The 70,674-nt window shown below is 48.8% G+C and overlaps 3 protein-coding genes across 7 annotated transcripts in view; 1 reads left to right on the forward strand and 2 right to left on the reverse strand.

Annotated features, from left to right (window-relative positions):
• Positions 1 to 684: 684 nt before the first annotated feature.
• Positions 685 to 51,642, reverse strand: LOC125431790 (zinc finger protein 420-like). 5 transcript variants are annotated; one of them, XM_048494912.1, is made up of 6 exons: positions 51,484 to 51,642; positions 51,273 to 51,321; positions 36,547 to 36,626; positions 34,310 to 34,436; positions 25,227 to 26,667; positions 685 to 2,755 (listed from the first exon to the last, which is right to left on the reverse strand). In XM_048494912.1, exons 1-6 carry the CDS (start codon positions 51,640 to 51,642, stop codon positions 994 to 996), a joined length of 3,618 nt encoding a protein of 1,205 aa, XP_048350869.1. In that variant the 3' UTR covers positions 685 to 993. The 5 variants fall into 5 exon arrangements, with proteins under 5 accessions (XP_048350869.1, XP_048350865.1, XP_048350866.1 ...); XM_048494908.1 differs by lacking the exons at positions 25,227 to 26,667; positions 34,310 to 34,436; positions 36,547 to 36,626; positions 51,273 to 51,321; positions 51,484 to 51,642 and adding exons at positions 4,662 to 4,788; positions 6,030 to 6,103; positions 7,097 to 7,145; positions 7,277 to 7,788; positions 11,137 to 11,351 and having other exon boundaries at positions 685 to 3,002; XM_048494909.1 differs by lacking the exons at positions 25,227 to 26,667; positions 34,310 to 34,436; positions 36,547 to 36,626; positions 51,273 to 51,321; positions 51,484 to 51,642 and adding exons at positions 4,662 to 4,788; positions 6,030 to 6,103; positions 7,097 to 7,145; positions 7,277 to 7,788; positions 10,516 to 10,532 and having other exon boundaries at positions 685 to 3,002.
• A 6,216-nt stretch (positions 51,643 to 57,858) lies between these two features.
• Positions 57,859 to 58,854, reverse strand: LOC125431226 (olfactory receptor 52R1). The gene has a single exon (XM_048493986.1). It carries the CDS (start codon positions 58,852 to 58,854, stop codon positions 57,859 to 57,861), a length of 996 nt encoding a protein of 331 aa, XP_048349943.1.
• Positions 58,855 to 66,781: 7,927 nt separating this feature from the next.
• The window catches only part of LOC125431227 (olfactory receptor 51G2-like), a 4,110-nt gene continuing 217 nt past the window's right edge, over positions 66,782 to 70,674 (forward strand). The window contains exons 1-2 of the mRNA XM_048493987.1: positions 66,782 to 66,878; positions 69,897 to 70,674. The exon at positions 69,897 to 70,674 is cut by the window's right edge and continues 217 nt beyond it. Of these exons, the coding sequence (XP_048349944.1) occupies positions 69,935 to 70,674 (740 nt within the window). The 5' untranslated portion in view covers positions 66,782 to 66,878; positions 69,897 to 69,934. The remainder of the gene's footprint in view (positions 66,879 to 69,896) is intronic.

Below are 70,674 nucleotides of genomic sequence, written 5' to 3' on the forward strand. Positions count from 1 at the left end.
CGTAGCAAAGTGTAGGACTTTGGTCACAAGCACATACTCTTGACCAGGACTTCATGCCTGGGACTCCGTTGTAAGTCTGGCAATGCCAATGGTTGGGCACAGGGAGAGCTGGGGCAGCCAAGGAGGGCCTTAACTCCTCTTGAGTGACCTCCAACTATCATGGTGAAGCTGGTGGCCAATTTTGAATGTTGTATAGATTTTTTGTGTGTCCTCATCTGCAACATGTTGTTCAGTTCTGATCACCACATCTCAAAAGGGAGACAGCAGAGCTGGAAAAAGTACAGAAGAGGGCAACCGACACACCCAGGGGCTTGGAGCACTTTCCCTGTGAAGAAACGATGCAGAGTTTCAAGGTCAGACAGGTCGATGAGACTTTGGAAAAGGGAAGATCAGAAACTGATTGGCAACTGGCAGAAATCTGCAAAATGGAAATCAAGAGATCATAGCATAAAGCAGCAGTTGTGCTCCCAGGGATTATTGGCACATTGAATGCCACACCCAAAAAACCCCTTGGAAGGCACTTGATTGAACCTGCCACACATGGACAAAATCTCCACCTATCAAGTACAAAAGGCCACATTGCTTGGATCCATATATGTACTCTGCTGATTCATTCTGGCATACTAGGTTCTTGGGAAGAATCCAATGCGTATGAAGGCCAACACCAGCTGAAGATCTAACAGCTGCAATTTCATATAATATTTTATTTATATTCCACCCACTCCCATGAACATGGGTCAGGGTGGATAACAGCAGGAATAACACACAACCATACAACGATAGTATCCCACTGAGAACATAATCATAACCTTAAGAAATTCTGCCGAACCAAAACACCACCATTTGACACAAAAACTCTAGACGACGATATTTGAAGTGGCTGATCTTAAGGCGGAAGATCTTGCAACATTGAAAACGTTTGTATGCTTTATCTCCTGTGTGAATTATCAGATGCAAAACACAGTTTACCATTTATATGCTTAACATCCTGTGTTAATTCTCTGTGCACTTTAATATATTTCTTTTGGGCAAACCTTTTCCAAATGGCCAAGCATTTATGTGACTACTCTCCCCTGTGTGCAATCGTTGATGGGTTTTTAGCTTGTCATTACGAGAAAAACTTTCTTCACAATTCAAGCATTTATATGGTTTTTCCCCTGTGTGGATTCGTTGATGAACAATAAGATGTGAACCATGAGTAAAACTCTTTCCACAGTGCAAGCAATGATATGGTTTTTCCCCAGTGTGGATTCGTCGATGACCAGCCAGGCTGTTAAGCCAAGCAAAGCTCTTTCCACATTCGAGGCACTTATATGGTTTTTCTCCAGTATGACAGCGCTGGTGGATAGTAAGCTTTGAGCTCTGAGCAAAGCTCTTTCCGCATTGCATGCATTTGTGTGGTTTGTCCACAGTATGGATACACTGATGGACAGTAAGGTGTGTTTTTTGAGCAAAACTTTTTCCACACTCCAAGCACTTATATCGTTTCTCCCCTGTGTGGATTCGTCCATGTACAGCTAGGTTGTTATTCCGAGCAAAGCTCTTTCCACATTCTAAACATTTATATGGTTTCTCCCCAGTGTGGATACGTTGATGGCTAGTAAGCTGTGAACTCTGAGCAAAGCTCCTTCCACACTGCAAGCATTTATATGGTTTCTCCCCTGTGTGGACTCGTTGATGGACAGTAAGCTCTGTATTTTGAGCAAAACTCCTTCCACACTCCAAGCATTTATATGGTTTCTCCCCTGTGTGGTAGCGTTGATGGCTAGTAAGCTGTGAACTCTGAGCAAAGCACTTTCCACACTGCAAGCATTTATATGGTTTCTCCCCTGTATGGATTCGTTGATGGACAGTAAGCTCTCTATTCTGAGAAAAGCTCCTTCCACACTCCAAGCATTTATATGGCTTCTCCCCAGTATGGTAGCGTTGATGGGCAGTAAGATGTGGATTCTGAGCAAAGCTCTTTCCACACTGTAAGCATTTATATGGTTTCTCTCCTGTGTGGATTCGTAGATGAACAGTAAGCTCTGTATTCTGAGCAAAGTTCTTTCCGCACTCCAAGCATTTATATGGTTTCTCTCCAGTGTGGCAACGCTGATGGATAGTAAGCTTTGAGCTCTGGGCAAAACACTTTCCACACTCCAAGCATTTATATGGTTTCTCCCCAGTGTGGATTCGTTGATGGATAACAAGTTGTGAATGCTGAGTATAGCTATTTCCACACTCCAAGCATTTATATGGTTTCTCTCCAGTGTGGATTCGTCCATGAGCAGCTAAGCTATCATTCCGAGCAAAGCTCTTTCCACACTCCAGGCATTTATATGGTCTTTCCCCAGTGTGGATTCGTCCATGAGCAACTAGGCTATCACTCCGAGCAAAACTCTTTCCACATTGTAGGCATATATATGGTTTCTCTCCAGTGTGGATTCGTAGATGGATTATGAACTGTGAACGCTGAGCATAGTTATTTCCACACTCCAAGCATTTATATGGTTTCTCCCCAGTGTGGATTCGTTGATGAGCAGCTAGCTTGTCACTCCGAGCAAAGCTCTTTCCACATTCCAGGCATTTATATGGTTTCTCGCCAGTGTGGACACGTTGATGGATAATAAGTTGTGAACTCTGAGAAAAGCTCTTTTCGCACTGCAAGCATTTATATGGTTTCTCTCCAGTGTGGATTTTTTGAAGGACAGTGAGTGGTGAACTCTGAGCAAAGATCTTTCCACATTCCAGGCATTTTTGTGTTTCTCCTGTTCTGAGTTGTGGATGGTCAGTAAGGTTTCCATTCCAAACTAAGTTCCCTCTATGTTCCAAGCATTTGTGAGGTTTCTCCCCTGTATTAAATCTTTGGTGTGGATCAACCACCTGGGATTCAGCAACCCAAGAAACAGAATATTCATTCTCAAGCTTCCACTGGGTTTCAGTGTTTCTTTTCTGCTGCTTTTCATCGTGCAGGCGGTGCTGTAGTTCTCCCATGGCCTTGCTCTGGAGACCATCCTGCTCTGGAATAAAGAGAAAAGACTGGTAAGACCTTCAAATGAAAGGAGAATCAAGTAAAGAAAACCATTAACAGGAATTACTTGAAGGAGAGACAAATCCTGCCCCTGTGTTAATCTGCTGCTGGTTACTCAGTAGAACCTCCATGTTTAGAGGCAGTCTCTCTCTGAAGAGAGATGTTTTGGATCTTATCTTATTCTTGTGAACCTTCCTGGGACTCTAGTTGACTCCTATATGAGACAGGATGGTGGACTAGAGGGACCTCTGTCCAGTCTGCTCCTTTATTTGAACACAGAATTTACTGCATTCACTGGAGACGACTTTGAAACAGAGCTAAACCCCCAGACTTTGGAGACTGAATCTGAACTCTGCACTCCCAGGTAGGTTTGGCCTCCCAGCCCCTGTGTTCAGTGGCCGTGAATACAGAGCTCAGGCAGGTGGTGAGTAGAGGCTGGGCAAGTTCAATAGCAGCCCCTCATCTGGGGAATATTCTCCCCATCCTTCCCTAGCCGCCCACAGCTCACCTGGAGCTTACCTGCCTACCATTTCAGACCCAGGGAAAAATATTTCTTTCCAAGTAGGCTTGAACTTGGGGGTTTCTCTGTTTGGGAGTTTCAGGAAAAGGCACTGGAGATCATATTGCAAATTTACTTTGGTTAATTTGGTCCTAGGGAGGAAAACCAGCTTGTGATTCATAGATTCCAGCAAAGCTGTTATCAAAAATCACAGCAACTTTAAAGTCTGCAGCAGCTACTGAATTACAGCAAAGCTGTTGCAAAAGATTACAGCAAATATAAAGTGACAAGCTTGGTAGACGAAGGGAATGCTGTGGGTGTAGCATGCCTCGATATTAGTCAAGCTTTTGACAAGGAGCCCCTTGATATTCTTGCAAACAAGCTAGACAAGGCTACTGTTAGATGGATTTGTAACTGGTTGAGTGGCTGAACACAAAGAGTGCCCACCAATGGCTCATCTTCATCCTGGAGAGAAGTGACTCGTGGGGTACGACAGGGTTCTCTCCTGGGCCCAGCGCTATTCAATATTTCTATCAGTAACTTGGATGAGGAGGTAGGGGGCATGCTAATCAAATGTGCAGATGACACCAAATTAGAAGAGGCAGCTAATAGAGTCAGAATTCAAAATGACCTGGACAGAGTAGAGAGCAGGGTCAAACCCAACAAAATGAATTTCTACTGAAATAAATGTAAGGTACTACACTTAGCCACAAGAAATGAAATGCACAGGTACAAGATGGGCGACACCTGGCTTGACAACAGTACATGAGAAAGGGATCTGGGAGTCTTAGTGGACCACAAACTGAACATCTATCAGCAGTGTGATGTGGCAGCCAAGAACGCCAATGTACTTCAGATTTGCATCAACAGGAGCAGAGTGTCCAAATCAAGGGATGTAATAGCACCTCCCTATTCTTCATTGGTCAGACCTCCCATGGAATATTGTGTCCAGTTCTGGGCACCACAATTCAAGAAGGATATTGACAAACTGGAACAGGTCCAGAGGAGGGCAACCAAGGACCAACTGAGACCGATCCAGCTCAGCTTCCGAGAGCTAACCAGATCGGGCTAGCCTGGGCCATCCCGGCTTCCTGGAAGGAGTGACTTCTGCTCTCAGCGTGTGTCAGTCAAGGGAAAGGAGAGCCTTACCCAGAGAGGCCACATTCTGACAATTGTCCTCCATGACGTCCCTGTGAAGCCTTCTTTGGTCCGGATCCAGCAGAGCCCACTCCTCCTCGGAGAACTGAACATGCACCTCCTCAAAGGTCACCAGGCCCTGAGAGCAGAGAGACAGAGAGACAACGGGAAAACCATATTCACGTAAGAATTCTTGCCCTTCCGAGGGTAATCCAAAAAGCACGATAACATGATGTTGATGTTCAGGATTCGAACCTCCATCAGACATTTTTCTTTTCTCTCTGGGGAGCAGGACGGATAGCAGCCAGGGGAAAGAGGCACAGAGAGACCCTCCCTGGCCTAGAGAGGGTGGGGGGAGCGCCCTGTAAGCAGTCAAAACCCTCCCCCGGCTCAGGCACGGGGGCCAAAGACTGGCACGAGGGCAAGGCCCTGCTCCCCACAAAATGGGTGTCCCTCGGGGACTTTTGGGATCTGACTTCTGTGCCAACCTTGGGCAGGAGGGCTGCTGGCCGCTGAGCTTTTCCACTGGCCCTGTGGGGTGCCTGGCTGGTGGACGGGGCTGGCTAACCCCCACTGCGTCACCCCAAGTTGATTTTGTCAGCAATCTGAGCACGCTATTACTTACCCTATCTGCACACATCATCAATCAACCAATCAATCAGTATTCAAGTATTCAGGCATTCTGTGGGGCCTTGATGACTCATCAACCCAAGAAAATCAATTCTTTGGCTTTCCTGTCACCTCCAAAATACTGGTCCTTTGGCCATCTGCAGTGAGTGAGTGAGTGAGTGAGTGAGTGAGTGAGTGAGTGAGTGAGTGAGTGAGTGAGTGAGTGAGTGAGTGAGTGTGAGTGAGTGAGTGAGTGAGTGAGTGAGTGAGTGAGTGAGTGAGTGAGTGAGTGAGTGAGTGAGTGAGTGAGTGAGTGAGTGAGTGAGTGAGTGAGTGAGTGAGTGAGTGAGTGAGTGTGTGTGTGTTCTGGATTGACGCATGCACTCCCACCTGGACGTGGGCTCTTCTCTTTGCTCCTGGGAATGCTGGCCGTTGCCGGCTTCCACACTGCCTTCCTGGGACGTCCCTTGGAGGCTGGTAACTGTCACCCTTTTCTCTGGGCCAGCTCCTCTTCGCTTCACGGGTGGGTGTGCTCATTGCCTGAGACACATTTCCTGTTCTTATTACGTAATTATTTAATGAAACTCATTTCAACTGCACAACAGTCTGCTCATTTAAGAGGTCTCACCAGGGAGAGCTCCTGATATACATCGGTTATGGATCCTAGATACCCTCCCTTGCCTTTTGCCTCCAGCTAATTCCTCCAACTAAAATGGAGACCACCTACTTAGGGTAACGAACCAGGGGCATGATCCACAGTTCTGCACTTACCCAATCAGGCTGCACGGGAGCCGCTTTGCCAGAAAGGGATGGCAAAGGATCAATTGCAGGTTTTAGGGCACCTCCTAGAAAGATAAAAAGGTAATTAGGTGGGATTTTATGTTTTCCTGGGACTTTCCATTTTAGTTCCACAGGGGGGACAAGATTCTCCCCGTCTTGGCTAATGGTCTCAACTATCCTTCCATCTTTATTGTGGATCGTTTTTTGCTTCGGATATCCCACCTTGTAATCCTCTGCCTGCCTGATGTTATATTTTCCAACCTGCTTCCTAACTGACTAAAGAGCCATTTAATAATTTGTATATTCTACCTTTATTCCCTGTTGGAAAGGCCCAGCACAAACAAAAATGTTATTGGTATTATAAATAATAAATAGATAATAATTTTTATTGATACCGTTTCCCCGAATATAAGACATCCCCAGAAAATAAGACATAGTCGAGGTTTTGCTGAAGTGCGAAATATAAGGCATCCCCCGAAAGTAAGACCTAGCAAAGTTTTTGTTTGGAAGCATGCCTGACGAACAGAACACAGAAAAATAAGACATCCCCTGAAAATAAGACATAGCGCATCTTTGGGAGCAAAAATTAATATACTGTCTTATTTTCGGGGAAACACGGTAGTAATAATTACAGAATATCATATTGATAGATTGGGGAGTACAGCGATGACATACTGCCAAATATTAGTTTTAATCTTGACATAGAAGTATGGACAGTTGCTACGGCAAAAGATCTCTGGAAAACTTGTGATTTTGTTATTCTTATGTTGGCCCAGTGCAATATGCTTTGCAATTTTTGCACTACAGCCACAGTTTTTTGACATTACTTGTCATCGCTTGAGTTTGGAGGCTGCTTTTGCTCGACTCCCTTCCTGTGTCTGTCCAATGGCCTGGCAGTGATTCAAATCTGGTTCTACGTTTTGACTTCCCAAATGAAACTTCTGATCTGAGAAGGGGGGAGCGGAGAATCGTTCCCACATGGGACCAGTGGGCATCAGAGCACCCCCACTACTCCCGAGGAGGCCGCCCAGAAAGAGCGTCACCCCTGTCAATCTTACCAAGAAAAGCTGCTCCGTGGAAAGGCCCCTGCGCGGTCTCCTCCTGCACCTGAAACAGAAGCAGAGATCCAAGAAAGGGGAGGCGGGTGAGAAAAGGGAGAAGGGGGGGTAGTCAGCCATGTGGCTTCCAAGGGTAACCTGAATCACATCCCCACGACTACACAGAGGAAACCCCCTCACCTGCCGGTCCTGATCCCTGTCCTGCGCCTGGCTCAAGAGGAAGCCTTCCGCCAGGGCCACCGCCTGGGAGCTGCTCTCCGGCCCGCATTCCCTGACCCAGCTCTGCATCTCCGGGGGCAGGACGGCCAGGAAGCGCTCCAGCACCACCAGGTCCAGCATCTCCTTCCTGCTGCGCCTCTCTGGCTCCAGCCACTGGCAGCAAAGGCGGTGGAGTCGGCTGCACACCTCTCGGGGCCCCTCCGCCTCCCGGTAGGAGAAGTGCCGGAAGTGCTGGCGATCCGCGTCTGGAGGGAGGACGCCCTGGTCTCCCGGGCTCTCCTGCATCCTCCCTTCCCAGAGTTCCCTTCTGTTTCCAGCCTTGGGGACATCCGAGTCTCCCCTGGATTCGGGGGCAGTCTGGACTGGTTCCCCCCTCATCCTCGTGTCCTCTGCAAAGAGCCTTCCACCTGCACCTGTCGCCTCACACCTGTGCCAGATTCACCTGTGAAGGCCCGTGTCAGGTCTGTGACCTCCTGCAAAGCCAAGAGTAACGGGTGTGGAGTTAGAGGCTGCACGCGTGAGTCTGGAATGATGCGTCTTCATGGGAGCTCTAGTTAGCGAAAGCTGCTCCGCAGGGCCTTCCCACGGAGCAGCAGAGGTGTTACCTCTGCTGTTAAAAGAGTCAAAAAGTAGCAGGCAGTGGCGAAGCTCCCACGGGGACATCCGGGGACAAATGCCCCGGGCACTCCCCGTGTGAGTCACAAAAACATCCGATTGTGCCCCGCCCCCTGCTCTGCCCAATTGTGCCCCTTTGTCATCGTCCTCCTCCTCCTCACCTGTTCTCACTCTGTTTCTCATATATAGAAAACTCACTCCGCTTGGTATTTATGTCTCCACTATCAGCGAACCTTTCATGTTACGGTGAGTCCCAATTTCATTTTACAGTTTCCCAGCATCCTCGGGGCATCTGAAAATCACTATTTTGTAATTTGCCCTCCTCCCTTTCTGCCCCTTCAAAAGGATATTTCCTCCAAACTGCCCCCCAGCACCCTCAGAGCCTGCATGCAAATGAGCCTTCTTCTCATTGGCTCCTACACGAAGCGGGCGGGAAACTGGCCAAGGGGCTGGGATGGAGCCAGAAGGAACGGTAAAGAGATCATGAAAATTGCACTGGTAAATTTTGAAAGAAAAGACGGCTTTCTACTTTCAGTTTAGCAGAGGCTTCACGAGGGGGCTAATCAAAACAAAAGCTAATCTGTGGCCTTTACCTGTTATTTTCTAGCAGAAGCACAGTATGATATCTGTGAACTGCATTTGAGGTCCATCTAGTCCAGCACTCTGCTACTCGCAGTGGCCCACCAGGTGCCTTTGGGAGCTCACGTGCAGGAGGTGAAAGCAATGGCCTTCTGCTGCTGCTGCTCCCGAGCACCTGGTCTGCTAAGGCATTTGCAACCTCAGATCAAGATCGGTAGCCATAGATCGACTTCTCCATAAATCTGTCCAAAGCTATCCAGGTTAGTGGCCATCCCCACCTCCTGTGGCAACATATTGCAGCTTTCCAGCACATTACAGTATATTTGGATATTAACCCAAATTGGATATTAATCCAAATATTTGGATATTAATCCAAATATTTGGATATTAATCCAGATATTTGGATATTAATCCAAATTGGCTATTATTTCTGGCAATGCTTGGGAGAAATGCAAAGGAATGAGTGGAGGGTAATAAAACATCATTCACAGCAGCAATAAAACATTTTGAAGGCATTTTGAAAATGCCAGTTTTTTTAAATCTCTGCTGTGTGCCCCTGACTGTGTTCTGATCTGTGAGTTGACATGTTCTATTACAGTGATGGCGAACCTTTTCGAGACCGAGTGCCCAAACTGCAACCCAAAATCCACTTATTTATCATAAAGTGCCAACATGGCAATTTAACCTGAATACTGAGGTTTCAGTTTAGGAAAAATGGTTGGCTCCGAGGCGTGCGTTACTCGGGAGTAAGCTTGGTGGTAGTTGTCAGCTTTGCTTTGAAGCAACCATGCAACTCTTCGAACGGGTGAATCATGACCCTAGGAGGGTTTACTCAGAAGCAAGCCCCATTGCCAGCAACCGAGCTTACTCCCAGGTAAAGGATCGTGCTTTAGTTCTTTGCATGAAAATTAGTGGGGTTTAACAACGCTTAACAGGGTTATCTGCACTGCTTCCCCAAAACTCGGTGTTAGGTTTAATGCTAATAATCGAGCCCAACGGCCCAGGCCAACCTAGTTGTATGTGTGTGTGTGTGTGTGTGTGCAATTTCCCCCCCACATGATGAACTCTGTTTGCGCGTGCCCACAGAGAGGGCTCTGTGTGCCACCTCTGGCACCCGTGCCATAGGTTTGCCGTCACTGTTCTATAATGTGACGGCCTGATGTAAAAAAGCGTTCTTTGGTTGTAGTGGGGGAGGGTGGCCTTTGGTCAAGGCCGGGGATGGTGGCTGCCCATATGGGGTAGCAGGATGGGTGGGCAGATAATGTCATTATTAGAATACCCATTTAGATCTCAGAGACGCTGGTTCAAACCCCCATCCTGCCACCGAAGCCTGCTGGGTGAATTGGTTTCAGTGACCACCACCCCCCCTCTGGCTGACACACCTGACAGAGCTCTTGTGGGGAGAGAGCAGAGAAAGGCAGGAGTCACTCTGGGTCCCCATTAGGAAGAAAAGTGGGGTACAAATGAGGTTCATAAAGATGGTGAGCAGGGAAGAGCAGCAGCAGCGCACAGAGCAAGCGTTGGCAGGTTCCCATCTCTTCCTCCTGGCCTTCCAAAAACCAAGCGGAGAGACTTCCTCGCGCGCTCACCCACCCTGCTTCATAAAAGCGCCCATGAACCAAGAACACGCTGTCAAAAGGCTGCATTGAGCAGCCGGGGAGCCTTGCGTGGGAGCAGGAAGCGAATTTCCCCAGGGGTGGGAAAGCTGGAAAGGGAAAGCTGGGGGATCGGAAGCAGGGCGGGGCCACTTAGGAGCCCCAGAAGGCCCCAATCCTGCCACGGACAACTGCAGAAGATCCAAGCAGCAGCTGGGCCTGTTCATGGGAACCAGTGGAGCCTCCATGGGGAAGAGGGAGAAGGAAGAGGGAGAAGGAAGAGGGAAGGCAGGCAGGCCAGATTGGGGAGTCTGAAGGGCCTCACGTCCTTTCAGGAGCTGAGAAGGTGAGAAATCTAAGTGGGGCACAAGTCTGAGTGGGGCAACTGAAGACCAGACCTTTGAAGGGCACCTTTTGCGCTGCAAACTCTGACTGCAAACTCTCCGGCCTCTCCACCTTTCCATGCTCTGCCTGCCCGGGATGCTCATTCAGAGCTTTTCAATCTGGGGGGTGTTTTTGATCCAGCTGGGCTTCTCCAGCCCCCCCCCCCCCCCCGGCTCCCCGGCGGCAGAAGCAATCTTTTCCAGATGGGGTTCGGCCCGCCTTTCTGCAGAGGCGTCCCAGGGGTCTGCGGCTGATCTGGGCGCCCCCCGACCCCGCCCCCGGGCTCAGCTCCCCGCCGGGGCCGGGGGGGGGGGGGTCCAGGCTGTGGCCAGAGGAGGGGCGGGGGGCGGAAAGTGGAGGTCCGGCTAGAGGAGGGGCCGGGGAAAGAGAGTCAAGCAGGGGCAGCCCCAGGAGAGGCGGGGCCAAGAGCGGGGGGGGGAGTCCCGGGCAGAGCTCAGCGGCGCCTGCGGGGAGAAGGGCGGGGCTCGGGGGGGGGCTCTGACCGCAACGAGGCGCCCCCGGAGGGGGGGTCAGGGTGCTCAAGGGGGCGAAGAGGGCGGGTACCTCAGGAGACCCCCACCCCTCCCCTCTTCCAAGCAGTGGGGGCCCCTTGGACCAGACAGGTGAGTTCCTCCCTGGGCTGCTCACCTGCGCCTCGGCCGGCCGCTCTAGCCGCACTCCTGGTTCGAGGCCCCTCTAGGAATCCAGACTCCTCCTCCCTTCAGCCTTCCTCGGACAACGGGGTCCCTCCTCCTCCTCCTCCTCCTCCGCAGAGGGGGCGCCCGTTTCCTCGCAAGGGCAGCAGCGGGGGAGGCAGCCAGCCCAGGGACCCCCCCCCCCCGGCTCGGGGCGTGTCGGGAAAAGACCTCCTCCTCCTCCCTTCTTCTTCCTCTTCCTCCTCCTCCCCCCCCCCCGCCCGGAGAGCCACCTGGCCGGGCTCACTGGCTGGAGCCACGCATCCCCCCCCCCGGCATGGGCTGCGCCCCCTCTGCTCTGGGGCGGGGCTTCGGGGAGGGGAGGGGGTGAGTGCCCCCCAGGGGTGCGCGGGGAGGGTCGCGCTGCACCGCCCAGGCTGCCTCCCCCCACCGGCTCTCTTGCGCACCTGGGGGGCCGGGGGCTGCACAGAAGACTCGGAAGCAGAAAATGCAGCAGAAACGCCAAGAGGATCAGGAAGACACGCGACGTGGAAGGGAACAATATATTTGCAGTCTTTAGGGGCGGCTATAGGGTATTTTAATGGGGAGAGCAGCAGCAGCCGCCGCCGCCACATCAAAGCAGTCCCGTTGCTGCTTAGAAGCAGAAATAGGAAAAGCAGGAAGTAATGGGGGAAAGAAGGGTGTAGAATAAGGTGAATTACCTAGTTTGTGCCAGCGTGGTATAGTGGTTAAGAGCAGAGGAGTCTGGGGAGATGGAATTGTTTCCCCCCTCCTCCACATGAAGCCTGCTGGGTGACCTTGGGCTAGTCACAGTTCTCTTTGAACTCTGTCGGCCCTACCTACCTCACAAGGTGCCTGTTGCGGGGAGGAAGGGAAAGGAGCTTGTCAGCTGAGTCATTACAGGACAGAAAGGCGGGCTGTGAATCCAAACTCTTCTTCTGCTCTTCTTCAGATCATTAAACATGCCTCATGGGGAACAGGTCAGGCTTCGGGCAGATTCCAAAGATTTGGCCCACCTATCAGGCCTAAGCAGTGGTGGGATCCAAACATTTTAGTCACAGGTCCCCATGGTGGTGGGATTCAAACAGTGGCGTAGCGCCAATGGGGCTGGGCGGGGCACAAAGGGGGCGTAGCCGGGCATTCCGGGGGCGGGGCATTAATAATTTCTCTGTTACTGCAAAAAACTCTTACTGTAAAAAAAAAGTTCCTAATTTCCAGCTGGTATCTTTCTGCCCATAATTTAAACTCATTCTAGCAAGTCCTATCTTCTGCTGCAAACAGAAACAACGACTTCTCCTCTAATTGACTGCCTGTCAAATACTTAATACTTTCAAATACTTAATTTTGTTTCTAGAAATCAAAAGAAGGAGACTTCCCTTAAACAAGGAACTTGACCATATTTCTAAAACATGTTTTTAAAACAGCCCAACAGGGAGAATTATCCCGTTTTCTACCTTCGCTAACCAGCCACAGAGGAAACGACAGGACTTGATGCCAACTGTGAAATCATGAGTGGTCACTACAGTTTAGTGAATACTCACCATCACCACTGTTTGTTAACTATATTCTGAAGGGCTAATACATTCAATACTCAAAATAGATTAAGACACAAATTCATTAAAACATGGATCCGATGGACCATTTCTACTGCATAGGCATATTCAACAGCTAGATATCAAGGCTACTGCCAGGATACACAGGTCATGACTTTTTAAAAAATTGAGTAAGCATTAGTAGTTAGTACCTTTAACCTTTCACTTATACAAAATGCTTTGTAATCCTTTAACCCCGTAAATACCTAAAATCAGTCATTAACACTCCCTTTTTATTCCTGGGTGACCTTGGGCTAGTCACAGCTTTCAGCCCCACCCACCTCACAGGGTGTTTGTTGTGAGGGGGGAAGGGCAAGGAGATTGTCAGCCCCTTTGAGTCTCCTGCAGGAGAGAAAGGGGGGATATAAATCCAAACTCTTCTTCTTCTTCTGTTTAAAGTAAAAAATAAACCAGAACATCATTCATTGTTTATATTGGACGTCATGTGACTTGCATAGAACGCTGTAATTTTTATGTAACTTATGTATTTATTGATTGATTGATTTTAAATGTAACTGATATTGCTGTATTGTTTATGACGCTTGTTGTCCACCGCCCAGAGCCCTTAGGGGATGGGGCGGTCTACAAATATAATAATAAAATAAAATAATAAAAATAAAATAAATTGTGAACTAGAATTCGCAATCCATACTGTATATTCTGCAAATATTTCACATGAATTAATCCAGGATTAGAGACACAGATTAGCATAACATTCTCACATTCAGGAATACAGAGCTTTTAAGTGGCCAAGCATCGTGGTAAATCACAATTTATCATAAAATGAACAGACAGTGCACCAAAATAAATAGCCTACCAAGCAAGTAAAGAGTCCCCTGGACCCAACAGTATTTAAAGGGTCCCTCCTCTTACTAGCCGGCAAGCTCCGGCTACGAGAAAGAAGAAGAGAGGGAGAGGCGAGGGGGTTGATAGCAGAATTTGAGCGGTGCTACTCAGAGTAGAACTAGTGGTCTTGTACAGCACACTCCCACCTTCATGAAGTAAACTCCACACAGCTATGTCATTCATAAGAAGGCTTTTATCATCAAGTTGCTCTATGTACAAGTAACTATATACAACATAGAATATTCAGCAGTCAAACAAAGTGCTTCGCCAAACACCTGTTTCCCTAAGGAACATCGATACAGTATAATACAATTGCTTTTATACATGGCTCAACCAATCACGGTAAAGGTCACTTGGAACAGGTTAGAACTGGTTTGTTAGCTGTCAGATCAGTCTCATGCTGGATAGGATATGATCACTCTAACTGTCATGACACCCCTTCTCATATCCTAGGAAGCAGTCATTACATACAATTACAAATATTTACAAAGACAAGTTACATAAGTACATTGACAATACCTAACAATGGCAACATTCGTTCAAACTTCAGTTCTGGTACTGCTTTGGTAAACAAATCAGCTTGATTGTTTTCACTTTCAATATAAGACAAAGAAATTGTTTTATTTTGCACCATTTGCTTTACATTTTGGTACCTAACACCAATGTATTTTGTTCTTGTTCTCATGCTTTCTGTTTCAGCTAAACTTATACAAGTTTGTGAATCATCTTGGATGACTACAGGTTCTACACATTGCACCTTCAATTGCTTCATCCATTGCAACTCTGTGCATGTCTCAGATAACGCACAATACTCTGCCTCAGATGTTGACAAGGCAGTTGTTGTCTGTTTTCTCGATCTCCACACTACAAGAACATCAGCATATTTAATAAGATAACCTGTGCAGGACTTACTTTCAGAATCATCTGCAAAAGAACTATCTGCTGCAGCTGTTAACACTTGGGTTTTGTTTGGAGCTATCACCAAGCAAAAATGCTGTGTACCTTTTAGATAACGAATGACACGTTTCACACCTTGCCAAGCACGTAGTGTGGGTTTAGACACAAGTCTGCTTAAGTAGCTAACAGCAAACATTATATCTGGTCTTGTCCAGTTTGCCAAATGGGCCAAACTTCCAATGACAGAACGATATAATCCAGGATTATCAAAAGAAACATCAGAATCTTTCTTTCCTTTAGTGAACTCAGTAGACATGGGTGTCTTTGCTACCTTGGCTTTCTCTAAGCCAGTACTCACTATGAGTTCTTCAATTTTGTCTTTCTGACTTAGCAGCAAGGTTCCTTCTGCTGTTTTAGTTATGCTAATACCTAGATAGGTTTTCAGGTAGCCTAGGTCTTTCACCTGAAATGTCTTCCTCAAACTGTCATAGACATCAGTGATTTGAGCATCAGTTAAGGCTGTAACACACATGTCATCTACGTAAACAATTATGATGACTTGCTCTTGGCCTTCACCTTTAGTATAAACACAAGGATCCGCAACACTTCGTTGAAAACCTAGCTTACACAAACCATCATGCAAACACTGATTCCAATTTGTAGTCGTGCCGCGAGGTCAGCGTAAGAACGAGACGAGACGCGGTGATTTCATCTGGTGGAGAGCGCCAGCAACGGGAGCACGGGTTTCCGTGTTCCAGGCGACTCTGCCGCGTGCTGGTTCCTGGCACCTTTTATTATGATTCTAGCGGGGGCGTGTAGAAGGGCGGAACGGGGGGAATTCCGGGAGAGCGGGAGAGCGGGAGACTGAGAGATCATCATGTGATGCATGATCTCACCTGGCTGCTACGTGCGGAGAGGAGCATCAGCGTCTGGGCCTAATCCTCACCTGGGGGCAAGACCATTGTCCCTTTGTCCGGGACACCCGGTGGTTGTGAGCCAGGTAGTTCGTGACCTGTGACTCATCGGGGGATGAGGGGTGGGGGAGCGGTGCTACCAGAAGGCCGTAGGAGCGCCGGTGTGCCAGCGCTCTACTTACGGTGCTGCTGGGTCAGCAGTGCATCCCTACATCTCCTCCTTTTTTACATTTAGAAGGGAGGCCGAAATGTTAGGGGGCGATTTAAAGGGACGCTCACCTCCTCCGCCGTTTGGCCAAGCTGGCCGAGCTGTTTGTGCAACATTAGAACTTGGTTGCGATGTAAGGGAAAGTCAAAGGGTTTCTTGCACACGTTACAGGCAAAAGTAGATATGCATCGAGCAAGGCAAACTCCAATAATAAAGCATACAATCAAACCAATGCAGAATTGAACAGTAGTACAGTATCTGGCAACTCATGCACTTTCATATGAATCAACAATGACAAACAATCAATGGCGGCACGATTAGAATTGGTGGACTTCGCAAGGGCACAGGCCAGAACGGCCGATAGTCTTGGTGTTACAGGAAATAAGTCCGGGGATTCCCACAAAGGGAAGTCGCGAGGGAAACATACTCGCCTTGGCTAGAGCCGCCCTGCCGCCCGGCAAAGGGGGAGAAGGGAAGGGGGAGCGACGGGGCGGCGTGGGCTTCCAGGGTGGAGCCTGAGGCAGGACGATGGTGAGGCGGCAGCAGAGAGTTCCGGCAGACAGATGCAACAACAACAAATAACATAACTTCTAAGATTAAAGCATGCAATAACTTCCATGATCAGCTGGGTTACAGTACTCAATAATTCCTTTGGAGGTCGGCTCCAAAGGGCATCATGTAGATGGAAACAATAAACATAGCTAAACAATACAAAGGCTAGGTGATGAAAGGAAAAAGGGGGGCAGCCCATGGCTGCATAAATGTCCAATGCACGGCTCTTGTTGTTTGGCCACCAAAGCCTTTAGAGCGATGGTGGTAGAGTCCATGGATTTCTCAAGAACGTAGAGAGAGAGTTACTGATAGTCTTTAGCATTGCAAGTTCAGTGACTCTCACGAGCAAGGCTGCGAGAGAAGGCATGTTCCGATAACAATCAGGTGGCTGGAAACAGCGGAGAGTTCCAAAGGTTAGCCTATCAGGAATGTTCCTGGCTGCAACTTCAAACTCCAGCCAGGGGGCAGCAGAGAGGGAGAGAGAATGGTGGCTGTAGATGAGGAGCAGCGACACACAGCGTCAACCTCTGAGCCATAGCTGGCCCAGGCTGCCATTCCCCCGGGGGGGGGGGGCAGCGAGGGTTGCGATCTCCGTGGAAAAATGGGTGTACTGGTTCCAGAGAGGTCCCTCCCATCTTGGCCCAGGCTGGGGGGTGATCGGGCTCTCTCAACAGGGCGGCGGGGTCGGATCCTCCAGGGAGGCCCCGCTCCATCTCCGGGATGGGGCTGGCCTGGCATGGCGAGCTGGACTCCTGTATGGAAGAGAAAAGACAAGCAATGCTTTTCCCCCAGGGGTTTTGCGTGCTGGCTGAGTTAGTTCTTATAGATGACAATGGAAAGCCGGAGCCCTGAGTGGGGGGGGTGGGCAATTTTTTTATAGATAGAGAATAGAGAAGAGTACTTTGGATATGGTAGTACTTTGGATATGGTCTGCTGGATGAGACCTTGATTGGGTCGAGATGGGGGGGGGAACTACTCCCCTTTCTTTCGTTTGTTTTGGCCAAGCTTTCCTTAGGTGCAGTTGGCCCATTCCGACAACGATCACTTGCAACATTCAAGGCGTTAAGAGACACAAGGCAGAGAATTGCCCGAAGGCTTAGGAGAAGGGAGAGGTCACACGCAGGTCGGGTGTTTGTTTGTAAAACAATCCCATTCACCGTCCAAGGTGTGGGTTTTTTGCAAAGCAACTTAAACAATTCACAATTATAGTCATATCGTAATATAGCAATCCATAGGAAAGATTTAGAGAAAGATGCAAAGAAAACAGTTCCTGGGCTTGAGGTTTGATCACACGAGCAACTTGAAACCCTTTTCAAATCCTAGGTGTTGAGGTGGTGAGTCAGCCCATTTGAGAGAATGCAAAGGGTACGTAGAAGGAAAGGAGGGGGGGGTTGGAAGTTAACTCTACCTTCCCCTCCTGTAAGGAGACTCTGGCCGGTTTGAACTCGCTTCCTACCTTCACAGCGGAGGCTGTGTAAGGTAGGTGTGGCTGAGAGAGCCCCCAGGCACTGTGACTAGCCGGGGGGGGGGGCACTCAGCAGAAAATGTGGGAGCACGGAAATAATTCTGGCTCCACATACAAACCTGTGCTACGCCAATGTGGCAGTGTAGGCTCAGGTAGACAAAGGAAAAGGTTCTCAAGGAAAGGCTTGAAGAAGGTTCCACTGGCATTCTGGGGAGCACACACGAGCTGTGTCCCGTTCAATGGGTGACACCTTTCAAGGCATTGGCACATATAATTGAAAGAAGAGAAACTTTAAATTGAAGCATAAGAGCATAGCTTAGAGGCAATGGGGAAAATTCCTCTCATGAGGGAAGAACCTTAGGGGTCCCTTTTAAAAGGGCAGGGCACACAGAACATACATAAGCATACATGAGCATATATAATGAAATGAGGAGGATTGCAACTTTGACTCAAGATTCTGCTCTCTCTCTCTTGCTGAGGATGGTTTTCTTATGAGAGCATTTTAAACAAGGCAATTCAACCATGTTTGGGATTTCTGTGAGAGCATTGTTATCAATATAAGTAGGGGTGAAAAGGAAGTGGGGTTAGTCCTTGTCTTAATTCCGTAGGAAGTGTTCCCAAACTGGATCATTTTTATTGAACAGACAATTGAAGACACACCTAAGAGGGAATAACATGAGTTTAAGCATCCAGACCCCTCGTAGGGGGGAGGGGTCGGCAGCTCTTGTGTTGCTGTGGAAGAAAAGGTTAGGTGGGGGTCGATGGGGGAATTGCGCAAGCCTTTGTCCTCTATGGCGTGGTTCCAAACTGGCTCAAACAGGATCCTAGAGGCAGGCACGTGTTGATTTTTTTTGAGAATGGCTGCACCTAAACTTGAGAAGCTCATCATCTGGGTCTCGCAGGGCGGTTCCCTTGCAGGCTGGGATCCTGCTCCTTCTGAGGTACTGACGATTTTGCTGTTACTGGGTGCTTTGAGCTTAGGGCCCTGCACGTGCTCAGAGGCTATGAAATCTGGCTTGAACCTTACAGCTGGAGGGGGCCAAGGGGGCTTCCTTTTTATGAAGGACTCTAGGCTTAAGGCCATCGTGCGAGCGTCTTCCCCTCTCCATGCCTCATTGTCCTGTATGTGACATTCTGAGGAGGGTTCAAAACGGCAGTCCTCTTGGTTAGTGAGACGGACTGGGCATAGTGCCAAAATGTTGGTGTTTTCTTCCGTCAGCATTTCTTCCGACTGCAAGTCAGTGGTTTTTGCAGGGATTTTGAAATGCGCGCCATTCTGTGGCACTGATGGAGGCATGGTGACTTCAGAAATAGAAGGAACGAGCAGAGCTGGGAATGGAAACGCAGAGGAGGGGCAGGCAACGAGATTTAGATCAGCTGAGCTTAGATTAGATTCAAGTGAAGGCATAGAGGCAGGAGGATCGGAGGAAAGGCAGGCATTGGACACCGCGAGGAGGTAGGCATCATCTTCCGTCAGGGTTTCCTTCCTCCGCAGATCGTGGTTAATGCGCTCTGCCAGAGTTTTGAAACCCGCGCCATTACGTGGCGCTGACGGGGGTGCGGTGGCTCCAGAAAATGAGGGAGGAAGCGGGGCGGAAGGCGGAGCGAGAGGAGGAGGCGGCCGGGCCGCGAGAGTGCGAGCGGGAGAGTTTGAAGGAGGCAAGGAAGCAAGTGAGGCCGAAGGAGGACAGGCGTCCAGCTTAGAGGATAGAGAAAATTCCGGGGGTGAAATTGAAGTTGAAAGATCGAAAGGAGGGCGGCCTACAGCAAGGGAGCCATAGGTCTGCAGGCTGATGGCGACATAACATTGTCTCCACGTCAGTAGCAGCGACATCGGCGCGCGAGGCTCTGTGCGAAGAGTGCGCCCGATGTTTTCCCAATCCTTAAGATTCAATGTCCCCCCCTCCGGGTACCATGGACATTGAGCTTCAATCTCCTCGACCAATTTGCGCAGCTCCCCTCTCTTTACGGGGACCCTGCCGCGTTTAAGCTTAACGCTTTAGCTTCGTTAACGTGCTTGTCATAAGCCCTGCTTTTGCAAGCCCCCATACTCACCGGTGTTCCGTCCGGACGAGAGAGTGTCCTAGGACTCGAGTCCCTGGATGCGCCAATCCAGCGGACGGGCGATACCGAAATGGTGGTCCCTGGATGCGCCGATCCAGCGGACTTCGGTACCGCGGCCCTTTCCCAGGCGACGGTGAGCAGGGTGGAGGTTCGAGGATTCCCGGGTTTCGGCACCAGCTTGTAGTCGTGCCGCGAGGTCAGCGTAAGAACGAGACGAGACGCGGTGATTTCATCTGGTGGAGAGCGCCAGCAACGGGAGCGCGGGTTTCCGTGTTCCAGGCGACTCTGCCGCGTGCTGGTTCCTGGCACCTTTTATTATGATTCTAGCGGGGGCGTGTAGAAGGGCGGAACGGGGGGAATTCCGGGAGAGCGGGAGAGCGGGAGACTGAGAGATCATCATGTGATGCATGATCTCACCTGGCTGCTACGTGCGGAGAGGAGCATCAGCGTCTGGGCCTAATCCTCACCTGGGGGCAAGACCATTGTCCCTTTGTCCGGGACACCCGGTGGTTGTGAGCCAGGTAGTTCATGACCTGTGACTCATCGGGGGATGAGGGGTGGGGGAGTGGTGCGACCAGAAGGCCGTAGGAGCGCCGGTGTGCCAGCACTCTACTTACGGTGCTGCTGGGTCAGCAGTGCATCCCTACACCAATTTCTAGCTGCCTGGCGTAGGCTGTACAGCGATTTACACAGTTTGTACACTTTGCCCTTTTCAACTGCATATCCAGGTGCTGGTTTCATGTACACATCCTCTGTCAGAGGAGCATGCAAATATGCACACCGGAAGTCAAAGTGACGCATTTTCCATTCCCTTTGCATTGCTACAGCTAGCACCAGTCTCATAGACTCAGCCTTGGCAGTAGGCGAATATGTTTGCTCATAATTTTCTTGATAGGTTTGCCCGTAGCCCTGGGCAACCAAACGAGCTTTGTACAAGCTATCCCCATTGGGCAATGATTTCTTCTTGTACACCCAACGTGATCCAATCACTTTCTGGTTTTGTGGCAAGTCTACAATTTCAAAAACATTTTGCTTCACTAAGGATTCAAATTCATCATCCATAGCAGCATTCCACAACTCTTGTTCCTCAGGAGGTCTAGTTATCATCTCCTGGAAACTTTGTGGTTCTACCCATGTTTGACAGTTCCTAACAACCTGAGTAACACCAAATCTTTGTGGCGGCACTCCCTTATTTTCTCTGTTGGACCTGCGGGGAAAATCAACACACTTGCGTTTTTCCTCTTCTTTCTCTGAGTCTGAACTACTGCTGTCCTCCCTCTCTCTCTTCACTCTAGGAATGTGACCTTGAGTAGAGGAGGTTGGTGCGCTCTGGCTACTGATTGCTGCACCTGCTGGCTGTTCAATTAAGGCAGGCAGAAAAACCTCTGAATTAGAATGAACATGCTCCCAACCTGTGTGCCTCTCAAAGCTGGCACTTCTGGAGACCACAATTCTGCCAAAATTCAGACTAAATCTATAACCTTTCGTGTTTTCTGCATAGCCTGTAAATCTTAACCTCTGATACCTGGTTTTTCCTTTAGTTCTTTGTGCACCTGGTATCAAGACACTGGCAAAGCTCCCAAACCTTCTCAGGTGTTTCAATGAGGGTTTCTTGCCAAACAACATGTAATGGGGTGTTTCCTGAATGCTGGAATTCCAAAGCCGATTAATTACGTGAGATGCAGCACAGACAGCCTCCCCCCAATAGTGAAAGGGTAGTTTTGCATCCTCTAGCATGCAGTCACACATCACCTGCAAAACCCCCAAACGTCTCTCTGATACCCCGTTCTCCTGAGGCGTAAAAGGATTCGTTGTCCTGTGCACAATCCCCTTCTTTGCCAACCAGGATTGAAAGGCTTTACTCATGTACTCGCCCCCACGGTCTGTTTGTAACCGCGCTACCTTGTAGGGGTGGTTTCTCTCAACCATGGCAACCCAGTCCTGGAACCTCTCACAAGCTTCTGCTTTGGATTTTAACAGTAGACAATAAGAGTACCTACTATAATCATCCACAATCAACATGATGTAACGTGCACCCCCTTGGCTGGCTGGAAAAGGTCCAGCAAGGTCATAATGGACCAAAGCAAAAGGTCTGTCTGTCTATTGCTGGCTTTAGCAACAGGAAAGGCTTTGACTTTGCAGCCACTACAAACAGAACACTCCAGGTAATGTTTACAGGGTTTTACTTGTATGTCACACACTTTAGCTAACTGCTTTATAGTTGACCACCCTGCATGACCCAGTACACGGTGTAACTCGTGCACACAGTTGTCGTGTAAAGGCTTATTAGACAGACTGGATAGTTGTTTTACACTCCCACTATTACCTTTGGGAATCATGTGGTACAACATATCCCTTAGTTGTCCCTTTGCACACAACACATTATTCTTGTTCACATAGCACATGTCATTATTAAATGTGACTTTATACCCCTCCTGAACAAGGCATGGGACGCTTAACAAATTAAAGTCTAGGTGGGGGACTAGCAACACATTTTGAATATTAAGTCCAAAAGCAGGTACATACACAGTTCCTTGTAAAGTAACCTCTGATGATGAACCATCAGCAAGGCTTACGTGGGAAATGGTAGCAGCAGTTTCATCACGAAGCAAACTTCTGTCGTTTACACAATGTGCTGTGCAGGCACTATCCATCAACCAACTGCTTTGCTGTTTCTCCACAGCACTGGACACCAACATAGCTGCGTCATACCACTCAGGCTTGTTCTGGGCTGTAAATCTCCCGTTTCGCCCCTTCTGTCCTTTCATCTGCCTTTTATTGCCGGCGTCGGGACAGTTTCTGGCGATGTGATTTACGGACCCACAGCAGTAACATCTCCGGACAGCATAGGCTTTTGCAGGCACCGTCTCTGATGAAACCTTCACCTCAGAGCGTTGTCGTCTCACAGGGGCAGCTCCAACAGCACGGCTCTCCTGCTGGAATTCCCTCTGTTGCTGACCTTCAAGCAGCCTGGCAGTCACGAAGGAAAGAGTGAGGTCCGCTTCTTTCACACTTTGTAAACTGTAAACCAGCTGATCCCAACTTTGATCAAGGGATGATAAGATGATATACGATTTATGAGACTCCGGGAAAACCATCCCACGGTCTTCCAGCTGGACAAATAAGGACCTCATTGGCTGCAAATGAGTAGAAACGCACTCACCAGCTTTCAGCTTGCAGTTATATAGCCGTCTCGCTATCAGCATTTTAGACCCTGCTGTGTCTTGCTGATATATGGCCTTGAGCGCCTCCCAACATTCTTTTGCGTTCACAGTGTCCCGAACATATAGAAGCTGGGAGTTCTCCACGGCCAGAATTATGGAGGCACGGGCCTTTTGATCAGCGCATCGACCCACTGCGTCGGCAGCAGCTGGCGTCGTCTCCACCACAGACCACAAATCTTCCCGAATAAGATAGGACTGCATCTTACACGCCCACGACAAGTAGTTGTCCTCATTGAGGCGTTCAAACGGCATACTGGCTGTTGTGACCGCCATCGTAGACTCTGTACTGGACAGCCACACCATAGCTCACAGGAATACAAAGCTACCACCGCCTTACTCACAAGTAGTCCACACTGGCTGGGCCCATAACCTGATAGCAGAATTTGAGCGGTGCTACTCAGAGTAGAACTAGTGGTATTGTACAGCACACTCCCACCTTCATGAAGTAAACTCCACACAGCTATGTCATTCATAAGAAGGCTTTTATCATCAAGTTGCTCTATGTACAAGTAACTATATACAATGTAGAATATTCAGCAGTCAAAGTGCTTCGCCAAACACCTGTTTCCCTGAGGAACACTGATACAGTATAATACAATTGCTTTATACATGGCTCAAACAATCATGGTAAAGGTCACTTGGAACAGGTTAGAACCGGTTTGTTAGCTGTCAGATCAGTCTCATGCTGACTCATGCTGGATAGGATATGATCACTTTAACTGTCATGAGACGGAGACGGAAAAGCGGCCCCAACTAGTAACCCCCTCTCGGCACACACAAATAATTAGTAACCCCCTCTTGGGAACTGGTGAGAACCTGCTGGATCCCACCTCTGGGCCTTGCCCTCCGTGCTCACCTCAAGTGGGGTCACACAAGCTTATGTTAACTGCCAGAAAGCTCCTACTATGTAAACACAGGGTGGGGGTGGGGGTGTCATTGTTCACAGGTGTCTTTTGATTTCACTCCTGTGATATGTCCACCCAAGGACGTAGGTAATGGGGGGTTTCTCGGATTCAACCTCCCCATTGCATGTCTGAAGCTCCGCCCCCCATTTGTGGGTTTTTTGTATTTTAAAATGTTTTTTGGTTTTTGGCCTGCAGGGGGCACAGCTTTTAAGCTAGCAGCTCCAGAATTTCCGGCTATCATCAATTGACACTCCTGATAATACCAGCCAAGTTTGGTGAAGTTTGGTTCAGGGGGTCCAAAGTTATAGACCCCCAAAGCGGGTGCCCCATCCCCCATTGTTTCCAATGGGAGCTAATAGTAGATGGGGCTACCCTTTTGAGGGTCCATATCTTTGGACCCCCTGAATGAAACTTCACTAAACCTAGGTGGTATCATCAGGATAGTCTCCTGCAGACACCACCCAGGTTTGGTGAAGGTTGGTTCAGGGGGTCCAAAGTTATGGGGGTCCAAAGTTCAGGGGGTCCAAAGAGGGTGCTCCATCCCCCAGTGTTTCCAATGGGAGCTAATAGAAGATGGGGGCTACAACTTTGAAGGTCCACAACTTTGGACCCCTGAACCAAACTTCACCAAACTTGGGTGGTATCATCAGGAATATCACCTAAAGATACCCTGAAAGTTTGGTGCAGCTAGCTTAACAATTGCACCCCTGACAGCAGGTACCCTTCAAATTTCCCCAGATTCTCCTTTTAAATCCACCCCCTTTGGCATGGATTTAAAGGGAGCATCTGAGGTCCCTAGATTAAACATTGGAAGTGATGCTGTTTCAGGATGGAAGATAATCCACCCAGTGGTAGGATTCAAATAATTTAACAACTAGTTCTGATGGTGGGAATTCAAATAATTTAACAACTGATTGTTTACAAGCACCATTTTAACAACCGGTTCTGCCGAAGTGGTGCGAACCTGCTGAATTCCACCACTGAATCCACCCTAAAAAAAAATCACTTTCAATGTTGTTTCAACTGCAGACCCCAGATTCTCCCTTTAAGATGGATTTAAAAGGAGAATCTGGGATCCCTAATTTAAACACAATTGAAAGTGATGTGTTTGGGGGCGGATTCCAGCATCACAACGGCCACCCATGGTGTGTGTGTGTGTGTGCAAACCTCAGATTTTGCACCAGGCTTCATTTTCCCTAGCTACCCCTTCTGCCTGGAGGGGAGGGAGAAGGGACTGTCGGCTACCAACTGGAAGCCCAGCCAGTTGGGGGGGGGCTGGGGGGTAGCAGGGCAGGGGAGTCTGCCATCTCTGGCCTCAGAGAGCTGCTTTTATAAGCACTGAGGCCAGGAGTGGGGCTTGGGGAGGTGTGGCCTTGCCCTGAACACCCCCCCCCCAATGAAAAATGTATACCTACGTCACTGGTTTCTTCCCTGTGTGGATATGCTGATGGCTAGTAAGCTGTGAACTCTGAGCAAAGCTCTTTCCACATTCCAGGCATTTATATGGTTTCTCCCCAGTGTGGATACGTTGATGGCTAGTAAGCTGTGAACTCTGAGCAAAGCTCTTTCCACATTCCAGGCATTTATATGGTTTCTCCCCAGTGTGGATACGTCGATGGCTAGTAAGCTGTGAACTCCGAACAAAGCTCTTTCCACATTCCAGGCATTTATATGGTTTCTCTCCAGTGTGCATACGTTCATGGGCAGTAAGGCTTGTATTGTGAGCAAAGGTTTTTCCACATTCCAGGCATTTATATGGTTTCTCCCCAGTGTGGATACGCTGATGACAAGTAAGCTGTGAACTATAAGCAAAGCTCCTACCACATTCCAGGCATTTATATGGTTTCTCCCCAGTGTGGATACGCTGATGGCTAGTAAGCTTTGAACTATAAACAAAGCTCTTTCCACATTCCAGGCATTTATATGGTTTCTCCCCAGTGTGCATACGCTGATGAAGAGTAAGCTGTGAACTCCGAACAAAGCTCTTTCCACATTCCAGGCATTTATATGGTTTCTCTCCAGTGTGCATACGTTCATGGGCAGTAAGGCTTGTATTGTGAGCAAAGGTTTTTCCACACTGCAAGCATGTATAGGGTTTCTTTCCAGTGTGGATACGCTGATGACGAGTAAGCTCTGATCTCCGAGCAAAGCTCTTTCCACATTCCAGGCACTTATATGGTTTCTCCCCAGTGTGGATACGCTGATGACGAGTAAGCTTTGAACTATAAGCAAAGCTCTTTCCACATTCCAGGCACTTATATGGTTTCTCCCCAGTGTGGATACGCTGATGGCTAGTAAGCTTTGAACTATAAGCAAAGCTCTTTCCACATTCCAGGCACTTATATGGTTTCTCCCCAGTGTGGATACGCTGATGGCTAGTAAGCTGTGAACTATAAGCAAAGCTCTTTCCACATTCCAGGCACTTATATGGTTTCTCCCCAGTGTGGATACGCTGATGGCTAGTAAGCTGTGAACTATGAGCAAAGCTCTTTCCGCATTCCAGACACTTACATGGTTTCTCCCCAGTGTGCATAAGCTGATGGATAATAAGCTGTGAACTCTGAGCAAAGTTCTTCCCACATTCCAGGCGTGTTTGTGTTTCCCCTGTTCTGAGTTGTGGATGGCCAGTAAGGTTTTCCTCCCAACCTAAGTTCCCTCTACATTCCAAACATTTGTGAGGTTTCTCCCCTGTGTTAACTTTTTGGTGTGGATCAACCACCTGGGATTCAGGAACCCAAAAAACAGAACGTTCATTCCCACTCTTCCACTGGGTTTCAGGGTTTCTTTTCTGCTGCTTTTCATCGTGCAGGCGGTGCTGTAGTTCTCCCATGGTCTTGCTCTGGAGACCATCCTGCTCTGGAATAAAGAGAAAAGACCTGTAAGACCTTCAAGTAAAAGCAGAATCAAGTAAAAGAAATACATTAACAGGAATCACCTGAAGGGAAAACAAATCCTGCCCCCGTGTTAATCAGCTGTTAGTGCTCCCCTAATGGGCAGTTCCATCAGAGGCAAGATTACTCAGTAGAACCTCCATGTTTAGAGGCAGTCTCTCCCTGAAGAGAGATGTTTTGGATCTGCTCTTCTTCTTGTGAACCTTCCTGGGACTCTAGTTGACTACTATAAGAGACAGGATGTTGGACTAGAGCAGAGCTGGGCATTATACAGCCCAGGGCCACATCTGGCCCGCCGGATGACCCTGACTGGCCCGTATGATAGACCTGGCCCTGGCCTAAGAGGACCTGTTTAGAACCACGCTGCTCATTCTTCTGCTAACCCTCCCCCTTCCCCCCTCACCTTGCCACTGCGCCGGAAAGGGCCTCTGAGAAAGGCCACTCCCCTCACGCAGTGGCTTCTGGGGCGTTCCCCTCCTTTGAAAGCCCTGCAGAAGCCGGTTGCCTTGGTTGCCGGCTTCTGTGGGGCTTTCAAAAGCGCCAGTCGATTTAAAAAGTAGGTCAAGGGACTTAAGTCTCCCCACTTGCTTGATTGTCAACTATGTAGGTAGGTTAAGCCTATGATTCTTTGTGCCAAATAGTGTTGTATGCAGAACTGATTCCAAGTTGATCTGTGCACCTGTCTGTCACTTATCAGCCCCTATTATGCAGAATTGAGTTCAGCCTTTTGGCCCGGCCCTCCACAATATTTTCTGTTTCTTATGCGGCCCCATGGAAAAAATAATTGCCCAACCCTGGACTAGAGGGACCTCAGTACAGTCTGTTCCTTTATTTGAACACAGCATTTACTGCACTCACTGGAGACGACTTTGAAACAGACCTAAACCCCCAGACTGTGAAGACTGAATCTGAGCTCCTAACTTCTTGAACTCATTGCACTCTCCACTCCCAGGTAGGTTTGGCCTCCCAGCCCCTGTGTTCCATGGCCGTGAAAACAGAGCTCAGGCAGGTGGCGACTAGAGGCTGGGCATGTTCAATAGCAGCCCCTCTTCCGGGGAATATTCTCCCCACCCACAGCTCACCTGGAGCATACCTGCCTACCATTTCAGAGCCAGGGTAAAATATTTCTTTCCAAGTAGGCTTGAACTTGGGGGATTCTCTGTTTGGGAGCTTCAGGAAAAGGCATTGAAGATCATATTGCAAATTTACGTTGGTTAATTGAGTATGAGAAGAAAACCAGCTTGTGTTCCATATATTCCAGCAAAGCTGTCATCAAAAATTACAGCAACTTTAAAGTTTGCAGCAGCTACTGAATTACAGCAAAGCTGGCCTACATCCTTCTGAAATGATGGTGCCCAAAACTGAGTGTAATACTCCGGGTGAGACCTAACCAGAGAAGAGTAAAGCACAACCACCCTTTCATGTGATCTGGGCATGATGCTAGTCCAAAATCACATCGGTACCACATCATACTGCTGACTCATATTCACTATATGGCCTACTTAGACCCCTAGATCCTTTTCACACATACTGCTACATCTCCTATAATTAAGCATCTGATTTTTCCAACATAAATGCAGAACTTTACATTGATCTGTACTGAAATTCGTTTGTTTCGTATTAGCCCAGTTTTCCTGCCTGTCAAGATAATCCTGTGTATTCACTGTACTTGCTACCTCTCCCAATTGGATATCATCTGCAAATTTAAGAAGCATTCTCTCTATTCCCTCATCCAAATCATTTATAAAGATGTTGGACAACACAGGAGTGCCTGGGATAGATCCCTGAGCCACTTAACTAGTCACGCCTCTCCAAGAGGATGAGGAATCATTAACTCTTTCGGTGTAATCTACAGCAGGGAAGATGCGAGAACAGATAGTTAAACAGATTGGCTGTAAGCACTTTGAAGGGAATGTCGTGATCACAAAAAGTCACTAGGTGCTCCCATTTGGTCATGTTTTTTGTAATTTTTAGCATGTATTTAAAGGGAGAATCTGAGGTCCCCAGTTTAAACATTGAAAGTGATCCTGTTTCAGGGTGGGGGAGAATCCACCCCAAAACAGCATCACTTTCAATGTTGTTTATGGTTATGGTTTATGGTTTATTAGATTTGTATACCGCCCTCCCCCAGAGGGCTCGGGGCAGTGGACAACAGCTGCAAAAATGACAATATCAATAACATAACATCAAAAATAACCCACAGACATAACATCAATTGACATAAATAATTAATATAGCATTATAACATCATCCTAACTTCAACAAATGTATAACATTCTACACTTAGGATTATAACAACCAACATCAATGTTATAACATAGAATTATAATAACAAACATCAACATTATAACATCATAACATTAGTTTGCATATCGGACAAACAGATCTACGGAGGACGCCATTGCCATTAGTCTCCACACTGCTTTGATGCATCTGGAACAACAGGGGAATTATGTACGAATGCTCTTTGCGGACTTTAGTTCCGTATTTAATACGATCTTGCCACAAAGACTGGTGACAAAACTTGTGGATCTTGGACTCTCACATTCAATCTGTTTGTGGATTAAGGACTTCTTGTCTGGACGTTCCCAGAGGGTTAGACTGGGAAATCGGGTTTCCTCAGTTCTTACTCTAAATATGGGAACGCCACAGGGTTGTGTGTTGAGTCCTTTATTGTTCTCCCTTTATACATATGATTGTACTCCTGTCTATCATAGTAACACCATTATCAAATTTGCCGATGACACAACGGTGGTGGGGCTCATCTCTGGAGGGGATGAGTCTGCCTATCGGAGTGAGGTGGACCGACTGCTCTCGTGGTGCAGGGAAAATAACCTGGTTCTTAATACTAACAAGACAAAGGAGCTTATAGTGGACTATAGAAGGAATAGTTCAGAAATTCAACCCTTGACTATAAATGGAGATCAAGTAGAGCGGGTGGCTAGTTTTAAATTTCTGGGCATTATGATTAAAGAGGACTTAATGCAGTTCAATGTAGCAAAATGTAAAGTGATGCACATAGGGGCAAAAAATCCAAACTTCACATACACGCTACAGGGGTCAGTGCTATCAGTCGCAGACCAGTGTAAGGATCTCAGTCGTTCTTGTTTCCCTTACAGCCCAACCAATTTATGGAGGATGTAGTCGACCCACGTGGTCAGCGTAAGAACGAGACGAGACGCGGAGATAACATCTGGTGGAGATCGCCAGCAGCGGGAGCCCGGAGGTCCGTGTTCCTAGCGAGTCTCCCGCGTGCTGGTTCCTGGCACCTTTTATTGTTATTCTATCGGGGGCGTGTAGGAGGGAGGACCAGGGGGAGTTCCGGGAGAGCGGGAGGCGGGAGGTCGGGAGATCATCATGTGATGCATGATCTCACCTGGCTACGGCAGGCGGAGAGAGGAGCGTAAGCGTCTGAGCCTAATCCTCACCTGGGGGCAAGACCATTGTCCCTGCGCCCGGTGATTGAGCCAGATAGTTCATGACCCGTGACTCATAGGGGGATGAGGAGTGGGGGTGCGGTGCGACCAGAAGGCCGTAGGTCCGTTGGCGTCCCAACGTTCTACTACGGTGCTGCTGGGTCAGCAGTGCATTACTACAGGAGGAGAAGTCGATTTATGGCTACCAATCTTGATCCTCCTTGATCTGAGATTGCAAATGCCTTAACAGACCAGGTGATTGGGAGCAACAGCCGCAGAAGGCCATTGCGTTCACATCCTACATGTGAGCTCCCAAAGGCACCTGGTGGGCCACTGCGAGTAGCAGAGAGCTGGACTAGATGGACCTTGGTCTGATCCAGCTGGCTTGTTCTTATGTTCTTATGTTCTTAACCTGGGGCGTACAGACTGTTGCGGTGGTTAAGAAGGCCCAGCAAAGACTGTACTATCTGAGACTTTTAAGGAAGCAACAACTGGATGGAAAACTCCTGGTGTCCTTTTACCGCTGTGCTATAGAGAGTGTCTTAACCTACTGCACCTGTGTATGGTTCTCCAGTTGCACAGTGGCAGATAGGAAGGCGCTCCAAAGGGTGATCACTACTGCACAAAGGATTATCGGCTGCCCTCTCTCCTCCTTGGAAGAACTCTATAATTCCCGAAGCCTAAAAAAAGCCCAAAATATTCTGAGAGACCCGTCTCATCCAGCACACTCTCTTTTTGAACTGCTACCATCTGGTAGGCGATACAGGACTATCAAATCTAGGACAAAGAGGCTTAGAGACAGCTTCTACTCTAGAGCTGTGGCGATGCTAAACTCCGCGGCTTCGTGTTGATGTGTTTGGGGCTGTGTAGGGATGGGTGGAGGAAGGGGACAGTGAGGATGGGGTATGAGTCTGAAATTGTGTGCATCGAGGAATGCTGCTGTAAATTTCGTTGTGCGTGCACAATGACAATAAAATGCTTATGCTTATTATATAACAGTATCAATAATCATAACATAACATCTTAAATTGTATAAATCAATAATACTCAATAACAACAAAGCATCATTAGCAGCATAACAGCAAGAATCAGACATTCCCACCCCTCCCTCACTTAAATACAACAAAACATACTGTGCAGTTAAGATTTAAGGCTATAATTCCCAACCAGTTGCCGTCTGATTGTTTTATTGTGTTTTATTACAATTAATTAGTTAATAAGGTGGATTTAAAAGGAGAATCTGGGCTCCCTAGTTTAAACACCATTGAAAGTGATGCTGTTTGGGGGTGGATTCCAGCTTCACTTTCAATGTTGTTTAAACTAGGGAGCCCAGATTCTCCCTTTAAGGTGGGCACCACAGGACGCAGGAGGGCACTCACCCTCCGGAGTCAGAGCCCGTGCCAGTATGAAGAAGAAGAAGAGAGAAGAAGAGTTTGGACTTTCTCTCCTGCAGGAGGCTCAAAGGGGCTGACAATCTCCTTGCCCTTCCCCCCTCACAACAAACACCCTGTGAGGTGGGAGGGGCTGAGAGAGCTCCGAGAAGTTGAGACTAGCCCAAGGTCACCCAGCTGGCGTGTGTGGGAGTGCACAGGCTAATCTGAATTCCCCAGATAAGCCTCCACAGCTCAGGCGGCAGAGCAAGGAATCAAACCCGGTTCCTCCAGATTAGATACACGAGCTCTTAACCTCCTACGCCACTGCTGCTCCTACGCCACTGCTGTATTCCAACTCAACTCCTTCCAGCCTGCCCAGTAAGAGATCTGGGCCCCTTCCAGCCTTCCCAAGAAGTAGACTTGGGCCCCTTCCTGCCTGCCTGACCAGTGGTAGACCTGGGTGCTCCTCCATGAGATTGGCAGATGGCTTGATTTTTCTCTCCCCTCCACTTTATCTAGGGAAAATGGAGTGGGGGCAGAAAACTCAGCTTATGTCCCGGGCTCCATTTTCCCTAGATATGCCTCAGCTCCACCCTCCCGGGCTCTGTGCAGGCAGGCTTCTGCCTTCCCCAAGCCCTGGCGGGAGCAGGAGCCAACAGTAGGAACGTGAGGGAGCGGGGTTTCACAATGCATGGGGGCTGGGCGACGCACCTCATGGAGAAACGTTTTGTCTCTGGGCTCCACTTCCCCCCATACGCCTCTGATGTGGGCTAGACAAGTCTACTGTTAGATGGATTTGTAACTGATTGACTGGCCGAACACAAAGAGTGCCCACCAATGGCTCATCTTCATCCCAGGGAGATGTAATGACCCAAAGGACCCCCAGAATATTATTTATATATATTTCTGATTTAAAATAACATAGGCAGAAGCCACCTCTCATATTTTTGTGTGGTTAGCAGAGTGTCCAAGCTGAAAGCAGGCCACAGGCAAAAAGTCTGCTTTACAAAATCTAATCAAGTGGATGAGTTACTTCTGCATAACCTGGAGGTCTCATTTTGTTTTTGGGCATGATCTTGATTACCACACCTTGCTATAGAGACTGTTAAAGACAAAGAATATGGAAAGCCACTTTAGTATCAGATACTGTCATTTCCCTATCTCTTCTGGAAACCAAGTCATCAACAGATGGTTGCTTCTCTGCATCTCCTGTTCCCATTGTTATGAATTTTCCTAAAGCACCCACCTTTCCCCGGTCTAATGTCTCAGCCAAAATCTAAGCTACTCTGCATAAAGCCATTCTGTGCTTCCTGACTTAATCTAGGACCAACTGACTCCCATTGTCCCAAGGTGTAGAACAATAGAAGAGTCGCTAATTAGCTCACCCAGCAAGCCCAGCATGGGAAATTCCAGAGAATTTAGAAAAAGGAAACTTAAAACTCGCTTGTTCCCGCCTCTTCCTGGGCAAAAGGGTATAAAAGTCCAGTTCACCTGCAACAATTGGCTCTTGGCCACATGTTCCTCTCTTGGTCATGTTGGTCTTGAGACATAATATTGTCTTCACTGGGTCTCTGTGCTGGCATGGAATCCCTGCCTTCTACTCTTCTAAGAATCGTTAGGTAACGTATTACCCCGCAACAACCCCTCCCTCTCTATCTCCAATCTATATTTTAACACCTGCTTATATCCTAGGAAACTTGAATGTGTGCGCTCTTATGTATCTCACTGTGTGTGTGTAGTTTTAAACAAATTTATATAAATATTTTAAACTCAATTTGGACTCTTGCATTACTCTGTGGAATATTCATTGCCAGAATTTCTTCCCCGTATTACACAGTCTAAAAGATCTCCTCTCGGCCCCTCTTGCTGCCAACGTGAGTGTCCCTTCCCCTCTGATACTTTTATGTGTGCTGTTACACTTTTTAGCAGCTGGTGGAGAATCCCTTTAATTCAAACCCTTACCCCTGTTAAGGCCGTAACAGAGAAGTAACTAGTGGGGTGCCACAGGGTTCTACACTGGGCTCTGTGCTATTCAATATTCCTATCAGTAACTTGGATGAGGGAATAGAGCCGTGGTGGCGAACCTTTGGCACTCCAGATGTTATGGACTACAATTCCCACCAGCCCCAGCCAGCATGGCCAATTGGCCATGCTGGCAGGGGCTGATGGGAATTGTAGTCCATAACATCTGGAGTGCCAAAGGTTCGCCACCACTGGAATAGAGGGCATGCCAACCAAATTTGTAGAAATTAGGAGAGGCAGCTAAAACCCCACAGGACAGGATCAGAATTCAAAATGACCTGGACAGAGTAGAGAGCTGGGCCAAAACTAACCAAATGAATTTCTACAGAGATAAATGTAAGATCATACTCTTAGGCAGAAAAAATGAAACGGACAGGCACAAGATGGGCCACACCTGGCTTGACAACAGTACATGAGAAAGGGATCTGGGAGTCTTCGTGGACCACAAAGTGAACGTGAGCCAGCACTGTGATACGGCAGCCAAGAAAGCCAATGCACTTTAGATTTGCATCAACAGGAGTCCAGAGTCTAAATGGAGGGACATAATAGTACCTCCCTATTCTGCCCTGGTCAGACCTCCCCTGGAATTCTGTGTTCAGTTCTGGGCACCACAATTCAAGAAGGATATTGACAAGCTGGAACGGGTCCAGAGGAGGACAACCAAGGACCAACTGGGACCGACCCTGCTCAGCTTCCGAGAGCTAACCAGATCGGGCTAACTTGGGCCATCCCGGCTTCCTGAAAGGAGTGACTTCTGCTCTCAGCGTGTGTCAGTCAAGGGAAAGGAGAGCCTTACCCAGAGAGGCCACATTCTGACAATTGTCCTCCATGACGTCCCTGTGAAGCCTTCTTTGGTCCGGATCCAGCAGAGCCCACTCCTCCTCGGAGAAATGGACACGCACCTCCTCAAAGGTCACCAGGCCCTGAGAGCAGAGAGACAGAGAGACAAGGGGAAAACCTCTCCATATTCACAGGTAACGGAAGAATTCTTGCCCTTCTGAGGGTGATCCAAAAAGCACCATAACACGATGCTGATGTTCAGGACTCGAACCCCCATCAGACATTTTTCTTTTCTCTCTGGGGAGCAGGATGGATAGCAGCCAGGGGAAAGAGACACAGAGATATCCTCCCTGGCCTAGAGAGAATCACATCACCCTGTAAGCAGTCAGAACCCTCCCCCCACTCAGGCACGGGGGCCAAAGACTGGCACAAGAGCAAGGCCCTGCTCCCCACAAAATGGGAGTCCCTCAGGGAGTTTTGGGATCTGTCTTCTGTGCCAAGCTTGGGCAGGACGGCTGCTGGCCGCTGAGCTTTTCCCTGGCCCTGTGGGGTGCCTGGCTGGAGGACGGGGCTGGCTAACCCACACTGCGTCACCCTAAGCGGATTTTGTCAGCGGTTCAAGCAGACCATTATTTACCCTATCTGCACACATTTCAGCAATCAATCAATCAATCAATCAATCAATCAATCAATCAATCAATCAATCAATCAATCAATCTTCAGGCATTCTCTTGGGATTTGACTCAGTGATCCAGAGTCCCAGACCACAAGGAACTTTTGTTTAACTTCCATTAAAATTAATGGGGACCATGCTAAACACTAATTTTTATTTCTCTAAAGGCTATATCCATTTATATAGCAGAGAGCTGAGTCCGCCCTTCTTTGTTGCTCCTCACAGCTTTGTCATCTGCTGATTGAATATCGGCCTGTCTCCTCCCGGGGGGTTAATGCCGGACAACATCTACTTATTTTAATTGTGGAAGATCACTGCTGCTAGTGTTTTAATGTTTAATTTATTTATTGTTTTAATTGAAACTATTTTTTGTATTCAAATGTTGATTGTTTTGTAAATGTAATATTAAACGTAATAAATAATAATAACAACAACAACAACAACAATAATAATAATATATCATCAGCTACCCTCTCCTGTTTTATGATTCGAACCCTAGATAATAAATTCTATGGCTTTCCTGTCAGCTTGCCTCAAACCACCTCAAGACCCCTTTGGGTATAAATACTGGTCCTTTGGCCATCCACAGTGAATGTGTGTATGTGTTTGTGTGTGTTCTTCTGGATTGACGCACTCCCACTAGGACGTGGGCTCTACTCTTAGCTCCTGGGAATGCTGGCCGTTGACTGCTTCAGCGCCGCTTTCCTCGGACGTCCCTTGGAGGATGGTAACTGTCACCCATCTCCAGCTGCGAAGCTCCAGCGGGCGGGGTTCATGCCATGAACTGAAGCACGCCTGGGTGGACTTGCAGAACGCCCCAGGTGGCCCCTCCTCTCACCACAAGGTCTCCTGGGAAGTATAATTCCCATCAGCCGTTTTTACTGCGAACAGGCCTTTTGCAGCCTGAAAAAGTGCCGGAAAATATAAAATGTGCACCGGGTGCATTTTGGCCCAGCTACGCCTCTAGCCATCGCTGAAACCCTATTCAACTTTCACCCTTTTCTCTGGGCCAGCTCCTCTGTGCTTCACGGGTGGGTGTACTCGTTGCTCGAGACATATTTCTTGTTCTTGTTACGTAATTATTTAATGAAACTCATTTCAACTGTACAAGAGCCTGATCATTTAAGAGGGCTCACCAGGGACAGCTCCTGATTGGTTGGTTATCGATCCCAGCTACCCTCCCTTGCAGCAGTGGCGTAGTGGCTAAGAGCAGTGGCTAAGAGCCGGTGCACTCTGATCTGGAGGAACCGGGTTTAATTCCCCGCTCTCCCACTTGAGCTGTGGAGGCTTATCTGGGGAATTCAGATTAGCCTGTACACTTCCACACACACCAGCTGGGTGACCTTGGGCTAGTCACAGCTTCTCAGAGCTCTCTCAGCCCCACCCACCTCACAGGGTGTTTGTTGTGAGGGGGGAAGGGCAAGGAGATTGTCAGCCCCTTTGAGTCTCCTACAGGAGAGAAAGGGGGGATAGAAATCCAAACTCGTCTTCTTCTGCCCCCAGCGAATTCCTCCAACTAAAATGGAGACCGCCTACTCAGGGTAACGAACCAATGGCATGATCCGCAGTTTTGCACTTACCCAATCAGACTGCACGGGAGTTGCTTTCTCTCTGCCAGTAAGAGATGTCAAAGAATCAATTGTCGGTTTTAGGGCACCACCTAAAAGGATGAAAATTTGGCATTTTATATTTTCCTGGTGCTTTGTATTTCATGTCTGGGGGGAGGTGTGGGGGGGAGACGAGATTCTCCCCGTCTTGGCTAATGGTCTCAACTATTCTTCCATCCTTATTTTGGATTATTTTTTGCTTCCACACTTTTGACAAGTCCAGTCTGGACAGTACTGCTATCAGGATGTTTGTCCAGAATTCACAGAAGTCAGAAGAACATAAGAACAAGCCAGCTGGATCAGACCAAAGTCCATCTAGTCCAGCTCTCTGCTCCTCGCAGTGGCCCACCAGGCGCCTTTGGGAGCTCACATGTAGGATGTGAACGCAATGGCCTTCTGCGAACCCATATCCCCCCTCAGACGTCTCCTCTCCAAACTAAAGAGTCCCAAACGCTGCAGCCTCTCCTCATAGGGAAGGTGCTCCAGTCCCTCAATCATCCTTGTTGCCCTTCTCTGCACTTTTTCTATCTCCTCAATATCCTTTTTGAGATGCGTGACCAGAACTGGACACAGTACCTGGCGCTGTCGCACTACCTAAGCCTTTATATAAGGGCATGACAATCTTTGCAGTTTATTCTCAATTCCTTTTCTAATGATCCCCAGCATAGAGTTTGCCTTTTACAGCTGCTACATATGATTTGAGTTGACATTCTCATGGAATTATCAACTAAGACGCTTCTAAATCCCTTTCCTGGTTCAGACTGATAGCACTGACCCCCGTAGCTGTATGTGAAGTTTGGATTTTTTTGCCCTATATGTGCATCACTTTGCATTTTGCTACATAGAACTGCATTTGCCATTTCTGAGCCCACTCACCTAATTTATCAAGGTCCACTTGGTTCTCTTTGTGGTTCTCACCACCCTACATAATTTGGTATCATCTGCAAACTTGGCCACCACACTACCCACCCCTACTTCCAGGTCATTTATGAATAGGTTAAAGAGCACTGGTCCCAAAACGGATCCTTGGGGGACACCACTTCCGACATCTCTCTGATACTCAAGGAACCGGCAGGCCCACCGGAAGAACTCTGATACTCAAGGAACTGGCAGGCCCACCGGCAGAACCGCAGCTACTAAATCCCGTAATGGCGGGCAAGGACAGAACAGATGGGGAAAGGCGGAATCGCCACTGGTGAAGGGCCAACAGTTACCATCTCGACACTCAAAGACGCCATTTTGGCATCATCTTTACAGCATTTGCATGCCTGATTCTGCCAGTCTAAAGTCCCAGCACAAATGAATAATTTTGTCTTAATTATTTTTTTTCCAATAAGCCTCTATTGGCATACAGAACATACAATATAAATACAGTTAAAATTACTAGATAAAACTTCACACTGGATCATAAGTTCAGTTCGCAAACCTCAGCCAGAAACTTTGCCACTGCGAGACAACAGTCAAGGTCATTACAGTTTAAGAGCATATTTACTTTATCAAGCTCTGTCAGGGTTTTCATAGAGTCAATGATTTGTACTAATAAGCTGGATCTTGGTTTCTGGTAAAGTGGGCAGTGGAGGAGAATGTGCGCAATGGAATCCAACTGCCCTGGGCTGCAGGGGCAAAGCCTCTTATCGTTCGGTAGACCCTTGAGTCTTCCTCTATGGAGCGGGGCTTAATTATTATTATTTGTTGAATTTAATAAACCGCCCACCCCCGAAGGACTCTGGGCGGTGTACAACAAAACCACAATATGGATCTTTGTTGTCAAATTCAGATATTCCACCTTGTAATCCTCTGCCTGCCTGATGTTATATTTTCCAACCTGCTTCCAAACTAAGACCCGTTTAATAATTTCTATATGCTACCTTTATTCCCTGTTGGAAAGGCCCAGCATGAACAAAAATATTATAGGTATTCTTAATAATAAATACATAATAACTTTATTGATAGTAATAATTACAGAATGTCATATTGACAGACTGGGGAGCCCAGCGATGACATACTGCCAAATATGGATTTTTTTTAATGTCCAGAAGGAAAGGAAGTTTACCTGATTCTCCTATTTCACGAGGTATCCTAGAAAGAATATTGGAATATTTTGATCTGATATTAGCAGATTTAGGGCAGCAAAGCAGTCGATGTGCCAATGTTTCAATTTGTGGTTCACCACAAGAGCATACCCTTTTCGCTCATTTCCAAGTTGACAATTCTGACAATGAAACTTGTGAATTGGTAGCACAATTTTTACTGGAGGTGATGCACAATCAATAATTTATATTTTATCTTAAACCTTTGTATTTGTATACCTTTTATCTCAGTTTTTTTTATTGTGTTATGATTATTGTTATGCCAAATAAAGGCTTATTATTATTATTATTATTTAATGTTGACATAGAAGTTTTGGAAGTGACTACAGCAGAAGATCTCTGGAAAGCTTATGATATGGTTACTCTTATGTTGGCCCAAGGCACTGTGCTTCCTGACATTACTTGTCATCGCTTGAGTTTGGAGGCTGCTTTTGCTCGACTCCCTTCCTGTATCCGTCCAATGGCCTGGCAGTGATCCAAATCTGGTTCTACGTTTTGACTTCCCAAATGGAACTTCTGAACTGAGAAACGGGAGTGGAGAATCGTTCCCACACAGGACCAGTGGGCATCAGAGCACCCCCACTACTCCCGAGGAGGTCAGCCCAGAAAGAGCGGCCACCCTAAGCCAATCTTACCAAGAAAGCTGCTCCTGCGGGAGGTCTCTATGCCGGGTCTCCTCCTGCACCTGAAACAGAAGTGGAGATCCAAGGAAGGGGACGCGTGTGAGAAAAGGGAGAAGAAACAGGTGTGTGGGGGTTGGGGGGGGGTCAGCCATGTGGCTTCCAAGGGTAACCTGAGTCACATCCCCACAACTACACAGAGGAAACCCCCTCACCTGCCGGTCCTGATCCCTGTCCTGCGCCTGGCTCAAGAGGAAGCCTTCCGCCAGGGCCACCGCCTGGGAGCTGCTCTCTGGCCCGCATTCCCTGACCCAGCTCTGCATCTCCAGGGGCAGGACGGCCAGGAAGCGCTCCAGCACCACCAGGTCCAGCATCTCCTTCCTGCTGCGCCTCTCTGGCTCCAGCCACTGGCAGCACAGGCGGTGGAGTCGGCTGCACACCTCTCGGGGCCCCTCCGCCTCCCGGTAGGAGAAGTGCCGGAAGTGCTGTCCATGCTCGTCTGGAGGGAGGACGCCCTGGTCTCCCGGGCTCTCCTGCATTCCTGCTTTCCCCAATTCCCTTCCACTCCCAGCCTTGGGGACATCCAGGCCGCCCCTGAATCCGGGGGCAGTCGGGTCTGGCTCTCCCCTCATCCTCCTGTCCTCTGCAAAGAGCTTCCACCGGCACCTGTCGCCTCACACCTGGGCCGGATTCTCCCGTCAAGGCCCGTGTCAGGTCTGTGACCTCCTGCAAAGCCAAGAGGGACGGGTGTGGAGTTAGAGGCCGCCCGTGTGTGAGTCTGGAGGCATCTGCAGGGAATAGAAGGAGGTTAAAGGATCTGGCATCCAGGGGACTCTGAAGGGCCCCAAGTGTCTGCCGGCCCCCGTGTCCTTCCAGGAGCTGCGCAGGAGAGGAATCTCAGCAGGGCACAAGTCGGGGGGGGGGGTGGGGGGAGAAGGGGGGCTGCTGGAGAGAAGACCTTTCCTTGCAGGGCAGCTCTTGACTGGGGGGCCGGTCTCTCCAAGGCGCCTCCTGCGCTGCCCGCTCTCCAGGCAAACCCCTCCAGCCTCCCTCTTTCCGTGCTCTGCCTGCCCGGGAGGCTCATTCAGAGCTTTTACATCTGGGGGTCGTTTGATCCAGCTGGGCTTTTCCAGCCCCCCCTCCCCACCCCTCCCCACCCAGAGGCGGCAGCGGCAGAAGAAGAAGCCTTTTCCGAACCGGGGTGGGCCCCTCTTTTGCAGAGCCCTTCCAGGGTTGGTGGCTGCTTTTGAGACCCCCCCCCCCCCGCGCGCCCCCGGGTCCAGCCCCCCGCCTCCTTCCCGAGGGGCCTGGGGGGGGGCTCAGCGGCACCGGGGGGCGGCCAGGGAGGGAGACCTGCGGCACTCAGGAGTCAACTGGAGCCCCCCCAGCCGGAGCGGGGGAGGGGGGCTCCCAGTCCCCCCCCCGAGGAGCCTCCCACCCCACCCACGGTGGCCCCAAGGGGAAAGGCTGGCCGGAGACGCGGAGGCCAAGGGGGGGGGTCAGGGTGCTCAAGGGGAGGGGAAGAGGGCGGGCCCCGCAGGCGACCCCCCCTCCCTCTCTTTCAAGCAGTGGAGGCCCCTTGGACCAGACAGGTGAGTTCCTACCTGGGCTGCTCACCTGCGCCTCGACCGGCCGCTCTAGCCGCACCGCCCGGCCGCCGCTCCTCGTTCGAGGCCCCTCTAGGAAACCGGACTCCTCCCCCTTCAGCCTTCCTCGGACTTCCTCCCTCCTCCTCCTCCTCCTCTGCTGCTTCAGTCCCCCCCCCCCGCGCGCCGGCCCCCCTGCAAAGGGAGGCAGCAGGACTCGAACCCGCTTCCCCTCCCGTCTGACTGAGTCTGCGAGGAGGGCCCCGAGCCCGGCAAGGGCAGCAGCGGGGAGGCAGCCGCGAGGGGCGCGGGGCGTGTCGGGAAAAGACCTTCCTCTTCCTCCTCCCCCTCCCCCCCGGAGGACCTCACTGGCTTGAGCCACGCGGGAGAGGCTCGCCCCAGGCCACCCGTCTGCCCACCGGCCTCTTGTGCCCCCGGGGGGGGGGGGCAGGAATGGACCCTGCAAGCGGGCTTCTCCGGCCGGGGGGCCAGGACGTGGAGCCAGAAGTGATTTTATCCCATTTCTGGTCTTGTTTTGAATAAAGACAGAACTGTGTTTTGTTTCTGTGTCAGTTAGGTAGGAACAAACTGTATTAGATAGAAAGTAGCAATTATAGCTGTCTTTTGTATTTGCGTCTGCGCGGAACCTCCTTGGCTCAAGGCAGGAGTCCACCCCTGCTCCACCTGGGCACGTCCCTTTCATTTGCTAAAACCATGAATGGACGTTGGCAAAAGGGACCCCGGAAGAAGCGCCTCCATCTGCCTAATCCAGAGGTCTGCAACCTGCGGCTCTCCAGCTGTTCATGGACTACAATTCCCATCAGCCCTTGCCAATTGGCCATGCTGGCAGGGGCTGATGGGATTTGTAGTCCATAAACAGCTGGAGAGCCGCAGGTTGCAGACCCCTGGCCTAATCCCACCAGCAGGCAGATAAGGGTGCCCTTTGCCCCAAGCACCCAAAGGACTCTTTTGTGCTCTTCCCGCCAGCTGCCTACGCCATCGCCGCCAGCCTCTGCCTCAAGGAAATTCAAGAAGGGACTGCCCACTGGACTCTAATTGGTTCCCATGTACTTGTAGATGTATGATTGGTTGTCATGTATTTTGTGAATGAATGGTTGTAGGCTGTCCTGTATTCTCCCGGACTCCCGGCAGCGGGAGAAAGTGTATTTAAGATGCTGCTGTAAAGCTGCTAGGCAGCGCAGTCGCCGTGGTGCGGAGGTGCTGACACGTAGGTCAGCATCTCAATAAAACCTTTCATTATTTCACTATACTCGCTGTGTTGGGTCCCGTCTCTGTTCCCCTGCGCTGCTGAGAGCTGGTTGGTCTGGAGCTATTAAAAGTTACCAGGCAGCGTGGTAACACTTCCTCCCCCCCCCCCCCAGAGGTTGAGCACAAAGTCCCCCTGGTGGGCAGGATACTCCGAGGAGGGTCTTCGGCCAGCTGCGCTACTCCCACTTCAGGGGGGAGGTGGACAGGAAAGTCTCCAGGAAACAGGAGGAGGGAGAAATGAATGTTTTATTCCAACCACAGAGGAGTAAATTCACAAAGGAGAAGAGCTGTTGTGTGAACGAAGTAAACTCGATGTATCGTCACTGGGCACAGAGTGTGTAACACACTTCCCTCTGCGGTTCACCTCTGAAGAGGCCAGCCACAGATGCAGGCGAAACGTTAGGAGCAAGATCCACCAGACCACGGCCATGCAGCCCCCTGGAAAACCCACGAAAAACTCACTTTTTTATCATGCAAGCAGGAGGCGGACGCCAGTTTTCTGTGCAGAACAGAACAATAAATCGAATACTGTGTGATATCTGCTTCTGCGTACTTCTTTTAATTACCTCCCTAAACCCTTCTTTCCCTGTCCCATCCTATCATAGATCACCTGCAAGGTGCAGCCAGATTCCAGTTAATTCCTTGCAGTTGGAAAGGTCATGCAGTCTTCTGGGCAGGTTCCCAAATTACCCCACGAACTAAATCTCTAATGCTGCAGGAAATTCATCAATTTTCTATAGTGTGAGTGATACAGTTCTTGACTGTGTTTATAATGATTCTTTGGTGTGATCATCCTCAATTTTACTATACTATTCCTGTAAATATGTGTGTATAAAATACATATTCCACTCTCTTCTAAACTTTCCCCAGCTTTTACTTCAAAATCTGTAGGGGCAGTCCTCCAGCTACCCTCTAAGAAGAGGAGGAGGAGGAAGAATTTGGATTTATATCCCCCACCCTTTCTCTCCTGTAGGAGACTCAAAAGGGCTTACAAAGTCTTCCCCCCTCACAACAAACACCCAGTGAGGTGGGTGGGTTGAGAGAGTCTCAAGAACTGTGATCAGCCCAAGGTCACCTTAGGCTACGGCGTTGCACAGGCTAATCTGAATTCCCCAGATAAGCCTCCACAGCTCAGGCGGCAGAGCGGGGAATCAAACCCAGTTCCTGGACAGAGTAGAGTACACCTGCTCTTAACCACTTAAAGACTGTCTCCAGCCTTTGTGTTGGGCAAACTTCTGCTGACTTAGAAGATGAACCTTTTGTGAACCTTTCTTTTTTTATATCATAACAGTTTCAATAAAAGAAATCCTTTGAATATGAGGCCTCCTTATTGGACAGTCCAGGGGGAGGACACAGATGGTCGGGGAGGGTGGGGAGAGTCTGTGAAGGTTGAAGGGCTGTCTAGAGTTCTGGATGGATTTCATCAGGCCCAATTCAGATCTAGGTGGGCTATTAAGAAATCTACTTAGCTTTCCTGTACCAGATCTGCATTATTTGCCCAAAGCCCCCCGAAGCCATTCTTAGCTTCTCAGGAGTGAATGTGCTTCCATTGCTACCCTGTTTCCCCGAAAATAAAACCTACCCCAAAAATAAGCCCTAGCACAGTGGTGGCGAATCTATGGCACGGGGGCCAGAGGTGGCACTCAGAGCCCTCTCTGTGGGCACACATGCACAGAGTTCATCAGGTGATAATAGTATAATTATTTCAGGGAGATTATTAGCATCAAACCTAAGACCTAGTTTCGGGGAAGCAGCGTAGGTAAACTCTGTTAAGCTCTGCGAAACCCCACTGGTTTTCATGGGAAGAACTAAAGCTGATCCTTTACCTGGGAGTAAGCTCTGCTGTTTGTGAGCAACCGACTACCACCAAGCTTACTCCCGAGTAACACGCGCCTTGGAGCCAACTGTTTTTTCTATACTAAAACCTTGGTATTCAGGTTAAATTGACATGTTGGCACTGCGATAAGTGGGTTTTGGGTTGCAGTTTGGCCACTCGGTCTCGAAAAGGTTCGCCATCACTGCCCTAGCATGATTTTTCAGGATTTTTGGAGGATGATTGAAATATAAACCCTACTCCAAAAATAAGCCCTAGTTACAGATTTCCCCGGCACAGCTGGTCTGGTCACGTGGGGGACGACGACAAAATCATGGAAAAAAAACATCCCCTGAAAATAAGCCCTAACGCATCTTTTGGAGCAAAAATTAATATGACCCTGTCTTATTTTCAGGGAAACACGGACAACACAGAGATATTATCAAGTTGATCTTTACCAGGAGGTTCTGATCCCCCTAATTTTTCCCATGGTACCTCCCAATATCACAGTGAAGCTGGTGGCCAATTTTGAATCTTGCATAGATTTTTGGGATGTGCTCATGTGCAATATGACGTTCAGTTCCGATCATCACATCTCAAAAGGGAGACGACAGAGCTGGAAAAAGTACAGGAGAGGGCAACCGAGACACTCAGGGGCCTGGAGCACTTTCCCTGTGAGGAAACACTGCAGAGTTTCAAGGTCAGACAGGTCGATCAGACTTTGAAAAAGGGGAGATCAGAAACTGATTGGCGACTGGCAGAAATTTGCAAAATGGAAGTCAAGAGATCATAGCATAAAGCAGCAGTTGTGCTCCCAGGGATTATCGGCACACTGCATGCCACACCAAAAACAACCCTTGGAAGGCACTTGATTGAACCTGCCACACATGGACAAAATATCCACTTGTCAATCACAAAATTGCTTGGATCCAGGCATGTACTCTGCTGATCCATTCTGGCATACGAAGTTCTTGGGAAGAATCCAGTGAGTATGAAGGCCAACACCAGCTGAAGATCTGACTGCTGCAATTTCAATTAATATTTTATTTACCGTATATACTCGAATATAAGTTGACCCGCGTATAAGTCGAGGCACCTAATTCTACCACAAAAAACTGGGAAAACGTACTGACTCGTGTATAAGTCGAGGGTGGGAAATGCAGCAGCTTCTGGTAAATTTCAAAAATAAATACCAATAAAATTACATTAATTGAGGCATCAGTAGGTTAAATGGTTTTGAATATTTATTTCAAACAGTAAACTAGCTCCATAAGTGGAAAAGAGGTATCAACAGTGACTTTAAAAGTACAAAAACCTTAGCTCAATCAGCAACCACAAGCTAAAACCCAAGAGTTAAAATACTTCAAAACTGGATTCCTCCTCCTCATCTGTATGTCCAAATGTTACCCAACTCAGATTTTAAGAGGGATATTATCAGACATGTTAAATGAGTTCAAGTCTTTGACAGTGTGATCCCACCTTGTGACCCTTAACATTCACCAAACTTACAACAAAAGAAACTATAAATCTGTTTTCTGTTTCATAAACAGTAGTGTGCACTATAACAATGAAATATGGCAAACCAATACAGAAACAATAATAGTTCTGGCCTGCTATGCAAAACAGACCAGCAGGGTCTCAGTCGCATGGTTCTCTCTAGATGTATCCAAAACTAAAATACACACTAATAGCCAATCAATATAAACACAATAACCCCTTCTCAACAATTAATACAAACATTCTCATCCCTGAAATATGTAAATACAGTTCATAACAACTGAACTCTGTGAAGTTGAGGCCTGTTAGCAGGTATGAAGCCTATTCTTCCTTAGAGGAAATGGAGCCTTCTTCCTTATATGGAAAATCAAAAGGGCTGAAAAACTCGACTTATACGTGAGTATATACGGTATATTCCACCCACTCCCATGAATGTGGGTCAGGGTGGATTGCAGCAGGAATAACACACAACCATACAACAATAGTATCCCACTGAGAACATAATCATAACCTCAAGAATTCTGCCAACCCAAAAGAACACCATTTGACATAAAAACTCTAGACGTCGATACTTGGAAAGGTTGATCTTAAGGCTGAAGATCTTGCAACATTGAAAAAGTTTGTATGCTCCCGCACCTGTGCGAATTATCTGATGCAAAACACAGTACCACGTGTTAATTCTCTGTGCACTGTAAGATTTTCCTTCTGGGCAAAGCTTTTCCACACTCACAAGGATTTTTGTTACTACTCTCCCGTGTGGAATCGTTGATGGGCCTTTAGCTTGTCATTACGAACAAAGGTTTTTTCACACTGCAAGCATTTGTATGGTTTTCCTCGGTAGAATTGCTCATGAACAGCTAGGGCTATCATCTGCCATAAAAGCTTTTTCCGCATTCTAGGCACTTATATGGTTTCTACCCAGTGTGGATACGTTGATGGACAATCAACTCAGAACGATAAGCAAAGCTCTTTCCACACTGAAGGCACTTATATGGTTTCTTCCCAGTGTGAATTCGTTCATGAACAGCTAGGCTATCATTCCGAGCAAAGTTCTTTCCACATTCCTGGCATTTATATGATTTCTCTCCAGTGTGGATACGTAGATGGCTAGTAAGCTGCGAACTCTGACGAAAGCTCTTTCCACATTCCAGGCACGTATATGGTTTCTCCCCAGTGTGGATGCGTTGATGGACAATAACCTCTGAACTATAAGCAAAGCTCTTTCCACATTGAAGGCACATATATGGTTTCTCCCCAGTGTGGATACGTTGATGGTTAGTAAGCTGTGAACTCTGAACAAAGCTCTTTCCACACTCCAGGCATTTATATGGTTTCTCCCCAGTGTGAATTCGTCCATGAGAAGCTAAGCTATCACTCTGAGCAAAGCTCTTTCCACATTCCAGGCACTTATATGGTTTCTCCCCAGTGTGAATTCGTCCATGAGAAGCTAGGCTATCACTCCGAGCAAAGCTCTTTCCACATTCCAGGCATTTATATGGTTTCTCCCCAGTGTGCATACGTTGATGGGCAGTAAGGTTTGTATTGCGAGCAAAGGTTTTTCCACATTCCAGGCATTTATATGGTTTCTCCCCAGTGTGCATACGTTGATGGGCAATAAGGTTTGTATTGCGAGCAAAGCTCTTTCCACATTGCAGGCATTTATATGGTTTCTCCCCAGTGTGGATGCGTTGATGGACAATAACCTCTGAACTATAAGCAAATCTCTTTTCACATTGCAGGCATATATATGGTTTCTCCCCAGTGTGGATGCGTTGATGGTTAGTAAGTTGTGAACTGTGAGCAAAGGTCTTTCCACACTCCAGGCATTCATATGGTTTCTCCCCAGTGTGGATATGTCCATGAGAAGCTAAGCTATCACTCTGAGCAAAGCTCTTTCCACACTCCAGGCACTTATATGGTTTCTCCCCAGTGTGAATTTGTCCATGAGAAGCAGGGCTGTCACTCTGAGCAAAGCTCTTTCCACACTCCAGGCACTTATATGGTTTCTCCCCAGTGTGAATATGTCCATGAGAAGCTAATCTATCACTCCGAGCAAAGCTCTTTCCACATTCCAGGCACTTATATGGTTTCTCCCCAGTGTGAATTTGTCCATGAGAAGCTTGGCTATCACTCTGAGCAAAGCTCTTTCCACACTCCAGGCATTTATATGGTTTCTCCCCAGTGTGGATTTGTCGATGTTTAGCTAGGGTGTTATTCTGAGCAAAGCTCTTGCCACATTCCAGGTGTGTTTGTGTTTCCCCTGTTCTGAGTTGTTGATGGCCAGTAAGGATTACATTCCAAACAAAGTTCCTTCTATGCTCCAAGCATTTGTGTGGTTTCTCCCCTGTGTTAACACTTTGGTGTGGATCAACTACCTGGGATTCAGCAACCCACAAAACAGAACATTCATTCCCACTCTTCTGTTGGGTTTCAGGGTTTCTTTTCTGCTGTTTTTCATCGTGCAGGCGGTGCTGTAGTTCTCCCATGGCCTTGTTCTGGGAACCGTCCTGCTCTGGAATAAAGAGAAAATACTGGCAAGACCTTCAAGTAAAAGCAGAACCAAGTAAAGAAAGCCATTAACAGGAATCACTTGCAGGGGAGACAAATCCTGCCCCCCGTGTTAATCTGTTGCTGATGCTGCCCAGAGACAAGGTTACTCAGCAGAACCTCCATGTTTAGAGGCAGTCTCTTTCTGAAGAGAGATGTTTTGGATCGTCTCCTCTACCTGTGAACCTTCCTGGGACTCTAGTTGACTAAATAGGATGCTGGACTAGACGGACCTCTGGCCAATCTGTTCCTTTATTTGAACACAGAATTTACAGCACTCACTGGAGACGACTTTGAAACAGAGTTAAACTCCCGGAATGTGAAGACCCAAACTTGTAAAATGCATTGTACTCTATGCTCCCAGGTAGGTTTGGCCTCCCAGTCCCTGTGTTCTGTAGCCGTGAGTGGGAGGAGGGCAACCAAGGACCAACGGGGACCGACCCCACTCAGCTGCAGAGAGATAACCATATTGGGCTAACTTGGGCCATCCTAGCTTCCTGGAAGGAGTGACTTCTGCTCTCAGTGTGTGCCAGTCAAGGGAAAAGAGAGCCTTACCCAGAGAGGCCACATTCTGACAATTGTCCTCCATGACGTCCCTGTGAAGCCTTCTTTGGTCCGGATCCAGCAGAGCCCACTCCTCCTCGGAGAAGTGAACACGCACCTCCTCAAAGGTCACCAGGCCCTGAGAGCAGAGAGACAATGGGAAAACCTCTCCATATTCAAAGATAACGGAAGAATTCTTGCCCTTCTGAGGATGATCCAAAAAGCACCATAACACGATGTTGATGTTCAGGACTCAAACCTCCTTTGGACATTTTTCTTTTCTCTCTGGGGAGCAGGACAGGTAGCAGCCAGGGGAAAGAGACAGAGACAGATTCTCCCTGGCCTAGAGAGGGTGGGGGGAGCACCCTGTAAGCAGTCAGAACCCTCCCCCCAATCAGGCACGGGGGCCAAAGATTGGCACAAGAGCAAGGCCCTGCTCCCCACAAAATGGGAGTCTCTCAAGGAGTTTTGGGATCTGTCTTCTGTGCCAAGTTTGGGCAGGAGGGTTGCTGGCCGCTGAGCTTTCCCCCTGGCCCTGTGGGGTGCCTGGCTGGACAATGGGGCTGGCTAACCCCCACTGCGTCACCCTAAGTTGATTTTGTCAGCAGTCTGAGCAGACCGTCCCTGATCCTATCTGCACACAACTCATCAATCAATCAATCGATCGATCGATCAATCAATCAATCAATCTGAGATTGCAAATGCCTTAGCAGACCAGGTGCTCAGGAGCAGCAGCAGCAGCAGAAGGCCCTTGCTTTCACATCCTGCCTGTGAGCTCCCAAAGGCACCTGGTGGGCCACCCACCTGGACGTGGGCTCTTCTCTTTGCTCCTGGGAATGCTGGCTGGGACGTCCCTTGGAGGCTGGTAACTGTCACCCATCCCTGAAACCCTATTCAACTGTCACCCTTTTCTCTGGGCCAGCTCCTCTGTGCTTCATGTGTGGGTGTGCTCGTTGCGTGAGACACATTTGTTGCCCTTATTACACAATTCTTTAATAAAACTCATTTCAACTGCACAACAGCCTGATCATTTAAGAGGTCTCACCAGGGACAGCTCCTGATACACGTCGGTTATGGATCCTAGCTACCCTCCCTTTCTTTCTGCCTCCAGCAAATTCCTCCAACTAAAACGGAGACTACCTACTTAGGGTAATGAACCAGGGGCATGATCCACAGTTCTGCACTTACCCAACCAGGCTGCACGGGAGCCGCTTTCTCTCTGCCAGAAAGAGATGGCAAAGAATCTATTGTCGGTTTAAGGGCACCTCCTAGAAGGAGAAAAAGTTAATTAGGTGGCATTTTATGTTTTCCTGGGAGTTTGTATTTCAGGTCCATGGGGAGAATCAAGATGGCTAATGGTCACAATGATCCTTCCATCCTTATTTTGGATCGTTTTTTGCTTCCACACTTTTGCTATCAGGATGTTTGTCCAGAATTCACAGAAGTCAGAAGAACTGAGAAACGCAAGGAACCGGCAGGCTATTCTGAACCCACCGGCAGAACCACAGCTACTAAATCCCGTAATGGTGGGCAAGGACAGAACAGATGGGGAAAGGCGGCATTGCCACTGGTGAAGGGCCAAAAGTTGCCATCTTGACATTCAAAGACGCCCCTTTCACATCGTCTTCAGGGCATTTGCGTGCCTCCTTCTGGGTTTTCCCACGTCTACAGTCCCAGCACAAATGAATGATTTTGTCTTAATATGGATCCTTGTTGTTAAATTCCAATATCCCACCTTGTAATCCAATGCCTGCCTGATGTTATATTTTCCAATCTGCTTCCTAACTAAGAGCCAATTAATAATTTGTATATTCTACCTGTATTCCCTGTTAGAACATAAGAACTAGCCTGCTGGATCAGACCAGAGTCCATCTAGTCCAGCACTCTGCTACTCGCAGTGGCCCACCAGGTGCCTTTGGGAGCTCACCTGCAGGAGGTGAAAGCAATGGCCTTCTGCTGCTGCTGCTCCTGAGCACCTGGTCTGCTAAGGCATTTGCAATCTCAGATCAAAGAGGATCAAGATTGGTAGCCATAGATCGACTTCTCCTCCATAATTTTGTCCAAGCCCTCTTTAAAGCTATCCAGGTTAGTGGCCATCACCACCTCCTGTGGTAGCATCTCCAAACACCAATCACACGTTGCGTGAAGAAGTGTTTCCTTTGATTAGTCCTAATTCTTCCCCCCAGCATTTTCAATGAATGCCCCCTGGTTCTAGTATTGTGAGAAAGAAAGGCGCAGCATAAACAAAAATGTTGTAGGTATTATTAATAATAAATATATAATAATTTCTATCGATAGTAATCATTATAGAATATCATATTGATAGATTGGCAAGTCCAGCGATGACATACTGCCAAATGCGGGTATTTTTAATCTTGACATAAAAGTATTGGAAATGGCTATGACGTAAGGTCTCTGGGAAGTTTATGATTTCATTACTCTTATATTGGCCCAGTGCAATATGCTTTGCAATTTTTGCACTACGGCCACAGTTCTTTGACATTACTTGTCATCCTTTGAGTTTGGAGGCTGCCTTCTGCTCGACTCCCTTCCTGTATCTGTCCAGTTGTCTAGCAGTGACTGAAATTTGGGGTTTTTTTACTTCCCAAATGAAACTTCTGAGCTGAGAAGGGGGAGCAGAGAATCGTTCCCACACGGGACCAGTGGGCATCAGAGGACCCCCACTACTCCCGAGGAGGCCGCCCAGAAAGAGCATCACCCCTGTCAATCTTACCAAGAAAAGCTGCTCCGTGGAAAGGCCCCTGCGCGGTCTCCTCCTGCACCTGAAACAGAAGCAGGGATCCAAGAAAGGGGAGGCGGGTGAGAAAAGGGAGAAGAAACAGGTGGAGGCTGGGGTGGGAGGAGTCAGCCATGTGGCTTCCAAGGGTAACCTGAATCACCTGCTGTGCCCACCCCCAAGGACTACACAGAGGAAACCCCCTCACCTGCCGGTCCTGATCCCTGTCCTGTGCCTGGCTCAAGAGGAAGCCTTCCGCCAGGGCCACCGCCTGGGAGCTGCTCTCCGGCCCGCATTCCCTGACCCAGCTCTGCATCTCCGGGGGCAGGACGGCCAGGAAGCGCTCCAGGATCACCAGGTCCAGCATCTCCTTCCTGCTGTGCCTCTCTGGCTTCAGCCACTGGCAGCAAAGGTGGTGGAGTCGGCTGCACACCTCTCAGGGCCCCTCCGCCTCCCGGAAGGAGAAGTTCCGGAAGTGCTGCCACGTGCACCTGGAGGGAGGACGCCCTGGTCTCCCGGGCTCTCCTGCATCCTCCCTTCTTGCAGTTCCCTTCTGCTCCCAGCCTTGGGGACATCCAGGCCTCCCCTGGATTTGGGGGCAGTCGGGTCTGGCTCTCCCCTCATCCTCCTGTCCTCTGCAAAGAGCCTTCCACCGGCACCTGTCGCCTCACACCTGGGCCAGATTCACCTGTGAAGGCCCCTGTCAGGTCTGTGACCTCCTGCAAAGCCAAGAGTGACGGGTGTGGAGTTAGAGGCCACATCTGGATGCATCTGCAGGGGAAGGAGGTTAAAGAGTCTGGAATCCAGGGGACTCTGAAGGGCCCCCAGTTTGTCCTTCCAGGAGCTGCGCAGGAGAGGAATCTCAGCAGGGCACCAGTCTGAGCAGCAAATCACGAGTGAAGACAAGACCTTTGCAGGGCAGCTTTTGGCTCGGGGGTCGGTCCTTCGAAGGCGCCCTTTGCCTTGCTGCTCTCCTGGCAAACCCCTCCTCCAGCCTCCCTCTTTCCGTGCTCTGCCTGCCCGGGAGGCTCATTCAGAGCTTTTCAATCTGGGGGGTCTTTTGATCCAGCTGGGCTTTCCCAGCCCCCCCCCCCCCCCCCCCCCGGAGGCGGCAGAAGAAGCAGCCTTTCCTAAGCGAGGGCTAGCCCCTCTTTTTGCAGAGCGCTTCCAGGGTTGGTAGCTGATCTGGGAGGCCCCCCCACCACCACTACCCCCGGGTCCAGCCCCCGCCTCCTTCCCGAGGGGCCCGGGGGGTTCCAGAGTCTGGCCAGAGGAGGGCCGGGGGGCCGGATGGCGAAGGTCCGACTCCAGCCACGGCCACGGGAGGGGGCGGGGGGGGGGGCTCCGCGGCAGGGGTCGGCCAGGGAGAGAGAGACCCTCCGCCGTCAGGAGTCGAGAAGAGACACCCCCCCTCCCGGAGGGGAGCGGGAAGGGGGGCCCCAGTCCCGACCCCCACGATGGCCCCAGTCAGGCGCCCCACGAGGGGCCGCGCAGCCTCCGGAGGCCCAGAGCGCGGGGAGGGTCCCGGCCAGAGGGTCTCAGGGGCGCCCCCGGGGCTCGGGGGGGGGCAGGGCGAGTCCCCCCTCCCTCCCTCCCTCCCTCCCTCCCTCTCTCTCTTCCAAGCAGTGGGGGCCCCTTGGACCAGACAGGTGTTCTTACCTGGGCTGCTCACCTGCGCCTCGGCCGGCCGCTCTAGCCGCACTGCCCGGCCGCCGCTCCTCGTTCGAGGCCCCTCTAGGAAACCGGACTCCTCCCCCTTCAGCCTTCCTCGGACTTCCTCCCTCCCTCCCTCCTCCTCCTCCTCCTCTGCAGAGGGGGCGCCCGTTTCCCCTCCCGCCGGTTACCTGCAAAGGGGACTCGAACCCGTTTCCGCGCCCCCGGCTGAGGCTGCCAGGAGGGGTCTCCAAGGAGGGGGAAAGACCTCCTCCTTCTTCCGGGAAGGAGCCTCCTGGTGGCCGGGCTCGCTGGCTTGAGCCGCCCATCCCCCCAGCTTGGGCTGCGCCGCCCCCTGCCCAGAGGAGAGCCGGGCTCTGGGAGTCTTCGTAGACCTCAAAGGGAACGCGAGTCAGCAGTGCGATGCAGCAGCCAAGAAAGCCAATGCGATTCTGGGCTGTATCAGTAGCAGTATAGTCAGTGGTGGGATTCAAATAATTCAACAATTACAAGCACCATTTTAACAACCGGTTCTGCTGAAGTGGGGCGAACCAGCTGAATCCCCCCACTGAGTATAGTGTCTCCAGATGCCTCTCTATTCTGCCTTGGTTAGGCCTCACCGGAAGTATTGTGTACAGTTCTGGGCAGTGCAATTCAAGAAGGACATTGACAAGCTGGAACGGGTCCAGAGGAGGGCGACCAAAATGGTCCAAGGTCTGGAATCCATGCCCTACCAGGAGAGACTTAGGGAGCTGGAGATGTTTAGTCTGGAGAAGAGGTGACACGATGATAGCCATGTTTAGATTTTTGAAGGGATGTCATGTTGGTGAGGGAGCAAGCTTGTTTTCTGCTACTCCAGAGACCAGGACCAGGAGTCATGGGTTCAAGATGCAGAAAAAGAGATTCCACCCATAACATTAGGAGGAACTTCCTGACCGTCAGGGCTGTTCGACAGTGGAATGCTCTACCTCGGAGGGTGGTGGAGTCTCCTTATTCAGAGGTTTTTAAACAGAGGCTGGATGAACATATGTCGAGAGTGCTTTGATGGTGTCTTTCTGCGTGGCAGGGTGATGGGATTTGGCAAGCGCCAGTCACACAATCCAGCAATGAAGGAGTTAATTGTTGCATGCTAATTAGTTAGTGAGGTCAGAAGTCAGTGACCAGGTAATTGATACCTATTGGTTGGGTGGGCTACATGCAGGTCTGCACGGAGGCTTCAGATATATCTTCTTTGTGTTGCACTCTGCACGTGGTCAGGTCAGTTCACTCTATCCATAGCTTAGTAGCCATGTAATAGTCTAAGCAGCAAGCTGGCTGTTGGTGCTAGCTAGTAAGAAAGATGTTTATTGTTTTTCTTCCAAGTTTCCCTACCCTGTAGTAGTTAAAATTTATTTCAGTAAAGCAACTGCTTTCTGCCTCATTATTGCATTAACTCTGCTAATTAAGTATTTGTCCACATGACACAGGGGGTTGGACTGGATGGCCCTGATAATCTTTTCTAACTCCATGATTCTGTGACTGGCCCAGTGGCGTAACTAGGCAAACTGGAGCCCTGGGCAAAACCTGAGTTTGATTCTCCCCCCAGGCACGTGCCTGGTGCAACACACACACACCCAGCCCCTTTGTAGCTACGCCCAGTGGTGTATCTAGGCAAACTGGAGTTTGGCGTTCCCCCATGGGCAGCCGCCCTCCCCCACCGTGACCAAGCAATGATTTTTTACACCAGGTCGTTTCAAAGTCACCATCACGTTATAGAACATCCCCCCACTCACAAATCTGAACACAGCAATGGGCCATGCCACACAGCAGAAATAATTTTTTTGGAAAACATTTTCAAAATGCTTTCAAAATGTTTTATTACTGCTATGAAAACATTTTATGGTGTTGTATCCAGTCCCCCCAATTGGGGGAAACAGCATCACTTTCAATGTTATTTAAACTGGAGACCTCAGATTCTCCCTTTAAGGTGGATTTGAAAGGAGAATCTGGGCTCCCTAGTTTAAACAAGTGATGCTGGAATCCACCCCCAAACAGCATCACTTTCAATGGTGTTTAAACGAGGGAGCCCAGATTCTCCTTTTAAATCCTCCTTAAAGGAAGAATCTGGGGTCCCTAGTTAAACAACATTGAAAGTGATGCAGTTTTGGGGTGGATTATCCCCCACCCTGAAACAGCATCACTTTCAATGTTTAAACTGGGGACCACAGATTCTCCCTTTAAATCCATGCCAAAGGGGGGAATTTAAAAGGAAAATCTGGGGAAATTTGGGAGGGGGTGCCTGCTGTCAGGGGTGCAATTGTTAAGCTAGCAGCACCAAACTTTCAGGGTATCTTTAGCAGACTCTCCTAATGATACCACGTAGGTTTGGTGAAGTTTGGTTCAGGGGGTCCAAAGTTATTGACCCTCAAAGTTGTAGCCCCCATCTCCTATTAGCTCCCATTGGAAACAATGGGGGATGGGGCACCCCCTTTGGGAGTCCATAACTTTGGACCCCTTGAACCAAACCTTACCAAACCTGGGTGATAGCATCAGGAGAGTCTCCCAAAACATCAGTGAAATTTTGGTGTTGCTAGCCTAAAAACTGCTCCTCCTGCAGGCCAAAAACGGAAAACCCACTAAAATACCAAAAAACCCCACAAACGAACCCTGCATTTTTAGTCCCTGCCACAAGGGGTCGCCTTGGGCAACTGCGCACTTTGCCCAATGGGCATTATGCCCCTGGATTGGCCAATCGCTGCCCAGCTTATGTCATGTCCACCGGTTGTGAACAAAGACCTGATTTATTGTCAAAGGCTTTCACGGCCGGATTCAACTGGTTCTGGTGGATTTTCTCAGCTCAGATCCAGCAATCATCATACTTCCAGCAGTCAAGGGGAATGCGACAGTAATCATGAAGACTGAACAATTTAAAGAAAAAATCAGAGAACTGGAGAAATCTGCAGTTGCAGAACATGTCTTAAACAAAACTGGACGTAACATTTTATTTGAAAACACTGAAATTCTGGACCATTCAGAAGGTTACTTTGTCAGACTGCACAGAGAGGCCATTGAAATTCATAAACACCAAGACAACTTCAACAGGAAAGAAGAGACTCGGAGAATTAACAAAGCTTGGCTACCAGTACTTAAAAGCAGCAGAATCAAAGGCCAATACATTCCAAAGGCCATACATTCCTCAGACATTGATAACAACCAAGGAGAGGGGGTTTCACTCTACCTCCCGTGCAGCTGCAAGAGATAACAGTGCATACCACAAGCAAACTTTCCCAGGCCGTTTGAGCAGGAAGCTCTCAGTAGCTAGGAATATGGCAGGACCCAGGCTAAGAAATTAGAGGGTCACGACAATTACGTGGCTGATGCTGTGAGAGACCCTGAGGAGCTGCCACCAGAGTACCTAGTAGTGACCTGGGCACACCAGTGGTCTGAATCCAGCAATTTTCAGGGTCTGTGTGTTTGCTTCTTCCTGTTACTAGGTCCAGAAAAGATAAATCTGATACAGTCCCAGACAGTTCATATGTTGAAGTACATATGCATGATAGATCGCTCTCCTCCCGTGGCTTTCATATTCCTCAGGAGACATCCATAACTAAATGTAGCTCTTCCTGAACTGAATTTGGGAAACTCTGCGTACCAAGAGTCAAGTATAATTAGTCCAATTGTAAACAAGACTCTGGAAGCCAATTGGACTAATTATACTTGATTCTCAGCATCTTGTTCAGAAAGAGATTAGAATATTAAGAGAACTTGTCTTGGATTGAGATGTGCTTTTCTTCTGAGTTCTATGGTAATTTATATATAATAGGTGATTATTGTTTTTATTGCATTGTGGCACTTTATTATAAATTTCCTAAATATTTATTGGTTGTCTTCTTGTATGCATCAGGGGGTGGGTTGTATTTGTATTTCATTTGTGCTTGCCACTCCCGGGTATGGTGTTTTCTTTTTTAAAATTCTACATAGTAACTGGGCCCTGCCAGGCAGGCAGTTATATATTTATTTATTAGGATTTAATAGGCCGCACCTCCCCTTCCGGGCTTGGGGTGACTCACAACATACATTTGAAAACAGAGCCAACTGGCATCAAAACATTCTAACCATTTACTAATTACCAATTTTCCAAGATGTCAAAAAAATAAATAAACATCCAATCCTGTGGGGGTTATCACTGATCAATTCGATGGAAATGGGAGGGGGCGGTCAGAGGGAACTATGGTCGTCTCAACCATATTCCTTATAGCATATCTTGTTGGGGCAAGCAAATAAATCATGCTCACCCCTTTCTGTCGGAATAGCACCAGAACAGGGGCACATAGCCAAATATCTTGAACTGTTAACTGAACCCCAGCAGAGATGGATTATTGCAAAGGCCAGATGCAATACTTTTCCATCGGCCATTACAAAGGGTCGCTACCTATCTGTCCCTCTCCAGGATCGGGTCTGTCCACACTGTAAAAACCAAGTGGAGACTCTTGCTCACATTACACATGACTGTCCGAGGTATGTGGGCATTAGGAATTTCTCTCCTGGGCTGGTCTTAGACAAATCTGAAAGAGACTCTGACAACTCTGTTGTGGAGCTTTTGTTAAATAACACAGAAAAAGTAGCAAAATTTCTTTTACAAGTGACAGAACTTTCTAAGTAACGTCCAATGCTAGATACAGTTTATCTGTCTGTGTTTTGAATGTACTTTTGATTTGTACTTCAGAAATGTCTGTAACGCTCTGGAGCCTATTTTAATATGCCTAATAAAGGTTGTTGTGTTGCATTGTAACCATATTCCTGGTGGGACAGCTCTGTCTGACAGGCCCTGCGGAAGTGCATCAGATCCCCTCGGGGTCCTGGTTCCACTAGGCAGAGCGTTCGACCAGACTGGGGCAGGGCCCTGGTTGAGGTTGGCCTAACTTCTGTAGGGCCAGGGACCACCTGTGAATTACTGGTCAAAGACCAAAGCCCTCTTATGGCATAAGAGCTGCCCCCGCTCTCCTGGAATAAGGAACACGGTAAGAACTCTATCCCTGATGGTCTTGGTTTTGGCCCCATACACAATGGGGTTCAAAGTGGGCGGGACCAGAAGGTAGAGTATGGCCACCATGATATGGACATGGTGGGGAACATCATGACCAAACCGGTGCGTGAGGAACGTAAAGAGACCAGGAATGTAGAAGGAGAGGAGGATACAGACATGGGAGGCGCAGGTCCCAAAGGCCTTGACCCGTGCCTCGCTGGAGGGGAGCATCAACACAGCCTTGAGGATCATGGCATAGGATGTGGCGATGATGAAGACGTCGAAGCCAACGACGACAAAAGCCACGAAGAGGCCGTAAGCCGTGTTGACTCGGGCATCCCCGCAAGCCAGCTTCACCACCGCCATGTGTTCACAGTAGGCGTGGGCAATGAAGCGGTGGCCACAGTAGGGCAGCCGGTGGGCCAGGAAGCAGAAGGGGCTGACGAGGATCACGCCACGCAGCAGGATGAGGCCGCCCAACCTCACAATCACCGGCAAGGAGAGGACGGCAGAGTGCCGGAGGGGGAAGCAAATGGCCACGTAGCGGTCCAGAGCCATGGCCATCAGCACGCCAGACTCGACGGACGAGAAAGCATGTATGAAGAACATCTGGGCCAGGCAGATGTGGAAGCCAATGGCTCCGGAGCCCAGCCAGAAGACAGCCAGCATTTTGGGCACAGTGGAGGTGGCCAGGAGCAGGTCGGTGACGGCCAGCATGGCCAGGAAGAGGTACATGGGCTCATGCAGGCCGGGCTCCACCTTGACGATGTAGAGAAGGGTGCAATTTCCCAGCGTTGCAGCAACGTACATGACGCACAACGGGACGGCGATCCAGCCCTGCACCCGCTCTAGCCCTGGGATGCCCCCCAGCAGAAAGGAGGAGGGGTGCGAGGGGGTCCAGCTGGCATTCAGAGGGGGCATCCCGGCTCTGGCATCAGGGGGTCTGGAAAGGGAAGGCAGGCACAGGGGGGTCGGGAGGGGCCGTCGTAGCTCAGTGGTGCAGTTTCGCACGCAGGAGGCCCCAGCCTCAATCCCCGGCAGGCAGCGCCTCCAGTGGAAAGGACCTGTTGGTGGGTGGAGTGGAAGAACTTAGCCGGAGCCCCCGGAGAGTAGGGGACACTGAGTAGGGTCTCGTTCAGTGCCAGGGGCTTCATGGACCGAGGGACTGAAACTGAATCCAAAGAGTTTCCAGCTAAGCACTAAGAAGAACTTCCGGACAGTCAGAGCAACTCCTCAGTGGGACAGGCTACCTCGGGATGGGGGGGGCTCTCCTTCCTGGGAGGTTTGGGGGCAGAGGCTGAAGAGCCCCCAGGCAGCAATGCTGATGCTGCGAATCTGTCAAGGTAAGGACAGGAGGGGCAGGAAGGGATGAGTCTGCGCTTGACCCTTTCTCACCTGCCCAGGGGGACGCTGATCACCTTTTTGGGGGGCAGGAAGGGGTTTTTCCCTGGGCCAGATTGGCCAGAGAGATCCCAGAGGGTGTTTTTTGCAGTCTCCTGGGCGTGGGGCAGGGGTCCCTGGGTGTGTGGAAGGGAGGTTCCTGTGGATTTCCCACATTGGGTGGGGGGCTGGACTAGATCAGCGTTTCCCAAACTCCTAATAGCTGAGGCGCACGCACGCACACGCGCACACACCCCTGAACTAAAAGTGTGTTGCCTTCAAAATCCTTGTTGTGCGTTCAGTCCTGAGGAATACTTGCTCCTCTAGGCTAGGACCGATCTTTTGAGCAAGCCCCTTAACTGGAAGGCAGGAAGGGAGCCAGGCAGACAGAAACGTTTTCTCAGGAATAGTAATTCTGCTGAGATTCTGCAGCAGGAGGGAATGAATCACAGCCAGTGCAAAGAAGCCGCCGGAGCAGTGATCCATACAGAGATACACTCGACAGACTCCGTAATAGATTTGGGCTCAGAGCTCCTAGAAGCATCATACAGTTGTTGGGTTTATTTCCAATGGCACAATAGTATGGCCCAGCATAGAGTTTGGGAATGGCTGGCCTAGCTGGCCCTGGAGGTCCCTTCCAACTCTATGGTTCTATGTGTGTTTTGGGGGTGGGGGTGGCTCCGTAGAAGAACCTCTGCTTGGCATGCAAAAGGTCCCAGGTTCCGTCCCCGGGATCTCTAATTAAAAGGACCCTCCCCCCCCTAAGTAGATGACACTGACCTTTATGGACCAAGGGTCTCATTCAGCCCAACGCAACCTCCTGTGTCCGCGTGGCCAGATGTCTTCCCAGCGCAATGCTCCTACGCCATTTCCAGACAGGGGGCTGACCTCACTGAGAGAGGAAAGATCCGTGATGCCTTCGAAAGAGTGCACATTGGCCGGGATCCTTCATTCTGTTTTGTCGCACTCAGTGGCGTTCCTGCCTAGGGGCAGGGGGTACCCTATGTCCCCGGGCGCCCCCCATTTGGTCACATGGGGGGCGCCAACATTTCAGGGTCGTTTGTGTGTTTTTAAAGTTTTAAAGTGTTTTTTCACGCATTTTTAAGGCTAGCAACACCAAAATTTCAGGGTACCATCCAGAGACTGTCCTGATGATACCACCCAAATTTGGTGATGTTTGGTTCAGGGGCAGCAAAGTTATGGACCCCCAAAGGGGGTGCCCACATTCCCATTGTTTTCAATGGGAGCTAACAGGAAATGGGCGCTACCCATTTGAGGGACCATAACTTTGGTCCCCCTGAACATAACTTCACCAAACTTGGATGGCATCATAAGAATAGTTAACAGATGATATCCTGAAATTTTGGTGTCCCTAGCTTTAAAAATACACCCCTTCCAGGCACCTCAAGAAATTTGCCCAAGATTCTTTGTTTTGCAGTGACTTTGCTCCATTGTAGCCAATGGGGAATTTCTGAGTGTGTAGGCAGGCTGCACATTTTTGAAGATAGAGGCACCAGACTTTCAGGGTGGCTCCAGGAGGGCCTCCTGGTAATATCATCCAGGTTTGGAGACCTTTGCTTCTGGGGGTTCAATTTTATGGGCCCCAAAAATTTGCAGCCTGCCTCAGAAATTCCTCATTAGCTACAATGGAGCAAAGTCACTGCAAAACGAAGAATCTTGGGCAAATTTCTTGGGGTGCCTGGAAGGGATGTATGTTTAAAGCTAGGGACACCAAAATTTCAGGGTATCATCTGTTAACTATTCTTATGATGCCACCCAAGTTTGGTGAAGTTATGTTCAATCGGACCAAATTTATGGTCCCTCAAATGGGTAGCCCCCATCTCAGGTTAGCTCCCATTGAAAACAATGCGGATGGGGGCATTCCATTTGGGCATCCATAACTTTGCTTCCCCTGAACCAAACATCGCAAAACTCAGGTGGTATCATCAGGGCAGTCTCTTGATGATGCCCTGAAATCATGGTGCCGCTAGTTTTAAAAATGCGCTCCCTGCAGGCCGAAAAAAACACCAAAAATACCCCCCCCCCCAACCCAAATATCTTGCATTCAGATTTGTTCATATTTGGGCAGGACATAATTGGACAATTTTTGTCCGAATGTGCCCAAATTTGCCCAGATTCCAGCCAAATCTGCTGTTTGTTTCATCTGAATCTCCAACCCTCAAAAGTGATGCTGTTTCAGGGCGGGGGAGAATCCACCCCCAAACAGCATCACTTTCAATTTTGTTTTGACCAGGGACCCCAGATTCTCCCTTTAAGGTAGATTTAAAAGAAGAATCTGAGCTCCCTAGTTTAAACATCATTGAAAGCGATGCTGTTTGGGGGTGGATTCCACTGGAGGTGATTTGTGAGAGATTTACATGCTTAATACCGACTTGCACTGGCTTGGAGTTGTTGCTCAGGCTAACAACCTACCTCATAGGGTTGTTGTGATTAGGAAATTAGGAAAAGAGTTGGTGGGGAGAGAGCCATGTATGTTTTGCTGGGAGTGGGAGGTGTTTTGTGAGCTGGTACAAAAAATCATTGTCATGGTCATGGTGGAGGAGGGGGAGCACCCATACGCCAGGCGGGGGGGGGGGCAAACTCAGGTTTTGTCCCCGGGCGCCAGTTTGCCTAGGTACACCCCTGGTCGCACTCTCTCTCAGGCAGGGCAGGTGAGAGCAGGGGGCTAAGGTGGACGAGGACTGGTCAGATGGTGGCAGTGAGAATACAGCTGAGCCACGACAAAATTCACAAGTGCCCCGGTTCCCAATCCAACTCACACACTCTAACTATGGAAAGACGCTCAAGTTGGATCTGGGGTGGGTGGGCATGGGGGTCTTTGCCTGGGGACTGGTCATGGCTCTCCATCCCAGGGGTGACGTCCCACCACAATCTCTCATACACTGAAATCTTCAGAACATTTTCTTGGAAGTGAGTCCCATCGAATATACCAACATAGGACCCCCCCCTCTTAATTGTGCACAATTTACAGGCATATAAACCTACGAAAGGTACCAGGCAGGCAACAGCTCTTCAGAGAGTCAGGCAGAGAAGGGTCCCCCTCGGCTCCAAAGGCCCCTCTCTTCAGCGGAGGGTCCTCCAAGGTCTGGACCACGACTTGCTGCAAGCAGAGAAGATCCAGCTGCTCCTCCCCTCCCAGTGGTTTGATTCTCAACAGAAGCTGCCAAATCACCACTAGGGATATGATCGGTGCCCAAACACAACAACATAAGAACAAGCCAGCTGGATCAGACCAGAGTCCATCTAGTCCAGCACTCTGCTACTCGCAAAGCCAAAGGCACACTTATCTCCCACCCCCACACACTGCAAGCCCTTGAGGTGTGAGGTACTAGTTAAGAACAGTTGACTCTAATCTGGAGAAACAGGTTTGATTCCCTGCTCTTCCACATGATCAGTGGATTTTAATCTGGAGAACCGGGTTTGTTTCCCCGTTCCTCCACATGAAGCATGCCAGGTGACCAGTCAGTTTTCTCAGAACTCTCTCTGCCCCACTTACCTCACAAGGTGTCTGTTGTGGGTGTCTGTTGTGGGGAGGGGAAGGGAAGGTGATTGTAAGAGATTAATTATGGCTGAGAAAAGCAGGGTATAACTCCTCCTCCTCCTCCTCTTCTACTGTACAAAATGGCATCCCTACATGCAATCCGGTTTACCTTGGTTCCCCCCATCCACTCTGCGGTGAGCACTGCCAGAGTGCCGAAGTAGACTTCTGTTCTCTTTCCACGTGACTCCCCCCACCTAGATGCACCAGAGCATTTATGTGTCCATATGAATCCCATGGAAAGACTTAGATCTGGCCCTCTGGGAGCTCCGTTGCAGGAATCCTGCTAATTGTGTTGATCACAGATGGCTCCTTGGGGAAGATCTTGGCAGCCAAATGCGCTCAAGGAGTAATAATTGTGAATTTGCTTCCTCTGATGTCTAGGCAAACTCCAGGGGCTGCCAGCAATCTGTGTGTCAGGGGGATTGTATCTGGGTCATTGAGATGCATTCCCAACTCCATGTAATTGTTACAAGATCTGTGTAACCAGCCTGCTATCTGTTACCACTGCCATTCTGCGGCATTCTTTCCTTGATCTTTACTTTATGGCTTCACGCACTGATAACTAGGAGGACCCTAATAATTACCGTCCAGTCAGCCTGGAACATAAAAACTGAAGGGTATAACCTATTTCAGAGAAACAGATCAAATAGGAAAGGAGGAGGAGTAGCATTATACGTAAAAGATTATTACAGCTGTGAGCAGGTCTGTGACTTAAATCCTGCAAGCCAGGTTGAGAGCATTTGGGTAAAAATTAAGGGGGAGAGAAACAACACTGATCTATAATAGACCCCCATGCCAGTCTGAAGATGATACAGATAACCAAACTTTCAGAAAGGAAAGTAATAGTAGTAATAATGGGAGATTTCAATTATCCAGATATTTGCTGGGAGTCAAACGCTTCCATGACAATCAGGTCCAACAGATTTCTCACTTGCCTTGCAGACAATTTCATGGTCCAGAAGGTGGAAGAAGCAACAAGGGGAACGGCTATTTTAGATCTGCTCCTAACCAATAATGACGACCTGATTAGTGGAGTGGAAGTGGTAGGATCCTTAGGTGGGAGTGATCATGTTCTCCTGAAGTTTGTTATACAGTGGAAAGGGGATGCTAAGCATAGTCATACACGCATTCTAGATTTTAAGAAAGAAGATTTCAGTAAGCTTAGGAATCTACTGGGTGCGATCCCATGGTCAAAAATACTAAAAGAGAAGGGAATGCATGATGGCTGGGAGTTTCTCAAAAGTGAGATCTTGAGGGCACAATTTCAAACAGATCCAATGAGGAGGAAAAAATGGGAGGTGTCACAGGAAACCAGGATGGCTGTCTAAAAACACTTTCAACTGAGCTAAGAAGATACAGTAGGAGAAATTCAGCACAAAATAAATAACGAGGTAGTGCAGGAATATCTGGCTACTTTAAACTAATTCAAATCTCCAGGGCCTGATGAACTGCATCCCAGGGTATTAAAAGAACTGGCAGAAGTAATCTCAGAACCACTTGCTATAATCTTTGAGAACTCCTGGAGAACAGGAGAAGTCCCGGTGGACTGGAGGAGGGCTAATGTTATCCCCATCTTCAAAAAGGGGAAAAAGTAGGACCTTAATAATTACTGTCCAGTCAGCCTGACATCGATACCAGGGAGGATTCTGGAGCAGATCGTTAGACAGACGGTCTGCCAGCACTTAGAAGGGAATACTGTGATCACAAAAAGTCAGCATGGGTTTCTGAAACACAAGTCATGCCAGACCAATCTTATCTCTTTTTTTTTTACAGAGTGACAAGCTTGGTAGATGAAGGGAATGCTGTGAATATAGCATACCATGATTTTAGTAAAGCTTTTGACAAGGTGCCCCACAATATTCTCACACATAAGCCAGTGAAATGTGGGCTAGACAATGCTACTATTAGATGGATTTGTAATTGGCTGACTGACCAATACCCATGGCTCCTTTGGTTGCTGACGACCACCCCTGCTCCACCCCTAACAAGTTCAGAAAGGGTCTTCAGAACCCAGGCACAAACTGGCTTCCTCCGTCTGAGATAATTTCATCTGGCACCGAATGCAGTTGGTAGACCTGCCCCACGAACATCTCAGCCAATTTTGGGGCTGTGGGCACCCCTGCGCATGGCACGAAGTGAGCTTGTTTTGAAAGCAGGTCCATTACCACACGGATCACTGTTTCCCCCTTACTGGTGGTTAGGTTGGTAATTAAATCCATTGAAATCACCCGCTAGGGGGTCCCCAGGACCACCAGTGGTTGGAGTAGCCCCGGTTGCTTCCCTCGTACTGTCTTGGCCATGGCGCACACTGGGCAACCTTTAACATATGCTTCTACATCCTTGTGGAGGGTGCACCACCAGAATTTTCTCCTGGCCAAATGCAGTAGTTCTACAAAATCGAAATACCCTGCTGACATCACTTCATTACACCCTTGCAACACCTTAGTCCTGTGGTGGCGAACCTATGGCACTCCAGATGTTCATGAACTACAATTCCCATCAGTCCCTGCCAGCATGGCCAATTGGCCATGTCTGTAGTGTGGAGGGTACATCTAACTTTCCCTCCCACCCCGTAGACCCCCTCTTCCTTCGGCTCCTCCCCCATTCTTTGAACTCTGTATTGTTGTGAACAACCTCCTTTAATTCACTTTACATACAATTTTATAAAAGTTAGCAAACCCCAAGAATGACTGCAACTGCCTACGGGTGCACGGGGGTTCCCATCCTACAACATCCTGGACCTTGCTAGGGTCCGTCTCTGGCTCCTCATGTGACACTCGATACCCCTGGAAATCCAGTTTGTCCTGGTGAAATTCACACTTTGATAATTTTACATACAACTGATTAGCCATCAATCTTTTCAGCACCTTCCGCAATACTTTTACATGTTCTTCCATTGTTTCAGTATGTATTAGAACATCATCCAAATACACCAAATACCCTCCAGAAAAGCAAGTCGTGCATTATTTCATTGATCAGATTCATGAATACCCCTGGGACCCCACTCAGCCTGAAGGGCATCACTAGATACTTGAACTGGCCATAGCAGGTATCTAAGCCATAATTCATTCTTGCCCCTCTGCTATCCTGACCTAGCAGTTGGCTTCTCACGAGTCCAGTTTGGTGAAAATCCTTCCCTGGGACAGGATCCTTAGTAGGTCCTTGATAAATGGCAAAGGGTATTTGTTGCCCATGGAGATCGCATTTAGACCCCAATAGTCAGTACGTATTCGCAGTGACCCATCTTTCTTCTTCCAAAATAGCACAGGAGCCACTAAGGGAGAGGACGTGGGTCGAATAAAGCCCCAAGCCAAATTCCTTCTAGGAACTCCTGGAGGGTTTTTGATTCCCGAGGGCTCATGGCATACAACCTCCCCTTCGGCAGTTTCTCTCACAAGACCGATTCTATTTTACAGTCCATTTTGCAGTGGGGCGGCAAGATATCACATCCTCCCTACTCAAATACTTCCCCTAAGTCCCTGTATTCCTCAGGGATTTGCGGCCCTTCCGTAGCCAGCACCACCACCACCACCCCCGACAGTTCCTGGGGCTTTTTCTAGGTCAGGGCCATCTCCTGGGCCCAACAAGGTGACTCACTGTTTTAAAGTCTGAAATAAACATTGTGTTGAGGAGCACGTTGCAGATGTAAAGAACAAAATTTTAAAAAACAACTGTGGCATCAACCAACCGCTTGTCCACAGACGACGGTTCTGCAACAGGGATCTGGCCTGCCGGGCATTCGGGCCTCTGGGACCGGGCAAAGTTTGCAGCTTAGCAACACCACGAGGGGCGGGCAGCTCCCAGGGGAAGCCAACTCTGAAGTCCCACGGAGGGTTCCCAAGAACGTATCAAAACTCTTGTGCTCTTGGACTTATAGGAACTTTCCTGTGTGCAGAGATTGGCAAGTGGAAGTCTCCTCTTTCTAGAATCTGAGGCTCCCCCCAAAGGCATTCAAGAAGACCTCCGGAACTGACTTGCTCGAAGTCCTCCAGCTGGAGAGGAGGTTAGTGAGTTCTGTTGGCTCTATAAGGTATCCAAATTTATAAGGTATAAATTTATAAGGTATCCAGATTTCCAGGTATGGAAGTGCCCATTTAGGCTGCAGATTTTGCCCAAATGAGGGCAGACTCTAATGAGGACAGAATCTAATTCTGGCATGCATTGGGTGTTGGCAGAATCTCTCTGCAGAGGTCAGGACACTAAGATGACTGACAGTGAATGAAAGGGGGGACACAGATTTCGTGCTGCTCATAACAAGACAAGCAATAGAGAATCCGCTGCCTGCGGATTTTGCCCGTATAGAAATCTATGGGCAGGTCACACTTTATTATTATTTATTATTATTTATTATATTTATAAACCGCCCTCCCCCGAAGGGCTCACTTGGACTAGTGAGCACATTTCCTGGTCAGCCCACCTAAAAAAGAATATTGCAGAGCTTGACGAGGTGCAGGAAAGGAAATGCAGAGTGATACTGGGAGTGGTTAAAATGCTTGGGGCTGTTTAACATAGAAAAAAGCGAGTAGGAAAGAGACAAGGAGAGGTCTGAATTGTTCTTGGTGCAGAGAGAGTGGTCAGGGGGGAAGCTGTTCTCCCTCGCCCGTCAGCCTAGAACGTGGGGTCACCTGCTGAAGCTGAAGGGCGAGAGATTCAAAGCTGGCAAAAGGAAAATATTTCTTCACACGACACACAGGTTAATTGTGGCACTCCCTGTCCCAGGATGGTGTGATGGCCGCCAACTTGGAAGGCTTTAAGAAGGGAATGAACGCTTTCACGAAGAAGAGGGCTATCCGAGGCTACTAGTCAAAACATATACTAGTCATGGTGCACACCTATTCTCTCCAGTGTCAGAGCAGGAGGTGCCTTCCTCAGCAGACAGCTGTAGAAAACAGGGTGCGCATTACGATACCTTTTAGGCGACGTAAGCTCCACGGCCACCTCATTGATAACCCGAGTCACTTTGAAGGGTTCTTTGTAGAAACATACACCAGATCTCCCACTGCAAACGGTACATCCTGGCGTTTGGTATCAGCGCATTTTGGTAACTGACTTTGGCTTTATGCAGAGCTTTTTGGTTGTCCCCCCAAGAGTCTTGTAACGACCGAACGCACCCTTGGAGATCCACTGGACCCTCATCTTCTGTAGCCCCTACCAGGAAAGGCTTCCCCTTCTTCCCTGAAACAATTTTAAATAGGGGCTGGTCAGTACCTGGATGCACTGAGTTATTGCAAGCACACTCAACAGAGGGTAAAGGGTCCACCCAGTCATCCTGGTGGAAATGAATCTAACATCTCAAATATTGTTCCAAAGCTTGATTGGTACATTCCGACTGTCCGTCTGATTGTGGGTGAAATGAGGAACTCAAACCTTGTTGCATCCTCCATAAAGTCCATAAATGCCTTCCAGAACTTTGCTACAAACTGCACCTCTCGATCTGTGATGATTTTAGCTGGAGCAGAATGAAGCTGATAAACACGTGTCAGCAACATGTGTCAGGTCACCTGCCCATCAATAGCATCCCAATTCACTGCAGTTTCTCGATAACTATGCAAGACGGCTTAGCTACACTTCCGATGGGACTCCTCCTTGTTGTAAGAGATTGTAATGAATTTGGATGCTATTGATGGGAAGGTGGCCTTACAGAGAAGCGAGCAAGACTGGTGATGCCATATTGAGGTAGAGGGCAATAATTCATCCCACTAAACGAGCCGTTACTGGGGGGGGGGCGCACTCGTCTGTTTACATGGATGAACTGATTTATTTTTGTATTTGAGCACCAAGACTGGATATGTATTGTCTTCCTGCAAGACTTCTGTGGCTAATTGTGGCTGTGTACATGTTTATGTAGACACTAGATGTGCTGCATTTTGCTGTTCCTACAAAGTGTAGCCCAGGTATGGAATTTTTTAATGCTGAATTGGAACCTCAGTCCTTCCGGGTCAGTCTTGTCTGCTCAGATCAGCAGCTGCTCTCCAGGGTCTCAGGCAGAGAAAGGGTCTTCTGTGTACTTCCTGCCTGGTCTTTTTCACTAGAAATGCCACGGATTGAAGCTGGGACCTTCTGCACGCCAAGCAGATGCTCTACCATGGAGTGACAACCCCCTCCCAAAATTTGTTCTTCTGATCAACACACATGAAACTGCCTTACGCTGAGTCCGGTCATTTGCCCATCAGGTCAGTCTTACCCACTCAGACTGTCAGCTGCTCTCCAAGGTTTTATGCGGGGGTCTTTCGTATCCCCTCCGACCTACTGGGAGTGAAGATCTTTGCAGGGTTTTTTAATCTTAGACTCTAGAGGGGGACTTGACTAGAGAGCCAAAGAGACAGAAGGACCAAGGCTTTGGGCATCGTTTCTCTACTGCTTGAACATTATCCCTCTGATGTGTGGATTGATACTTCCATGGACGTTTAATGGGAATGTCAGGAGAGAGAATTCTCACTCCTTCACTCACGTGCTGCCCTGCCTTCTCCATCTTGCAACCATGAGGGTGAAATGCAAATCCTGTATCTCCCACCATCCTATTTAGTTAGACTACATTAAGAGATAATATTTACTCTACGTCATGCACAAATGGAGTTCCTATAATAAAATTATGTATATTAGTTTGAATAGATAAAAGGTTCTGAGTAATTTTGTTCCTGACACACAGAGAGATTAGATGGGCTTTGCTGCACATAATAGTCTTTGAAAATTCTGCTATAGAACCAGATGTTATCTTACATGAAAAATCAAAACTACCTGTTTTTTTTATTGGAGATGCTGGGTCTTGAACTTGGGGCTTTCTGTAGGCCGAGGAGATGCTCTGCTTGTGAGCTACAGACTCTCTCTAAAAGAAAAAAAAGCAGGAGATATTTTGTTGTTCAGGAGCAGGTCTTTGGATGGTTTGAAAAGAGTGTAGCTAAAAAAGATGTCTATATTTCTCATTCAGACTCAGACTAGAAGTATATGCTTGGGTGGAACATCAAATCCAGAAGACAGGACTGGGCTGCCCAAGTGACCGCACTGTTTTGTTTCTTTTCAGCTGGGAGGTCCAGAGGCACAAATCCTCGCAAGGCGGCCATGTCCTCCTCCAACGAGTCTCTTGGCCCCCCAGCTTTCTTCTTGACGGGCTTCCCTGGCTTGGAAAAATCCCACATCTGGATTTCCATCCCCATCTGCTCCATGTACTTAGTGGCCATTGCTGGGAACTGCACTATCCTCTTCATGATCCGGACAGACCCAACCCTCCATGCGCCCATGTACTCTTTCCTCTCCATGCTGGCCCTCTCAGACCTGGGCTTGTCTTCGGCCACTTTGCCCACCATGCTGAGTGTCCTTTGGTTCAACCACCGCCCGATCCACTTCGATGCCTGCCTGACCCAGATGTACTTCATCCACACCTTCTCCATTGTGGAGTCAGGGATCCTACTCTCCATGGCCTTTGATCGCTTGGTGGCCATCCGCAACCCGCTGAGATACACATCCGTCTTGACCAATGAAGCCGTCATCAAGATTGGGGTGGGGGTTTTCCTGCGAGCCGCCTTCCTTGTGTTCCCTGCTTCCTTCCTCCTGAAGAGACTGCAATATGGAAAAATAAATGTTCTTTCCTATTCATTCTGTTTGCACCAGGATATTCTGAGTGTGGTGCGCTCAGACAGGAAAACGAGTAGCATCTATGGCTTGATGGTGGTGCTCACTTCCATGGCTACTGACTCTGTCTTGCTCATTGTGTCCTATATCCTGATCCTCACAACTGTGCTGAGCATTGCCTCCACAGTAGAGCGACTGCGGGCCCTGAATACCTGCATCTCCCACATCTG

This window comes from Sphaerodactylus townsendi, linkage group LG04, assembly GCF_021028975.2.
Source record: "Sphaerodactylus townsendi isolate TG3544 linkage group LG04, MPM_Stown_v2.3, whole genome shotgun sequence".
In the NCBI taxonomy this organism is placed as follows: Eukaryota; Metazoa; Chordata; class Lepidosauria; order Squamata; family Sphaerodactylidae; genus Sphaerodactylus; species Sphaerodactylus townsendi.

Coding starts and splice junctions, on each gene's coding strand:
- LOC125431790 (XM_048494912.1), bottom strand. CDS start 51,642: ATGCTGGACCTGGTGATCCTGGAGCGCTTCCTGGCCGTCCTGCCCCCG. Junction 36,627..51,272: donor CCACGGAGCAGCTTTTCTTG/GTAAGATTGACA, acceptor TCATCCTTTTAG/GTGGTGCCCTAAAACCGACA. Junction 2,756..25,226: donor ACAGGGAAGAAACCAGTGAC/GTAGGTATACAT, acceptor TCCACAACTCAG/AACAGGAGAAACACAAAAAT.
- LOC125431226 (XM_048493986.1), bottom strand. CDS start 58,854: ATGCCCCCTCTGAATGCCAGCTGGACCCCCTCGCACCCCTCCTCCTTT.